General features: G+C 50.3%; 3 protein-coding genes and 1 pseudogene across 4 annotated transcripts in view; all 4 read right to left on the bottom strand.

Moving 5' to 3' along the window:
* Positions 1-9,837: 9,837 nt before the first annotated feature.
* Positions 9,838-33,767, bottom strand: SFXN1 (sideroflexin 1). Of its 2 annotated transcripts, none has more exons than XM_056113057.1 (11): positions 29,596-29,628; positions 22,446-22,617; positions 21,880-22,050; positions 21,312-21,410; positions 18,804-18,879; positions 17,966-18,051; positions 17,409-17,536; positions 15,302-15,351; positions 13,469-13,518; positions 12,775-12,822; positions 9,838-10,779 (listed from the first exon to the last, which is right to left on the bottom strand). In XM_056113057.1, the coding sequence occupies exons 2-11, from the start codon at positions 22,607-22,609 to the stop codon at positions 10,683-10,685; spliced, it is 969 nt and encodes a 322-aa protein (XP_055969032.1). In that variant the 5' UTR covers positions 22,610-22,617; positions 29,596-29,628; the 3' UTR covers positions 9,838-10,682. The 2 variants fall into 2 exon arrangements, with proteins under 2 accessions (XP_055969032.1, XP_055969033.1); XM_056113058.1 differs by lacking the exon at positions 29,596-29,628 and adding an exon at positions 33,666-33,767 and having other exon boundaries at positions 9,840-10,779.
* Positions 19,531-19,654, bottom strand: LOC130022554 (uncharacterized; annotated as a pseudogene).
* Positions 33,768-41,442: 7,675 nt separating the features above from the next.
* On the bottom strand, positions 41,443-57,952 carry LOC130022301 (uncharacterized protein C2orf78-like; the record flags this gene model as incomplete). Its single annotated transcript, XM_056113047.1, has 5 exons — positions 41,443-41,482; positions 49,344-49,369; positions 50,400-52,261; positions 54,079-54,855; positions 57,886-57,952. Coding segments are annotated over 5 exons (2,772 nt in total), but the record flags the coding sequence as incomplete, so codon positions are not given.
* Positions 57,953-63,130: 5,178 nt separating this feature from the next.
* Positions 63,131-70,559, bottom strand: part of LOC130022303 (uncharacterized protein C2orf78-like) — a gene marked incomplete at its 5' end in the record, with an annotated part of 8,488 nt that continues 1,059 nt past the window's right edge. The window contains 4 exons of the mRNA XM_056113048.1: positions 63,131-63,184; positions 63,302-63,322; positions 64,343-66,204; positions 67,748-68,524. Coding sequence (XP_055969023.1) covers positions 63,131-63,184; positions 63,302-63,322; positions 64,343-66,204; positions 67,748-68,524 — 2,714 coding nt within the window. The remainder of the gene's footprint in view (positions 63,185-63,301; positions 63,323-64,342; positions 66,205-67,747; positions 68,525-70,559) is intronic.

Consider the following 70,559-nt stretch of genomic DNA (forward strand, 5'->3'; position numbering starts at 1 on the left):
GATGCCGGGGATTGAACCTGGGTCAGCTGCGTGCAAGGCAAATGTCCTCTCCACTATACTCTCACTCCAGAGTCTTTGGGGGATGCAGGGTGGATGGGGGGAGTTGCAGAAACCCTGCTCCAGGTCCCAAGGCAAGTGCAGTGCCCTCTTTATTTAAAACTATTTTGAAAAATTGGGAGGGAGAGCTGCAATCATAGCACCGCAGGGGAGTTTGCTTTGCAACCAGCCAACCTGGGTTTCTTCTCTGACATCCCACCGGGTCCCCTAAACACTGCCAGGACTAATTCCTGAGTGCAGAGCCAGGAGAAATCCCTGAGTATCACTGGGTGTGACCCAAAGAGTAAAGGTAAAGGTAAAGGTAAAGGCCCTCCCGTTGATCGTCGATTTGCTCGAGCGGGCCCAGTAACGTCTCCATTGGAGACTTTGTTGTTACTGTGTCTGGCATATCGAATACTCTCGGTAGCTTGCCGAGCTCTCCGAGACCCAAAGAGTCAGAACAAAAAAAAATTGGGAGTGGGGGCACACCGGCAGTGCTCAGGGCTTACTCCTGACTCAGTGCTCAGAGATTGCTCCTGGTGGGACTCAGGGGAATCACATGGGGTGCTGAGGATCAAATCAGGGCTGGTTGTGTGCAAGCATCTCTACCCCATATGCCCCACCCTGTGTCTCCCCTCTGGACTCCCCTTAAAAAAAAACAAAACAAGAATAGCTGCCATCCATACTGATTGGACTGTGGCTTTACAATCCATTTACTTGCTCTTGATTTTTTTTTGGGGGGGTGGTCCTCAAGTACTCAGGAGACTCCCATTCATGCTCAATATTATTAGGCACCCCCAGCGCCGGACCCCACAGGGCTCAAGTGGGGCCCCGTGTGGTGCTGGGAATCAAATTTGGGGTCTCTTGTGTGCAAGGCTGCACCCCTGGCCCTGAACTCCCCCCCTCGGTCCCCAGTCCTCACTCTTATTTTTAGGGTCAGGCTCGACTTTTTTTTTTAGTGAATTCTTTTTTTTTTTGCCTTTTGGGGTCACACCCGGTGGTGCTCAGGGGTTCCTCCTGGCTCTGCACTCACGAATTACTCCTGGCGGTGCACAGGGGACTATATGGGATGCTGGGAATCGAACCCGGGTCGGCCGTGTGCAAGGCAAAGCACCCTGCCTGCCGTGCTATGCCTCCAACCCCAGGCTCGACTTGAGATCCCCTTGTCATACCCCTTCCCAGGCGTCAAGTCAGCTAGGCAGGATTGCTTATTTATTTGAATCGAATCACTGTGAGGTACAGTTACAAAGCATTCATGATTGAGCTTCAGTCATCCTGAATCGAGCACCCATGTTGATCGAGCACCCATCCCTCCACCAGCGCCATTTTCCACCACCAATGTCCCCAGTCTCCCTCCCGCCGCCCGCACCCCACCCCACCCCACCCCTGCCTCGGTGGCAGGCACCTTCCTTCTTTCTCTCTTCTTTTGGGCATCGTGGTTGGCAATACAGATACTGAGAGGCCACCATGCTTGGTCCTTGGTCTACTTTCATCTGCCTTCCCGAGTGGTCCCTCGGGGCTCCTCAGAGAAGAATGGGGTCCCAGCTGTTACTTTTGGGGGTCTTGTTCTTTTGGGCCATGCCCGGCAGTGCTCAGGGGTTACCCTTGACGCTGAGCTCAGGAATCCTACTCCTGGCGGTGCTAAGGGAGACCCTAGGGGATGCCGAGAATCGGACCCGGGTCGGCTTCATGCAAGTGTACCATCTCTCCAGCCCCTTCAGCTGCTTTTTGGAATGTCCGCCTCTTGTTCTCCATCGGAGAGTCCCAGTGGGCTTGGCCATCTGGGACTCATTGCCTGGAGAGGGGACTCTGTCCCGGCCTGGCTCTGTGCTCCTGCCTGCCAGGGAACCACCCAGAGCACAGCGCCCCCTGCCGGCCACCTGGGACACTGCTCAGCTCCCACATCCACCCCCACCCCCACCCCTGCTCCTCCATTCTGGACCGAAATAATGATTTCGTGTGTCACCAGCTGGGATCCTTTTGTATTCCCACCGAATCCATGCTCTCAACTCTATTTTTAGCCTCTAAAGTTTTCTTTTTTTTTTTTCACTTTCTCCTGCTGTCATCTTTCCTGGAGATTGCCCATGATTAAAATATGTTTATCCGCGGGCCAGAGAGGGAAGAACTCGCTCTTGATTGCAATTATCCGGGCGATGGTTTCCGGGCCCCTGGAAGCAGACTGTGAGGACTCCCCTTGGGTACTAATCACACCGGCTGGGCTGCCTGCGTCCCTCCCCTCCCCCGCGATGGCCGAAAACCCTCCACGGAGGAACACAGCGAGGTGGCAGCAAAGATTCCAAGGGAGCTTAATTCAGGGAGCTGGGGGGGGACACTGACCCCCCACAATTGAGTTGGGGGTCTTGAGAGGAACCTGGGCCGGGGTCCTTTTGCAGATGGAGACGGGTACAGGGGTGATGCGTGTGGTGTTGGAGTTAGGGCCACGAGAAACCTAAATTATCACATAACACTGGGAGTGGAGCTCCCCAATTGTCTCTTTTGTTTCTCAATGGAGGTTTCCTTATTTTTTAACTTTTTAACTGAGTCACTGTGAGATAGACACTTATAAAGCTGTTCATGATCAAGTTTCAGTCATACAGTGTCCCAACACCCATCCCTCCTCCAGTCTACATTTCCCATCATCAGTGTCCCCAGGTTCCCTCCCATCACCCCTCACCCTCACCCCTGCCTGCCTCTATGGCAGGTGCTCCTCCTCCTCCTTCTCCTCCTCCTCCTCCTTCTCCTTCTCCTTCCTCCTCTTCCTCCTCCTCCTCCTCCTCCTCCTCCTCCTCCTCCTCCTCTCCTCTCTCTCTTTTGGGGTATTGTGATTTGCACCCAATTTTCTCCTGCGAGCACCCAAGGGCACACCAGTTGCATTCATTGGCTCCTTTTTACAGATGAAAAAAATTGGGGGGCGGGGACCCAGGCGGGCACGGGTGTGTATCAGAGCAAGAGACAAAGCTTCTCCAGCAGGAATCCCTCTAGCAAAGGCCTGTCATTGAGTCACTGAAGGGCCAGCACCCTCTGATGCACCTGGCGGGTTTGGTTCCCGCTACCCGCCTGCTCCTTCCTTTGCAGCTCCATCCCCCTAAACCTGGAGCCCTGTACAATAACCGCCCCCAGTGACCGGATTTGTGGACGCCACACCGGGGGGCAAGCGTTCCACCCACCGCCCGGTTTGATTTTCAGAAATCGAGTTCCACGTCGGAAAATGACAGGCGCTTGGCGCCCCCTGGCGGCCGTCCTCGGCAGTGCCCCGTTGCAGACGGTCCCTTTGGCAGGCCAGTGCTGCCCCCTGGTGGCGGCTCTAGAACTTCCCACCCGGAGCTGGAAAAGGGAACTCAGATTTTACTTCAGAGGCCGGGAGATCCTGGTGCTGGGATGGGGGAGAGGGAATGTGGTTCGTGCAGTCCTCCCCCCCACCCCCTCCCCAGAGCCTTGGAGCCAAAGAGCACCCGCTTCTAAGCCTGGCATTCAGCCTATTATGTGTGATGGGAAAGACGATGTTTTTGTTGTTGTTTGTTTGTGTTTGTTTTTTGCTTTTGGGTCATACCCAGCGATGCACAGGGGTTACTCCTGGCTCTGCACTCAGGAATTACCCCTGGTGGTGCTCGGGGGACCATATGAGATGCCGGAAATCAAACCTGGGTCGGCTGCATTCAAGGCAAACGCCCTCCCCGCTGTACTATTGCTCCGGTCCCGACGATGGGTTTTTGTGGTTTTTTTTTCCCTTTTTTTCAGTTTTTGGTTTTTATTAGTGAAAAACTAATGATCCCCAGTGATGCTCAGGGATGACTCCTGGCGGTACTCAGGGAACCCTATGGGATGCCAGAGATCGAACCCTGAGTGCAAGGCAAACATCCTCCCCACTATCCTATTGCTCTCGCCCTGCATTTTTGAGTTTTATGTATTTGTTTTGAGGCCCGGAGGTATGCAGGCTTTTGAAGTTTTTCTGATGAGGAAATGAACACAGGTGCATTCCTGAAAATCTCATTGTAAACTGAAAGAAAATAACCTCGGAGACACTATTGCTATTTCCGAGTAGATCCTTCAGTCTTTTTTTTTTTTTTTTACATTTCCACTGTAACTCGTACTACTACAAAGTTATTACAGAGTATTTTATTTTCTTGGACTTTTTTTGGGGGGGGGTGGACTCACGCTGCTGGTTTCGAGGCCGTTTCTTTTCTTTCTTTCTTTTTTTTTTTTTTTTTTTTTGCTTTTTTGGGTCACACCCGACGATGCACAGGGGTTACTCCTGGCTCATGCATTTAGGAATTACTCCTGGAGGTGCTCGGGTGACCATTTGGGATGCTGGGAATCGAACCCGGGGTTGGCTGCGTGCAAGGCAAACGCCCTACCCGCTGTACAATCACTCCAGCCCCGCGAGGCCATTTCTTGCACGCCATGAATACGAATCTCTTATTCTGTCTTCCTGTGCTATTTTGAATCTCGCCTTACTTGCCTCCTGTTTGCAATGACAATCAGAATTACAGAACAAAACAAACCTTACTAGGCAGTTCCACTTGTCTCCAGATGGGGGCAGCACTACTTTTTGAGGGGGTCAGATGTCCTCAGCGCAGTTTTTCGGTTTTTGTTTTGTTTTGTTTGTGTTTTGGCCACACTCAGCAGTGCTTACGGTTTACTCCTGACTCTGTGTTCAGGGAATCTCTCCTGCCAAGGCACAGAGGGGACTGAACCAGGTTGGCAAGTCCCCTCCCCACTCTACTGTTGCTCTAACCCTCAGGTTTTTGGGTTTGATTTGGTTTTGGTTTGGGGCCACACCTGGTGAGGCTCAGGGGTTACTCCTGGCTCATGCACTCAGGAATTACTCCTGGCGGTGCTTGAGAGACCTTTGGGATGCTGGGGATGGAACCCAGGTTGTCGGCACGCAAGGCAAACGCCCCCCCCACTGTGCTGTGGCTCCATCCCTTCCCCATGTAAATGATTCTCTTCAAGTTTACCTACTAGTCGGCTGGGGAGCAAAGCCTTACCCATAAGGTAGCCGATTACCTTTTGTTTGGGAAGGGGGGTCACGACATCTGATGTTCTCAGAGGTGATTACTGGCTGTGTGCCCAGGGGTCACCCTGGCAGTGCTTAGGGGACTCTGTGGTGCCCAGGAAAGAACTTGGCTTCATGTGTAAGACAAACACTTTATTTATTTGCTTTTTGGGTCACACCCAGCGTTGCATAGCGATTACTTCTGGCTCTGCACTCAGGAATTACTCCTGGCAGTGCTCAGGGGACCATATGGGGTGCTGGGAATCAAACCCGGGTTGGCCACATGCAAGGCAACCGCCCTACACGCTGTGCTATGGCTCCAGCCTCAAGACAAACACTTTAACCCTTTATTATCTCTCTGGCCCCTATTAGATTATTCTGTGTATTATAGAGTACTTTTTTTTTCTTTTTTGGGTCACACCAGCAATGCTCAGGGATTAATCCCGGCTCTACAACTCAGTTATTACTTCTGGTTGTGCTGGAGGACCATATGGGATGCTGGGGACTGAACCTGGGTTGGCCATGTGCAAGGCAAATGCCCTCCTTGCTGTGCTCCAGTCCCATAGATAGTATTCTTATCATTGAGGCTGGAAAGAAAATGTTATTCAGATTTTTTTTTGGCTTTTTGGGTCACACCCGGTGACGCTTAGGGGTTCCTCCTGGCTCTGCACTCAGGAATTACTCCTGGCGGTGCTCAGGAGACCATATGGGATGCTGAGGATCAAACCCAGGCCCGCAGCTTGCAAGGCAAACGCCCTACCCGCTGTACTACTACTCTGGCCCCTATTCGGATCATCTTAAGAAAAAAAAATCCAGGTACAGCATCAGACTGGACACATTGATTAGTGTATAACAATCTACATATAAAGCAGAACTTCATACAATTGAACCCGGTTTCAGAGAACAACTGTTCAGGTTTTCTTTGCTTTCTGGTTTTTGTCCATTTTCAGGGCTACTCCTGATTCAGTGCTCACGGCTCACTCCCGGCAGTGCTCAGGGCCAAGGTAGGTCCAGGGATCCAACCGAGATATGCTGCCTGCAAGCCTGTGCCCAACCCTTGGCGCTCTCTCCCTGACCTAAACCGTCTGAATCTTTGCGGACAAACAACAGAGAGACACGACTGTCATTCTGCCTTTATTGAACATTTCATTCAGGCAAACGGAAGTAACATCATGATTCTAACACTGCTCCACACGGGGCTAATACTGAAATAAAAACCGCCCTCAGGTTGCTCCGACAATCACCCTCCCTGCGAGCGGCTTTGCAGAAGCACTTTCCCTCGCCAAGACAAACTCCATCTCGGATTCTTTTAGGCTTTTTCTACCCCCAAAAGGGAATTCCAAGAGATGAGTAAGTTTTTTTTTTTTGAGGGGGTGCACATCCGGCAGTGCTCAGGGGTTACTCCTGGCTCTGCCCTCAGGAGTCCCTCCTGGCAGTGCTCGGAGGACACTAAGGAATGCCAGAGATTGAACCCGGGTTGGTCACGTGCAAGGCAAACACCCTCCTGGCTGTCCTATTACTCCAGACTCGGGATGAGCCAACCAGGTTCTTTTGTTCCCTTTTGGAAAAAAGGAACCAGGGTGAAGTGACTCAGCCCTGCTTCTCTCTAGAAGCCTCTGAAGAAGCAGAAGCTTCAACAAAATAAGTAAAAATGACAAATCTCTTTGATCACGTACAAAACCTCGTTCTTTACTCGTCTCATTAACCCTCCTGTAGGAAAGCTTGTTTAGGCTTCTTTTTCTTTTGGGGTCACACCTGGTGATGCACAGGGGTCACTCTTGGCTCTGCACTCAGGAATTACTTCTGGCAGTGCTTGGCGGGGCGGAGGGGGGGGGAACCATATGGGATGCTGGGAATCGAACCCAGGCCATCAGACTTGTTTTTCTTTCATTTCTTTCAACACCCTGGGGGTGCTCAGGGGTCCCTGTCCAGTGCTGGGCATTGTCGCCTACAGGGCAGGTGCCTTGCCGACTGCATTACCGCTCTGACCCCTGTCCGTCAGTTCGTCAACTTCTCACTGGTTGGTACCTGTTTGGTGACAGCTCTGATTTGATGTCAGAGAGGCGGGGAGGGTTCTGGGAATGTGGGCAGGTGGGGAAGGACGAAGCACCTTACTTTTTTTTTTTTTTTTGCTTTTTGGGTCACACCTGGCGAGGCACAGGGGTTCCTCCTGGCTCTGCACTCAGGAATCACTCCTGGCAGTGCTTGGGGGACCCTGTGGGATGCTGGGAATTGAACCCGGGTTGGCCGCGTGCAAGGCAAACTCCCTACCCACTATGCTATTGCTCGAGCCCCTCACCTTACTTTTTGTGCCCTGCACGTGCAGCACTTCCCGAGGGATTTGCCGTGGATCCCAGGCTTGTTTTTATCTTTTTGGGTCACACCCAGTGATGCTCGGGGCTGACTCCTGCCCCTGACTCAAGACTCAGGAATTCCTCCTGTCAGTGCTTGGGTAACCATATGGGATGCCGGGGATCGAACCAAGGTTGGCTGCGTGCAAGGCAAACGCCCTCCCCGCTGGACTATGGCTCTGGTCCCAGGTCTCAGGCCGTTTTTTTTTGGTAGTGCTGGGGATTGAGCTTCCTGCAGGCCCCGCTGCTCTCTGGTCCCATAACCACTTTTATTTACTTATTAGTTTGGTTTTTGGACCACTCTTGACGAGGCTTAGGGCTTAACTCCTAGCACCGCACTCAGGATTTACTTCTGGCGGGGCTGGGGGGACCATATGGTATGGTCCACCCCCCCTTTTTTTTTTTTAGAAAGAGAAGCACAAAAGACATCCAAGGCTGGATGTCAGGGGAAACTTTTGGGTGCTTCGAGAGGGAAAAATGTCAGCAAGCAAAATTTTGGCAACAGAGGAGAAAAATCCTCATGACTGAGCCCTTCAAGAATTCTACCAGAGAAAGGACAAAAGAGAAATAAAGAATTGTGGGGTTTTTTTGGGGGGAGGGGGCACCCCCAGTGATGCTTAGGGGTTACTCCTGACTCTTGTCTCATGAATCACTACTGGTGGTGCTTGGGGCCAGGAGGGGGAACGTCCAGGATGGAACTCAGGTCAGCTGCATAAGGCCAGCATGTTCCCTGCTGGACTGTATCACTCTATGCCTTGCCCCCTCCCACCCACCCCCTTTTTTTTTTGCTGTTTGGGTCACACCTGGTGATGCACAGGGGCTACTCCTGGCTCATGCACTCAGGAGTTACTCCTGGCGGTGCTCGGGGGACCCTATGGGATGCTGGGAATCGAACCGGGTTAGCTGCTTGCAGGGCAAATGCCCAACTGATGTGCTATCACTCCAGCCCTCCCGTCCCCCCCTTTTTTTTAATGAGGAAATTCCATTTGGCGACCTTCTAAGAATGCAAGCTTCCACAAGGGCCAGAGACACAGTTACAGAGGGCAGGGCGTTTGCCTTGCAAGCAGCTGACCCGGATTGGATCCCCAACATCTTCTATGGCTCCCCTGAGCCTGCAGGGGATCCCTGTGTGCAGAGCCAGGAGTTCAAGTGTGAGAACCTCTGGGTGCAACCTCTTCCCCCTTAAAAAAAAAAAAAGCCAACAGCCAAGAAGAGAGTGACATAGACCTTGCCCATGAGTGAATCTGCTCTATAATCATACTTTAAATTTCAGAATTGCTGGGGCGACCTCTCATGCTCCAGCCCTTGGAGGTACCAAGAGGTACCAACATTTGTTTGGGTTTAACACACATGCTTGGAATCTCTCAGACAAGGGCTTAAATGGCTCCAGGATGAAATACAACAATCTTCACACACTTTCCTCTGATGGTAGTGGGATTGGTGTTTGAATATTATTATTATAATAATAATTTTTGCTTTTTGGGTCACACCCGGCGATGCACAGGGGTTACTCCTGGCGGTGCTTGGGGAACCCTATGGGATGCTGGGGATCGAACCCGGGTCAGCCGCATGCAAGGCATCCTGGCTGTACTATCGCTCCGGCCCCTGGTGTTTGAATATTAATTGTAATGAATGGTTGTAAACAACTATATAAACGCAAAATTTTTTAAAAAAGCATTCTAGAAAATTAGTGTAGACATTTCTCCCCCTTTTACAAGCTTGTCAATAACAATGGGAGCCACAGTACAGACAGTCACCGGGCTTGGTTGGGGGGTTGAAACGGTCCCGGCTGCAAAGCAGCCTCCGAGCCTTCAACGCAAGGATGGGTGAGATTTACGAGACAGGAAGTCAGCAGCGGGTGAAATTTACCAGACCGGAAGCAGGCTGCCAGGTTCCGGGCCTCGGCCGAGTGTAACTTACTAGGGGTGGAAGGAGGGTGTGCGTTTCCCCTGCGCGCTCGCCTCCCTACACCCATCACCCCTGCCCCTCTCTCTCTCTGACCTTCCAAGGGGACCGTTGGAAAAGGTGCGTCGTGTCTCAAGGACAGAAAATCAAATTGAACTGGGCCTCAGAGCCCAACAAAGCCCGGCCCCAGTGGAATAAGCCCAGAGAAATTAAAGGTCCTTCAGGGCTGGGGAAGAGGGGCGACATCAGAGCAGCATCCAGCAGCCACCCTAAAACAGAGCAGCAGCCCACGAAACACCCCCCCCCCCACACACGTAGGCACCCACCCAAGAAACACCCCCCACACACACGCAAGCACCAAGAAACACACCCCCCACCCCACACACACGCAAGCACCCACGCCCACCAGTTTCTACAGCATCTGCAAAGACCCTAGAGATCTGGGGTTTCTTTTGTATGTTTTGGGGCCACACCTGGTGTTGCTCAGGGGTTACTCCTGGCTCTGCACTCAGAATTGGCAGTGCTTGGGAGGCCCCACTGGGTACTGGAATCGAACTCAGGTCAGCTGCAGTGCTAGGCTAATGCCCCCTGTATTATCGCCCCAGTCCTTTTGGGGGAGTTATTTTTAGGGGTTATTCCTGGCTCATGCACTCAGGAATTACTCCTGGCAGTACTCGGGGGACCCTATGGGATGCTGGGAATCAAACCCTGGTCTGCCGCGTGCAAGGCAAGCGCCCTACCTACTGTGCTATCACTCCAGTCCCTGGGGGAGGGGGAATTTTAACTCTTCCAAATTCAAAACCCCGTCATTTCTTTGCAGCTCCTTCCCCATGACCCAAAGGGGAAAGTGCGCTGCCCTTAAGGGCATATATGTTTGTATTTAGATCTCTTTAATAATTTTAATTTTATACTTTTTTTTTTAACAGTCTCGACTCAGGCTCAATTTGCCCAACTCACTTCAGTGATTGCCTCGATTTGAAACAAGATAGGGAGAGGGGGAAAAAAAAAGGAAAAGGGGAAAAAAGGGAAAATCAGTATCCTGACCCGATCTTCTTCACGGGCAAATCATCCATCCTGAGGGTGAGTGTTTATTTACTGGACTTTGCGGCAAGGCCCCCGGGATGTGCAATGTGCTTATGCCTTGGATTGTCTTGGGAGACCAATCTGCCCACCAGCTCCAGGGAGGGGATGTGCGTCGGTGATCAGGTGACCAGGTGACAGAGAAGAGAGAGGCAGACAGCGGCACAGCGCAGGGAGGAGCTTGAAGGGCAAAGGCTAATACCAGACGCGGCTCTCTGGAAGGTCCCAGGACCCGGTGGGTCTTGCTCACGAGGTCCATGATTGGCAGGACAGCTGGACTGGAAGTTCTCTCTCTCCCTCTCCTTCTCCCTCTGTTACAATCCCTTGTTGAAGTACACGCGCTGTACCTCCGGGCGGCTCTCCTGGATCTTGGCTTGCAGCTCGGGCTCCAGGCTTGAGACCAACATGGAGCTGGGGAGAGAAGGGGAGGGTTTGGACTCAGAGAGGCACCTGTGTGGGCTTGGAGACAGAGGGCGGCAGGGAAGATGCTTGCCTTGTCTGTGGCCAACCCAGGTTCCATCCCTGGCCTGCCGTAAGGGTGCCCCTGAGCACAGAGCCCAGAGTCAGCCCTGGACCCCTAAACCACAAGAAAGGATTTTTTTTTTGCCTTTTGGTTCACACCAAGAAATGATCAGGGGCTACTCCTGGCTCTGCACTCAGGAATTACTCCTGGCGGTGCTCGGGGGACCCTATGGGATGCAGTGTGCAAGGCAGGACACCTTGCCTGCTGTGCTATCGCTCTGGCCCCATGAAAGGAGTTTTGAAAGGAAACAGACATGCGTTTTCAGTTTTCTTCTTTCTTTCTTTCTTTCTTTCTTTCTTTCTTTCTTTCTTTCTTTCTTTCATTCTTTGCTTTATGAGTCACATTGGTGATGCACAGGGGTTACTCCTGGCTCATGCACTCAGGAATTATTCTCGGCAGTTCTCGGGGGACCATATGGGATGCTGGGAATTGAACCCAGGTAGGCCGCATGCAAGGCAAACAAACACTCTACCCGCTGTGCTATGGCTCCAGCCCCACGGTTTCAGTTTTCTGATTCCCAGGAGAACTTGGCTTGGGCCTTGCACTAGATTTCAGGTTCCCCACCAGTACGCTCTGTGTGTGTGTGTGTGTGTGTGTGTGTGTGTGTGTGTCTATTCCCAGCACTGCCATGAACTCACCCCCCCGTGCCTTCATCTGGTCACACTTATGACCATTCTGGGGCTGGAGAGGTAGCACAGGGTTAGAGCACTTGCCTTGCGTGCGGCCAATCTCGGTTTGATCCCCAGCACCAAATTCGGTTCCCTGAGCATCCCTGGGATGATCCCCAAGCACAGAGCCCGGGGAAGCTCCTGAGCACTGCTGGGTGTGCCCTGATGTCCAGATCACCCCCCCCAAAAAAAAGGGAACAAAAATAAACATGGGGGAGACCAAGGCGATAGTAGGGGTAGGGGCTTGCCTTGTACATGGCCGACCCAGGTTGGTTCTCTGACATCCCATATGGGCTGTGTGTGTGTGTGTGGTGTGCGCGCGTGTGTGTCTATCCCCAGCACTGGCAGGAGTAATTCCTGAGCACAGAGCCAGGAATAACCCCTGAGCATCCTGGCCAGGTTTGCATCCCAAACAAAACAAAAACAAATCAACGTAGAGTCAGAGAAATAGTACAAGCAGAGGCCAAAGCAGATTCCATTGCTGCCAACCCACAGGGTCCTCCAACTCCCATTAGGATTGATTCCGTGTGCAGAGCCAGGAGGAAGCCCTGAGCACCGCCAGGTATAACCCCTCTCCCAATCAGAAAAAAAAAAAATCCCAGGGTCATTCTGGGACCCGGATGTGACACCAATGGTGGGGCTCAAACTTGGCTGGCATGAGCCCCCTGGGGATAATCCCCACTGCCAAATAAAACTCACTATCCTGGGGCTGGAGCACAGCGGGTAGAGTGTTTGCCTTGCACACGGCCAACCCAAGTTCGATTCCCAGCATCCCATATGGTCCCCTGAGCGCCGCCAGGAGTAATTCCTGAGTGCAGAGCCAGGAGTGACCCCTGTGCAAACCTGGGTGTGACCCAAAAAGCAAAAAAAAAAAAAAGCAAAAACAACAACAACAACAACAACAACAACAAAACTTCACTATCCTTCTGAAGAGGGCTGGAGTGATAGCACAGCGGGTAGGGCATTTGCCTTGCACGCAGCCAACATGGCCGATCCGAGTTCGATTCCTCCGCCCCTCTCGGAGAGCCCGGCAAGCTACCGAGAGTATCTCGCCCGCACAGCAGAGCCTGGCAAGCTCCCCGTGATGTCTTCAATATGCCAAACACAGTAACAACAAAGTCTCACGATGGAGATGTTACTGGGCCCGCTCGAGCAAATCGATGAACAACAGGAGGACAGTGACAGTGATCCTTCTGAAGACCGACCCGTACATACCTTTTCTGAGGAAACAGCGCACAGCACAGTGGCGTGGCGAATACCAGGCTTTCAGGAGGTAAAAAGAGAGAGAGAAAGAGAAATCAGAGACATGGAAATGGGCCACGGTTCCAGGTCGCTCTTGGAACAATCTTCACGCTTTGGGGCCCAGTGGGGAAGGTATGTGGCTCGCAGGTAGCCAAACCCAGGCTCAATCCCTGGCATTCCGTAGGTGCTCCCAAGCTCCTGAGCACAGAGCCAGGAGGAAGCCCTGAGCACTGCCAGGGTGAACAAAAAACAAAATTCAAAGTGCTTATCGGAGTTCAGAAGCAAAATCATACAAGTCACCCCACACCCTCCATTTCTCAGAAGACAAGCCTCTTCCTCTTGATAATACCGGGGCCAAGACGGTGACGGGTTCGGAATCCTGAGTGGCCCATATCATGCGCCTTCTCCTTGCTAATTTAAGGCTCCCTGATTCTCCTCAGGAAGGAGACAGGAATGATTAGAAAAATGAAATGTCAGGGCCGGAGTGATAGTAGAGCGGGAGGGCGCTTGCCTTGCATGCGGCTGAACCGGGTTCGATCCCCGGCATCCCATAGGGTCCCCCGAGCACCACCAGGTGTGACTCCCGAGTGCTGAACGTGGAACACCCCTGAGTATCCCTGGGTGTAACCCAAAAAGCGAAAACATATAAGTCACAGATTTTACTCACCAGAAGCCCACTAATCCAACTTGAATGGGAGCACTCATCCACGGAAATCTCTGCAACGAGAAAGGTTTTTGAATTCTCTTCTTTTCTTTTGAGGGGGAATTGTTTTTGGACTCAGAGGTGCTGGGTCTGAGCCCACTCTTAGGGTGTTCGGGGACCATGCAGGGTGGTGAGGATCATACCTAGGTAGGTCACCTGGAAGGCAAGCACCCTGCTCATTTGACGATGCCTGGGACCCCAGGAGTCTGAACACTTTTGAGACAGGCACAGAGGGACTTGCCGGGAACCTCCAAGAGCCCTCTGCAATGCCATGAGAGGGATCTGTGGGCATCACTGCTGGGAGGAAGTCAGGCCTGGCTTCTGTAGCACCCCTAGGAGTGGGGAGTAAGGCATGCAACATCTCAATTTCTGATGGTCCCCCCAAAAGCCTGTGAGGGGTGTTGAGTGGAACGGGAGGTGGAGTGAGAAGTCACCAGCCCTCGTTATCCTGAATCTTGGGGCTGGGATGGCACAGGAGTAAAGGGAAGACAGAGAGTTTTCTCCACTGGTACTTGGGCTGAGACACTTACGAGGCCAAGCTCAGGGTCAGAACCCCCTAGCAGAACCCCATTTGTCCCTTTGCTTCCTAGATTTCAGTCCTTTTCAATATGGGTGTGACCACTATTGCTGGCATAAAAAAGACAGCATGTCCTTTCCCTTTTTTCTTTTAAATCCTTTTGTCAGGTTTTGGAGGCGCACCTGGAGGTTCTTAGGGATCATACCCGGCAGGGCTGAACACCCAAAGAATGGCAGGGGATGAAAATGGGTCAGCCACATCCAAGGCTAGCGCCTTACCCTCATTTCTGGCACCCTGGCCCTCCTCCCAACCCTGCCCCCAACCCCCTTTTAGTTTTCAAAACCTGGAAGCCAGAAGAAGTAGGCTGGGCCTGCCAACCACACTAATTGGTTTATGGCTAGTAGGCGGGGCTTGTCAATTACACAGGAGGGGGGGAATGGGCGGGGCTTGTCAATTACACCAATGGGTTAACAGCATTTTATTCTTATTACCTTAATTAATTAATTAATCTTTGGTCACTCCTGGAGGTGCTCTGGGAACTACATGGGGTGCCGGGGCCCGTGGGCAAAGGCAAAATGGTCTACCCACTGTACTATGGCTCTGGCCCCAGATAAGCCCCGATTTTATTTATTTATTTATTTTTGCTTTGTTTGTTTTGTCACACCCGGCGATGCACAGGGGTTACTCCTGGCTCGCGCACTCAGGAATTACTCCTGGCAGTGCTTGGGGGACCATATGGGATGCTGGGAATTGAACCTGGGTCGGTCGCGTGCAAGGCAAAATACCCTACCCACTGTGCTATCGCTCCAGCCCAAGTCCCGATTTTAATGTACAGAGGACATCACACAGAGACAGTTCTTATACCATAAGTCCGTCATGCAGTCGTTACCTTTCCACTGGCCAGCAGATAACCGATTGCTAACACAGATGTGGCCCAGGGGACCAGGAGGCTCCCGCAGGCAAAGGCACACACCCCAGACCTCTGACCCATCTCCCCCTGCCCCACCATTGACAGTCCTTGTCATTTTACTTTGGGAGTAAAATGGTTTCACTCGGCTAACTTCTTTAAGCAGCCTGATTTTTCTAACTGGAGACCTGTGCGCTGTGTTCGGCAACCCGTTTTTCAAAACGTTAGGATGCAGCGGGGTGAAGCGATAGTACAGTGAGGAGGATGCTCGCCCCGCCCACACCAGACCCAGCCCTGAGCATCGCGGGTTTGGCCAGGACTAAGCCCTGAGCACTACCAAACCACACCAAACCAACAAAATACCTGGACTTACCTTTAAAAAGGCCTTCTTTTCCAACGTGTTCATGATAAACGGGGGAATGGCTGCAAGTAATTAAACAGAGTCTCTTTAGCCTTTATTTCAAGCCCATTTTCAGCCCAATCTGCATGACACCCAATTTTTTTACTTTTTATTTTTTGAGAGGGGCTGGTGGGTTGATAGATTGGATAAGGTTCACACCTTGCAGGGGGCCAATCTGGGTTCAGTCACTGCCCTCATCCCCGCAGCCCTGCCAGGAGTGATCCCTGAGCACAGAGCCAGGAGGAAGCCCTGTGCACCACGGGGTGTGGTCCTCTCCCAAAAAGAAAAGATAAAAGAAGCCCCCCCTAAAAAAAAAAAGTCAAGGCAGAAACTTCCTGAAACCCCTGATCCAGCCAGCAAGGGAGGAGGACCCTGGGAGAGGCCGCAAACTTCTCTGAGCTTCATCTGTCCGGTGGGGGAAACGGTATCCACACAGCAGTGACAATTCCATGCCACAGTGCTCAGAAATTCTCAGAGGGCTGGGGAGCCAACGGGCTGAGCGCAGGCTCTGCATGCAGGAACCCCGGGTTCCCTCCCCAGCACGGCATGGTCCCCCAGCATTGCTAGACGTGGGTTCAAACACGCCAAGGTCAATACTTCACTGTCCTGCAACTTCCGTCAGACTCAACGGTCACATTACCCCGACTTGTCTGTCTGGTCACTGACCCCTGTAGGTTACCAGGCAGGATCAATCATGGTGCTTTAGCGATGGGGGTCACGTTTCAAAGAACCAAGCTACTGGGAACAGAGCTGACAGGCGGCCTAAGCTCCAAAAAGCACAATCAAAAATGAAACTGGGGGTGGGGCTGGAGAGAGAGCACAGCGGGTTTGCCTGCACGTGACCGACCCGGGTTCTATTCCCAACATCCCATATGGTCCCTGAGCACCACCAGGAGTAATTCCTGAGTGCAGAGCCAGGAGTAACTTCTGTGCACCTGTGCATGCTGGGTGTGTGACCTGAAAAAAAATGAAAAGACCGGGGGGAGGGGGCCCCAAAGCAATATTCCAGCAGGTAGGGCGTTTGCCATGCACATGGCCGACTTGAGTTCTGTCCCCGGCATCCCATTTGGTCCCCCAGGCACCGCCAGGAGTAAATACTGTGTGCAGAGCCAGGAGTAACCCCTGAGCAACACTGGGTATGACCCCACCCCCAGAAAAAAAAAGTGAACCTGGGGTGGTGGCTGAGTTATATAGTACAGTAGGGAGAGTGCTTGCCTTGCACGTGTCCGACACAGGTTCAATCCCCAGCACCCCACAGGGTCCCCCGAGCACCACAGGGAGTAATCCCTGAGTACAGAGCCAGGAGTAAACCCTGAGCATCGCCAGGTGTGGCCCCAAAACAAAACAAAACAAAACAAAAAAGTGAACCTGGGGTGGGAGCTGCAGTTATGACCTTAATTGACCCTGCACACAGCTGACCCGGGTTCAATCCCTGATACCCCACCGGGTCCCCCAAGCCCCATCAGAAGTGATCCGTGAGGGCAGGACCAGGAGTCAGCCCTGAGCACCACAGGGTGTGGTTCCCAAACAAAAGTACAGCAGGCAGGGTGCTTGCTTGGCTGCCGTGCGTGTATCCAATTGGGGGATTCGAGCTCAGCCAGCTCAGGACAGACACACACAGACACACACACACACACACACACACACACACACCCTGCCTTTCCCCTTTGTCCCTTTGTCTCCTTTTTTTTTTTTTTGCTTTTTGGGTCACACCTGGAGATGCACAGGGGTTACACCTGGCTCTGCACTCAGGAATTACTCCTGGCGGTGCTCAGGGGACCATATGGGATGCTGGGAATCGAACCTGGGTCGGCCGCGTGCAAGGCAAACGCCCTACCCACTGTGCTATCTCTCCAGCCCCCCTTTGTCTCCTTCTACCCTCCTGTCTGCTTAGAGTGAACGTGCGCACACACACGCACACCACACACACCCTGCCTTTCCGCCCTCCCGCCTGCTCAGTATTTTGCTGACTCTGTCTGCTCTCTGCCTGCCCCCGCCCAATGCTCCCAAGGGCGGGGGTCACTCACGGCTTCTCTCCTGGCCTTCCATCTCTCTGCCACAGGAAAGCAGGGTGACTCACCCATGCCCGGGGCTGCCATGAGGATCCGAGAAACCACAACCTGGCCGATGGCGGATCGGGCGGCGTTGGCCGACTCGCCCAGGCGCTCCCCATTCTCATCGGTGACTGGGATGCCAACTTTGATTTCCCTGGAGGGCAAGGCACAGAAAAAGGGAGGTGATCCCCGAACCTAGAGCCGGGTGGAAGCTCCCCTGAGCACCCCCACCAAGTCAAAATAAAATAAAAATCAATTTGGATTTCTTGGTAAGAAAGAGAAAGAAAAGAAATGAAACAATGGGGTCAGAGCAGTAGCACAGTGGGGAGGGTGCTTCCCTTGCATGCCCTGGACCCGGGTTCGAGCCCCGGCATCCCGTAGGTTCTCCTGAGCACCGCCAGGAGTGATTCCAGAGTGCAGAGCCTGGAGTAACCCCTGAGAACCACTGGGTGTGACCCCCGAAACAAACAAACAAAAAAAAAAAGAGAGAGAGAAAAAGTTCTGGATGAGCAGAGCGCGTTCTGGCCAGCCCCTGTGCTCCAGCCCAAAGACCCCGGGAGCCGCCCAGGAAATGCCCCCTTACCTCTGCCTCATTAGCGGGATGTTAATGCAGTTCGCAGCGGCCACAGCGGCAAAGGGAACGAAGCGTCCTATGAGGGGCGAGACTCGCTGCGGGAAAGAGAATTCCGAGAGCGTGACCGGCCGCTCCCTGGCACGACCGACTGGAAATCCAGTGCTAGGGAGCGCAGAGTCGGGGGCTGCGGAGATAGTCGGGGAATTACGGGACGGGACGCGCCCTGCATCCCACACATCCCACGTTTCCCATCCCCCCCCCACCCCCGCATCCGGAGGCCCACTGGGCGTGCCTGGTTGTCCCCAATACCAAGTATCACTGAATTTTCAGGGCCCCACGTGGATCCGCCCTGCCATGACATCCCGGCAAGAGCGTCAATTGGGAGGCCCCCCCACCCCATAAAAAAGGTCAGAATCCTACTGGGACAGAAACTCAGGTCTGGAGAGAGAATCTCAGCTCCCTGGGGTGCTTGCCCGTTTCTAATGTGGGCTCTTGGGGACCAATTCCGTTTCTGAGTATGGAAACGGTGTCCCCATGGCTTGAGTTTAGATAATGGTGTTTTGTTATTATTATTATTATTGTTTTTTTTTGAGGGAGGGATACCTGTCAATGCTTAAGGGTTCCTCCTGACTTGGAGCTCAGGAATCACCCCTGGCAGTGCTCTGTGGCCCTTACAGGAGTCTGGGAATCGAACCTCGGTCGGCCGCGTGCAAGGGACGCGCCTTCCCTGCTGTGCTATCTCCCTCTGGCTAGGCTTGAGCCATTTGGAGAAAGAACAAGAGCATCTCAGGGGACCAGGCAGGTGAGACCCGCAGCCGCCCTCAGACGGAGCCAGCAAGGCCAGTACCTTGGCCAGTGCGTTGAGTCCTAACGCCGTTGTCACTGCACCCGTGGTAGCAGAAACATAAGCCGTGCCCAGTTCGCTGGAAAAGAGAACAAATGAGCGCGGGTCAGGATGGACCGTTTCTATAAGCGCCGAGGGCAGAGGGGCCGGGAAAGACTTTTGCTTTTGAGTTTTGGGATCTGGCAGTGCTCAGGGTTTGCCCCTGGCTCTGTGCTCAGGGATCAGTTCTGGCAGGGCTGGGGGGAGGGGTCCTGTGGGAAGCAGATTGAATTGGTATGACTGTGCAAGGCAAGAGCCCTGCCCTCCCCCACTGGACTATTGCTCGCCCCCCCCCCCCTTTTTTTGCTTTTTGGGTCACACCCAGCAATGCTCAGGGGTTACTCCTGGCTCTGCACTCAGGAATCACTCCTGGCGGTGCTTGGGGGACCCCATGGGATGCTGGGAATTGAACCCAGGTTGGCCACATGCTAGACAAGAGCCCTACCCACTGCACTATCACTCTGGCACCTCGGGCCCTTGTTTTATTTAATTTAATTAATTTTTCTTTTTGGGTCACACCCAGCAATGCTCAGGGGTTACTCCTGGCTCTGCACTCAGGAATTAGTCCTGGCAGTGCTCAGGGGACCATATGGAATGCCAGGGATCAATCCCGGGTTGGCCGCATACAAGGAAAACGCCCTACCCGCTGTGCTATCGCACCGGCCCATTATTAAAAAAAATTTTTTTTTGACCCGGAACTAGGATGGAATAGACAACCTCAGCACAATCTGAAGTTAATCCGTTTCTGTTACTTTTGCAAACCTGGCTCCCTTCAGTTCCGCAGCATCATGTAGAGTTAGTGGTCAAATTTGTGGCTGTCCCTTCTTTGAAAGTTTATTTCAGGATGGGATGAAATGAAGTGCGAGAAACTGGTAGTTGCTGATTTCCATGTCCTTTGTTCCGTATGATGAGGACTGTCAACAACCACTTGAAAGAGGCGCTGAAGCTATAGGACAGTGGGGAGGGCGCTTGCCTTGCACACAGCTGACCCAGGTTCAATCCCTGGCATCCCGTAGGGTCCCCTGAGTACTGCCAGGAGTGCAGAGCTAGGAGTAAGCACTGAACTCTACCAGGTGTGACCCAAAAGCCCCTCCCCCTCCTCCCTAAAAAAGTTATTTCAGGGGCTGGAGCAATAGCACAGCGGGTAGGGTGTTTGCCTTGCACGCAGCCTACCCGGGTTCGATTCCCAGCATCCCATATGGTCCCCCGAGCACCGCCAGGAGCAATTCCTGAGTGAAGAGCCAGGAGTAACCCCTGTGCCTCGCCAGGTGTGACCCAAAAAGCAAAAAAAAAAAAAAAAAAAGTTATTTTAAAGAAATAAAAATACTGGTAATGGGGCTGAAGAGATAGCACAGTGGGTAGGGCATTTGCCTTGCATGCGGCCGACCTGGGTTCGATTCCCAGCATCCCATATGGTCCCCCGAGCACCGCCAGGAGTAACTCCTGAGTGCAGAGCCAGGAGTAACCCCTGTGCATCGCCGGGTGTGACCCAAAAAGAAAAAAAAACACTGGTAAATTTCTAAGCTTTGTGAAGATGTCTGCTAGCATATCTTTCATCCATCTTAAGATGTAAAGTTTTAAGCCCTTTCTTTTAGGTTCCACAGACATCCTCCTTGAAAAAAATCAAATCACCAAAATAATAAAAGGTGGGGAGGGAGTGGCCAGAGTGACAGTACAGTGGCTTTGCACGCACTGACCTGGGTTTGGTCCCCTCCACCTCATATGGTCCTGAGCCCCACTGGGAGTGATCCCTGAGCACCGTTTTATGTGGCCCCAATGCAAAATAATAACAATAAGTAATAATAAAAATTCCAAGAGAAAAAGAAAAAAATCAGGGGGCCGGAGCGATAGTACAGCGGGTAGGGCATCTGCCTTGCACATGGCTGACCCAGGTTCAATCCCCGGTATCCTATATGGTCCCCCAAGCACCGCCAGGAGTAATTCCTGAGTGCATGAGCCAGGAGTAAACCCCTGAGTATTGCTGGGTGTGACCCCTCCCAAAAAAAAGAAAAAAATCATACACTTCAGTCTCACAGGGACACCATGGAGAAAAACCACATCCACATTGCAACCATCTCAAACAGGAATTACACCAGGCATACAATCTGTGCCAGCCGTGGTATAAAAACAAACAACGTGGGTCATGGAGATGGTAAACCTTGGTAGAAGTGTACCTGGCAGATGTGAGTCCCTGGGTTCAATCCCCGACACCATCGTTTTTATCCCCTGAGCCTGCCAGGAGTGGTCCCTGAGCACAGAACCAGGAGTCCTGAGCACTGCCAGGTATGAACACCCCCACCCCCAAAAAAACCATGAACAACAACTAAAAAGCAACACTTCATGAGCATCAAAAAACAATACAGGGCATGAATGCAAAGTGGCTTTCAGAAACAGGGAGAGTGCTTCCGGGAACGCTGGGATTCCCTAAGGTACCCCAGGACCTCATTTCCTCTGCAGTCTAAAAAAACTTACTTCACACTCAGGGGGGCATCTCCGCTTCTGTTGGTGTAATTGACCACGGCGTTGAAGGACTGGTTCACCCACTGCCAGAAGAGCACCGCGGGGGTGGTCCTGCAATAGAGCAAGTGTCACAAGCCCACTGCAGTCCAGGGCGGCTGGCCTCTAGCATCTGCCGGTGGGACCCAAACTGGGCTGGAAAATGACTGTCATTAAGGGAACCAGCAGAAAGTCACCCCAAGCTGCCCCCCTCAGTTCCGCCTACTCATTTCCTTCCATCACCTGCCCCACCCCAACACACACACTCTCTCTCTCTCTCTCTTTCTCTCTCCCCCATAAGGTGCAATTCTAACCTTCACCACCAGGGGCGCAATCTTTAAGTGAACCAACAGAAAGTCACCCCAAGCTCCTATCACGCCTTCCCTCACCTATTACCTACTCATTTCCTTCTATCACCCCCCAACACACACACACACACACACACACACACACACACACACACACACACACACACACACACACACCCTCTACCACAAGGTGCGATTCTAGCCTTCCCCACTAGGGGGCGGCATCTCCAGCTCACCTGTAAAACGTCATCATGCAGCCGGTGATGGTCATGTTCATGGGCACCTGCGCCGACATCCTGCCGATCAGAATCATCTTTTCGCCGGTGTCGGGATGGAAAGCGGAATCGTAGACGTATTTGGCGCGCCAGAGTTCATTTTCCGTCAGGCCGGGAGGCACGACTCCTTGTCTAGGGGGAGGCCGTAAACCCTGAATTTCCCTGGGTTCCGTGACCCCTGCTCTTCCTCTCGAACCAAGACGGGGCTCAGGGGCGCTGGCCTGGCACCCTGCTTGTCCGCCGCGCCCCCTTAGGGCCCTCTGAGCCCCGCCATGTGTACCCCCCAAAAAAACCCTAAAGAGGGGCTGGAGAGATAGCACAGCGGGTAGGGCGTTTGCCTTGCACGCAGCCAACCCGGGTTCAATTCCCAGCATCCCATATGGTCCCCTGAGCACCGCCAGGAGTAATTCCTGAGTGCAGAGGCAGGAATAACCCCTGTGCATCACTGGGTGACCCAAAAGGCAAAAAAAAAAAAACCCAAAGAGATAAGGAATGGTGCCCCGAATTCTGGGAGCCCCGAATCCAACCTGTAATTATGCACAATCTGCCGGGCGTGCTCCAGCTGCTCATTGGTCAGCAGGATGTTCCTGGGGTCGGTCACGGTGAAGAAGTGGTTGGCTCTCCCGATGAAAGTGCTCTGGTCCCATTGCGGCTCCTGGATGTTGATGCTAAGTGGCAGGTCCCCCGACATTGTCCTGACTGGGGAGGGACAGGGAGGCAAGTCCATGAGGGCTGACAGCCAGACACCGCGTGCCCCTCATCCTGGGGCTGGAAGTGGGGAGGGGGCTTGCCTGGCAGGCGGCTGACCCGCATTTGATCCCTGGCACCCTATAGGGTCCCCCGAGCACTGCCGGGAGTAAACCCCTGAGCACTGATGGGTGTGTCCCCTAAACCCCCTCGTCCCCCCAAAGAAAAGGGAAAGAAACCCGTTATCCTGGGGTAGATGGGATTATGTGTGAACCCAGGGCACCATAGAAAGATTTAGGTAGTCTTTTTTTTGTTTTTGTTTAGGGGCTATACCTGGCATTGCTCGGGGAGTCCTACAGAGTAGTGCCCAGGGTCGAACCCAGGTTATCTGCGTGCAAGACAAGTGCCCTCCCTGCTGTACTATTGTTCCACATCACCCCACCCCCATGCTCATCTTTTTTTTTAAATTTTTTATAATTTTATTTATTGAATCACCGTGGGGCTGGAGCGATAGCACAGCGGTAGGGTGTTTGCCTTGCACGCAGCCAACATGGCTGACCTGAGTTCGATTCCTCCACCCCTCTCGGAGAGCCCGGCAAGTTACCAAGAGTATCTCGCCCGCACGGCAGAGCTACCCGTGACGTATTCGATATGCCAAACACAGTAACAACAAGTCTCACAATGGAGACATTACTGGGCCTGCTCGAGCAAATCGATGAACAACGGGAGGACCGTGACCGTGACCGTGAGTGAATCACCGTGAGAGCAGTTACAAAGTTTTCGGGTTTAAGTCTTGGTCATACAATGAAACACCCATACCTTCACCAGTGCCCATTCTCCACCCCCAAAACCCCCGGTATACCCCCATCCCACACCCTCCTGCTACCTGTGGGGCAGATGATTTCCACATTACTCTCTCTCTACTTTGATCACATTCAATATTTTGACACCAGACCCACCATTATTATTTGGGATTTTACCTCAACACTCAGATCTGCTGAAAAGGCAACAGTAGACAATCTGTTTTCTATTGCTGATTAAGAATAACATATGATGTTGCGTGGCTGCAGTAGTGGCCGCACGATTTTGAAATTTCAAAATTTTAACAGTTAAATCTGGAGGGATTTCTGCCAAAACCTGCTGGGTTCCGAGATTTGTTCCTGAGTCTATGGGATCATGGCCATTAAGCAGCTTGATCAGGAGCCAGAAAGGCCATTCATGGGCGATGACTTGGGGTCTCTCTCTCTCTTTTTTCTTTTTGGGTCACACCCTGCGATGCTCAGGGGTTACTCCTGGCTCTGCACTCGGAAATTACTCCTGGCGGTGCTTGGGAGACCATATGGGATGCCGGGAATTGAACCCGGGTCGGCCACATGCAAGGCAAACACCCCAGCTGCTGTACTCTCACCCCCCCACCCAAGTTCAGTCTTATTTGCAAAAAGATCTTGCTTGGGGCTGGAGCGCTAGGTCAGGGGTTAAGGTTCTCGCAGTCAACAACCCCCTCTGCTTTCGGCCACCACAGAGGGGCCCCCAAGCACCACCAGGGCTCGTCACTCCTAAGTACAGAGCCAGAAATAGCCCCCGAGCACTGTCGGATGTGGCCAAACAAAACCAAAACAGGGCGGCAGATATAGAAGGGGTTAAAAATAACCCAGAAGGACCAGGGAGATTGGACAGTGGGCCGCTGGGTGCCTGCCTAGCATGCAGCAACTCGGGTTCAATTCCTGGTTCCCCATATGATCCCGAGTCTTGCCAGGAGTGATCCATGAGCACAGAGTCAGGAGTCAACCCTGAGCACCACTGCCTGCGGGCCCCCAAAGCAAAGTAATAATAATAATAATAATAATAAGGATGCCAGGAGAAAAGGAAGACTCATGACCTGAAACTTACAGGGAACATCACAGTGAAAAGCACATTGCAGCCGCTTGACAGGGTAACACCCCAACACCTAATTTGCCTCCTCAAATCTCTCCTTCCTGTGCCTGAGCGATAGCACGGTGGGTAGGGCATTTGCCTTGTACGTGGCTGACCTGGGTTCGATCTCCAGCACCTCATAAGGTCCCCCGAGCACCACCAGGAGTGATTCCTGAGTGCATAAGCCAGGAGTAACCCCTGTGCATCGCTGGGTGTGACCCAAAAAGCAAAAAACAAAACAAAACAAAAAACTCTTTCCTGGCTCAGAACCATTCCTTCCCTAGACGCTGCCTCCGCGCCTCGGGGAGGGGCTTCTGACTTTCTTTCTCTTTCTGTGACTAAACTGGGGTTCTTTTTCAAAGCTGCTTTATGTGACAACACACAGTCAACCCCCAGGAGAACAGGGGCTCCTCATGGGAGGGAAAAGCATCAGATATGAAATCGCGGGCCCCTAGCTGCAGCCATAGGACTGCGGGAGGGCATTTGCCTTGCATGCGGCAGACGGGGATCAATCCCCGGCATCTCCTAGGGTCCCTGGAACACAGCCAGGAGTCGTTCCTGAGTGCAGAGCCAGGAGTAAGCCCTGAGCATCACTGAGTATGGAGAGAGAGAGAGAGATTGCCTCTCACTGAGGCCTGTGAAAATCACTATTATTAACATTATTAACATTTTGTACATTTCTTTGCAGCCCTTTCCTATACATACATTATCACACGACTGAAAAAAAAAACCGGGGGCTGGAGCAATAGCACTGCGGGGAGGGCATTTGCCTTGCACGTGGCCAACCCGGGTTCGATTCCCAGCATCCCATATGGTCCCCCAAGCATCGCCAGGAGTAATTCCTGCGTGCAGACCCAGGAGTAACCCCTGAGCATCGGCTGGGTATGACCCTAAAAGCAAAAAAAAAAAAAAAAAAAGAATAAAACCAAGGGGCTGGAGCATTAGTCCAGTGGGGAGGGCATTTGTCTTGCACATACCAACCCAGGTTCAATCCCCAGCATCCCATAGAGATCCCTGAGCACTACCAGGAGTGATTCCTGAGTACAGAGCCAGGAATCAGCCCCTGAGCACTGCCAGGTGTGGCCCCAAAAGAAAACAAAAAAGGGTATAAAGTTGTGGGGGTCAGCTGCATGCAGGGCAAATGCTTCACCTGTGTCCTGTCTCTCCAGCGCATTCTTTTTATTTTAATATCAGGAAATTATTTTTTGGTTATTTTTTGCATCCACACCCATGACAGTGCTCAGGGGACCCTCTGAGATGCTGGGGATGGAACCCGAGTTGGCTGCGTGCAAGGCAAGCACCCTCCCCACTGCACTATTTTCTGTCTGGCCCCTAATATCAGGAAACTGAGGGCTTTCTTTCCTGAACAATTCCGTGAAGCTCCACGTTCATCTGGAGGTACACGCCACCCCTTAAGTGGGCTTTTATCACTTGCAGTCTTTCTCTTTGCTTTGAATTCTAGTTTGTGGCCACGCCTGGCGGTGTTCAGGGTTTACTCCTGGCTCTGAGCTCAGGGGTCACTCCTGGAGGCACTTGGAGGGATCCTAACCGGTTTCCGGGGCTCACACCCGGGTCAGCCATGTGCAAGGCAAATGCCCTGCCTGAGTCTTTGCCCACAGTATTGCACTGCAGCAATGAACCACACAGCATTTACCCCCAGGGCCGGGGGGGTCAGGGGTCCCTTAGGTTAGATATTCGGAAGGATCAAACCACCATACAGGTCACAGACCAAGGGCAGCTGGTCCCAGGCCGTCTTTCCTGCACTTTGCATTTGATTATGTTCTACACCCTGCTCAGTGCTCCCTGCACAGTGCTCGGGGACCATGAAGTGTTAGGAATTGAACCTGGGCCCCCTGGGGTGCAAAGCCTGTGCTCCAGCCCATAGGGCTCCCTTCCCCCCACCCCTTCTTCTCTCCCTCTCCTCTCTCCTCTCTCCTTTTTTTTGGGGGGAGGGTCACACCCAGCGATGCACAGGGGTTACTCCTGGCTCTTCACTCAGGAATTACTCCTGGTGGTGCTCAGGGGACCCTATGGGATGCTGGGAATCGAACCTGGGTTGGCTGCATGCAAGGCAAACGCCCTACCCGCTGTGCTATCGCTCCAGCCACTCTCCTCCTTTTTGAGTTTTGGTATTGGTGCTGTGCTCAGGGCTCACTCCTGACTCTGTGCTCAGGGCTCATTCCTAGGCAGTCTCAGGGGACCCATGCAGTGCCAAGGATCAAACCCGGACCTGCCTCGTGCCAGCCAAGTGCCTTCACCCCTGTCCTTATCCCTCGGGCCCTGAACGCTGAGCAGTTTTTAACAGAGGCCCCTTCTTTTTCTTTCTTCCTTTTTAGAATTTGAGGAAGTACGAGAGGATGGCAGAGCCCCGGGGGGTGGAACTGGGGTGGGCAGCGTTCCAGCCACCAGAGCCATCTCTGAGGGGTTCAACTCCATCTGTGGCCAAGTCGCCTCACGTTTGGGAATTGGGGTGTTCTTTTCCTTTCTTTCTTTCTTTCTTTCTTTCTTTCTTTCTTTCTTTCTTTCTTTCTTTCTTTCTTTTGCTTTTAGGGTCACACCCGGCAACGCTTAGTGGTTACTCCTGGCTCTGCATTCAGGAATTATCCCTGGCGGTGCTCAGGGGACCATATGGGATGCTGGGAATCGAACCCGGTCGGCTGCGTGCAAAGCAAACACCCTACCCGTTGTGCTATCGCTCCAGCCCCTCTTTCTTTTTTATTTTGACGGGGGAGGGTCACACCCACAGCGGTGCTCAGGTATCACTCCTGGCCGGTGCTCGGGGAATCCTAGGGGATGCTGGAGATTGAACCCAGATGGGCCGCGTGTGAGGCAAGAGCCTTATCCACTGTGTCATCGCTCTGGGTCCTGGGACCTCCTAAGGACAATTACACAACCCTCTGTCAGCGGTGGGCGTGGCCTCGGGGTGGTGGGCGTGGCCGCGAGGCGGTGGGCAGGCCCTGCTGCCCCTCTGGGTCCCCTAAGGGCCAGGAGCACCTCGATGGCCAGCCCCATCACCAAGCCCTTCCTCTTGGGCAATCCTTCCTCATGTGATCAGCTCTGGATCCAAGAAAGCTCACTGAGCCGGCTTGATTTCCCTGTTCCAAAAGGAACCGCCCCGATAGAACCCCCGCGGGAGGAGTTAAGTGACAGGTAAAGGAGATTAGTTGTCAGGTTTTTTTTTTTTTAATAATTTTTGGCAGTGCAGGAGGGAGAGTACGGCAAGTAGTGTTTTTTTTTAATGTAGGAGTACTGCTATTTATCCAGCTGATTGAATTGTGCATGAACTCCACCTTACTTTTTTTTTCATTTTTTATAATTTTATTTATTGGATCACCGTGAGAGCAGTTACAAAGCTTTCGGGTTTAAGTCTTGGTCATACAATGAAACACCCGTACCTTCACCTTTTCTTTTTTGCCTTCCACACGGCCAACCCGGGTTCGATCCCCGGCATCCCATCGCTTTCCCAAGCACTGCCAGGTGTTATCCCCTGAGCGTTGCTGAGTTTGACCCAAAAAACCGAAGTAATAATAATGATAATTTTTTTTGGGGGGGTGGGAGCTGTGCTCAGAGCTCACTCCTGGTTCTTTGCTCAGGGATCACTCCTAATGGGGCTTGGGGGACCCTATGGGATAGTCTCCCCTCCCCCAACCCCGACACCCACCCCTACCAAGACAAAGAATACTCTAACCATTCATACCAATTTTTGTTTTTGGGGGGTGTCTGCCTCTGCCCCTACAGAGACTGCAGTGTTCCGATTTTTTTCCACCATAAAAGACCGATTCTAGGCTTGGGGGTGGGGGTGGTTTTTCCCTTTGGTGGGGCAAAGAGTTAGTTTTGGGGGGGCCACACTTGGTGGTGCTCGGAACTTAACTCCTGGCTCTGTGCTCTGGGATCACTCCTGGCAGGGATAGTGCCGGAGATGGAAGAATCCAGATTGGCTGTATACAAGGCAAGTGCCCTACCCACTATACTCTCTCCCCGGCCCCCAGGAATTCCTTTTTTCAAAAGAGGAGGCACCAATGATCCTGAGTTCAAATCAAAGACGTCTATCTTGTTTAGGTTTCAGCGTCGTTCACGACTTTGTCCCTTTGCCCACAGAATTGGGAACTGCATCAAAGCCTCTGAGACTTCTCCAGAGCAGCCCTGCCATGAGCATGCAGCCTCCGGCAGGAAAACCAGCTTATTAACTGAGTCAGGCCCCAACTAGGCCCTCTGGCTCCTGAACCCCATAACACCCCCTTCTTCCCTCCCCAAAGTCCTGATTTAGCAGAGTCGAGGTAGAGCTTAGAAATCAGTGTTGGTTGGGCTTGGGTGCCACAGTGCTACTCCCAGCTCAGTGCTCAGGGGACCCGGTGGTGCCAGGGATGGAACTTGAGGTTCCCACAGGAAAACCTGTGCTCCAGCCTTCAGAGCTACCTCTCGGGTTTTACGGATCAGATTTCTTTTGCGTGGGGTGGGGTGGGGACAGGGTTTGGGTCACACTCAGGAATGCTCAAGGCTGACTCCTGGCTCTGTGCTCAGGGATCACTCCTGGCAGGGCTCGGGGTTAACTGCGTGCAAGGCAAGCGCCCTCCCCACTGTCCTATTGCTCCAACCCCAGGAATCAGATTTTTTAATTTTTATTTATTTATTTAGCTTTTTGGGTCACACCCGGCAATGCACAGGGGTTACTCCTGGCTCATGCACTCAGGAATTACTCCTGGCGGTGCTGGGGGACCATATGGGATGCTGGGAATCGAACCAGGGTCAGCCGCGTGCAAAGCAAATGCCCTACCCGCTGTGCTATTGCTCCAGCCCCCCAGATTTTTTGAAATTTTTTTTGGGGGGGTCAAACCCAGCGGTTCTCAGGCGTTACTCCTGGCTCTGCACTCAGGAATTACTCCTGGCGGTGCTCAGGGGACCCTATGGGATGCCAGGTCAGCCGGGTGCAAGGCAAATGCCTACCCGCTGTGCCATCGCTCTGGCCCCCAGGAATTCATATTCCTAAAACAGGGAGGAGGAGCAGCCTCTGAAGAAGTCAATGGGAGAATCAGGAAATCAGGCTGTGACAGCAAATGAATGACCCCAGCGACCTACCGGTGGAAGGAGCAACTTGCTGGCTTTCCCGACGGTCCCAGTCACAGAAGGCTCCCTGACCCTCCTCGCCTGGGTCCCTCCCTCCCCACAGAACCAAAGCGGACTTTAGCCAGGCCCAGATCAGAGTCCCAAGTCTGCCCTTTCCCCCTGGGCGCGGCAATGGGGCTGAATCAGCGCTTGGGGTACCTTCATTGTTTTTTTCACTTTTCCCCCTCCATTGTTATATTTTTCGGGGGGGGGGGGGAGGTGGCCCACCCCCCAGTGATGCTCGGGACTTCCTCCTGCCTCTGTGCTCAGGGATCACTCCTGAGTGGGAATCAGGGGGTGCCAGGAATCGAACCCAGGTCAGCCAGGAGCAAGGCAAACCTTTCATCTGAGCCAAGGCTCATGCCAGGGGCGGGTAGGTAATGGGTTTTGGCAACTCTGTGGAATTATGGATCTGGGGCTGTGGTCAAGGAATTCAGGCTAACATCTTAGGGTTTAACATCCCCCACCCCAAAACACACACACTGCAGGGACCCTACCCCCTTAGCACTAAGCTGAGCAGCCCGGGTGCTGAGACACCTCCCCCCCCCACACACCCAAACTTTCCTCCAAGACCCGCTTTTCTTTTTTGTTTTTGGCTTTTGGGTCACACCCAGCGATGCTCTGAGCTCAGGGATCACACCTGGTGATGCTGGGAGAACCCTATGGGATGCCAGGGAATCGAACCCGGGCCAGCCGCGTGCGAGGCAAACGCCCTACCCACTGTGCTATCACTCCGGGCCCCCAAGACCAGCTTTATCTCCACCTTTCAGCTTCTGTGCAGAAAAGCCTGGTTCCCAGCGACAGAAGGCAGTTCCCAGAGTCCCGCAGAAATCTGCGGGGTGAAGGCATGTGGCCTCGGGGACTGGGACCTTTCACCCTGGCTAAAGATTAACAGCAATGCTGACACACAAACCTGGAAAGTCGCGGATGGCAAGGGAAGGGCATGCCAGGGGAAGTGCGAACGAAGGAGGATGTTTGCCCTCGGTGACGGGGCTCGGGCCAAGCCTGGCTGCCAAAGGGACAGTGACCAGGTGCCAGCGTGAGCCTCACACTGGACTGGCCGTATCTCCTGTCCTTTTTTTCCTGTTTCTTTTTCGCTTCTGGGATCACTCACCAGGAGTGGTGCCTGAATGGCGGGCCAGGAGGAACCCCCTGAGCATCGCCAGGTGTGGCCCCCAAACAAACCAAGAAAAAAAAAGGAAGGAAGGAAGGAGGGAAAAGTGAAGGAAGGTGTCTTGTGGCAGAACATCCTTCTCTTCTTCCCCCCCTTTTTTTAATCTTTGTTTGGCTTTTTGGGTCACATCCAGCAGTGTTCAGGAATTACTCCTGGCAGTGCTCAGGGGACCCTATGGGATGCCGGGGATTCAACCCGGGTCGGCCGGGTTGGCCGCGTGCAAGGCAAACGCCCTACCCACTGTACTGTCACTCCCCTGACCCCTTCCTACATCTGGGAATCAGGACACTGAGAACAGGCCGCGGGTTTCTGTTTCTCTCTCTGCGCCCTGGAAGGAGCGCACGACCTTTCGCTGGCAACGAGAGGTCAGAAATCAGCCGCAGCCATCGGGAAAAGTGAAATATTAAGTTCGGGGATGGAGTGAGCCCGTGCTGAGTTATACAAGGTTCAAAGTCATTCAAGTTTTAGTTACCTATTAATGGGGCAGATCCATCCATAGGTAGCGCAGAATCTGGGGCGGGGGCTTTATTCATTTTTAATTTTGGCTAGGCACAGGACTGGCTCCTGGCTCTGCACTTGGGGGACCCTGTGGGTTGCCGGGGATAGAACCCCGGCCAGCATGGGCCAGGCAGACAGCACCTCCCCCGGCCCTGACCCCAGGCCAACCCCAGGCCATTTGAATCTCCAGAGCCCTACCAGGAGCGATTTCTGGGCAGAGAAAGCCCCAAACCCCTCTGGGTGTGTGGCTCAAAATCAAAAGTGAAAACTCTGGATGGGGCCAGAAAGACAGAACAGAGATTCAGGTACTCGCTTGCATGGGACTGACCCTGGTTTGGTCCCCAGCACCACCCAGGTTTCCTGAGGGATGCTGGGGGGATCGATCCTGGGTTGACCTGCCCTGCTGGACTAGGACCCTGACCTCCCTTCCGAATTTCCCCCTTCCCCTCCCACCCTTACTTCCCCTCTTCTCTTTCCCCCCTTCTCTCTTTTCCTTCCACCCTCCTTCCCTCCCTTCTTCCCTTGCTTTCTCTTTCCTTTTGGTTTTGGGGCCACACATACCATTCCCCACCATACCCCCAGGGGTTCAGGGCCGACTCCCAGCTCTGTGCTCAAGGATCACTCCTAGCAGTGTTCGACGGGGGTGGGGGGCCGTAAGCGATGCCAGGGATCAAACTGGGCTCATTACCTACATGGCCAGCCTTGAGCACCATTATTCTAGTATCTGGCCATCAGGACGTCTTGTTAAGAGACCAGAGCCAGAGTCCAGTAGGGGAGGCCGTTTGCCAGGGCGTTTGCCTTGCATGCAGCTGGCTGACCCGGGTTCAATCCCCAGCAACCCAGTAGGTTCCCCTCGAGCACTGCCAGGGTTGAGCCCTGAGCAGCACCAAAGCGAAACTGAGCAGAAGCAACCTGGCAAACTGGGTTTGGGTGAAGGAAGAGAAAAATCTGGAAGTGCCCAGGCTAAGCCTCCACGAAGAGGGCAGAGAGAGAGAGACAGAGAGAGACAGAGACAGAGAGAGAACTTTGAGAAAAGTTCTAACCCCAGGCTGCAGCTAAGCTGCAGTAAGCTAAACACTCGACTCAGCCATGCCCAGAGCTAGTCTTTGTCCCCTGGGCACAGGGACGGGCAATTTGGTGCAGGAACTGCTAAGTCCAGGGGCAAAAGGGGTGAGTGCAAGGACCGACTCAAACAAACTGGCAGTGGCCTGAGCCACAGCACAATGGGGAGGGCACCTGCCTGGCATGCAGCCTGCCTGGGTTCGATCCCCGGCCCCCTAGACTGCCCCCTGAGCACTGCCAGGAGAGATCCCTGAGTACAGAGCCCAGAGTAAGCCCCGAGCACCCCACGATGTGGCCCCTGAACAAAACAAAAACAAGTACACACAGACACACATGGTCCCCTCACCTGCAGAGGGGGGTGATTTTAGACCCCCACACTCCCGGGAGAGCAGTCTGGAGAGAGGTCCACCCTTCCTGGCTCATGGCTCATGCGCTCTACAGCTCTCATGCTGTGCGACCTCCCGTCATTTCCTCAGCCTCTCTGAGCCCCAGCTCTGTCATGGGCACTTAGGAAGGCGCTGGCAGAACGAACCATGGGTAAAAACGCTCCGAGCCGGGCCGGCTCCCCCCCACCCCCCACCTAGCGAGCAGCAGAGATCTGGGGGGCCGGAGGGGGGTGTGATCGTCCTTGCTGGGGGGCTGTTTCTTGAGCTGGGACGCGCGGGGGGACCCCGGGGGGCAGCGGCGCGGGGCGGCGGCCACGTGGGGGCCCTTCCTGGCCACGAATATGGGGACTCGGGAGCCGCCCCGGGGCCGCGGCGGGCGGGCGCGCGCGGGGGGCGCAGGGGGGCACGGGTCCCCACGGCCCGCCACGGGTGCGCCCGCCCGGCGCGCGGTGACCGGTCCCCGCGGCGCCATCTTGGCGTCGTGTCCGCCGCGGGTGTGGACACGCGGCCCCCGGGGGGACGGCGGGGCGCGCGGGCCGGGGGGCGGCGGCAGCGGGCGCGGGGCGCGCGCTCCGCGGGGGGCGGCCGGGGGGCGGGCAGGGAGGTCCCCACCTCGCTCGGACTCTGGCGGGCCACGCCCGGCCGCCGAAGCTTCCTCACGCGGGGCACGATCGATCGGGGTCCCCCGAGGTTCGGGGTTCCCCCCCTGCCCCGGGTCCGGGGCGCCCCCGGAGCGACCCGGGCGCAGCGGGTCCCCCCTGCGTTCCGAGGTGCTCCCCGCGGCCGGCCTGCACGCGCGCGCGCGCGCGTCCCGGCGCCCCATCCCCCGCCTCCCGGGTCGGTCCCTCCCCGCCGTCCGCCCGGCGCCCAGCGCGATGCCCACCCCCGCCAGGCCCCCCCCCCCCCCACCACCACACACTCACCGTTCCCCGCGGCCGCCGCCTGCACAACCCGCTCAGTGCCGGAAGAGCCGCGACCGCCCCGTCGCTGGGCGGAGCCACCGGGCCCGGCGCGCGCGGGAGGCCCCGGACCCGCCCTCAGCACGCCGAGCCCAGCGCCCCGGCCCGCTCCCGGGACTGGGGCTTGGGGTCAGCCCCTCGCTGCCTCTTGGGACGGGAGCCCGGGGTCTCTGCTCTCGGGCTCAGCTGTTCGGTTCTCAGGGCCTCCTCCCTCCCTGAATGAACCGGGGGCTGGTATAGTCTGCATCCAGCTGTCTGTCTGTCTTCCATACACTCACCTGCGCGACCCTCCACCATCTGTCATCAATCTGCCCGTCTATCCATCCCATTCATCCTTCTAACCCCTGTGTCAATCCATCCACCTATCCACCCAGACTGGAGAGTTCCAGATGAGTCTGTTCGTCAGTTAATGAAACACAGAAGGATGGGCTGGTGGATCACACCAGCGTAGAAGGAAGAGTTCCATCCGTCCATCTGCCCATCAGCCCGCCCCTCCATCCATTCATTCACCACCCCCTCACCCATCCATCCAATCCATCTGTCCCTTCAGTCATGCACCAACCCACCCACATATATATTCCATCCGTCCATCATCCACCCACCCGCCCATCCATCCATCTACCCATTTCATCCATCCATCACTGATCCATCCACCAACCCATCCACCTATATATCAATCCACCCATCCATTCATTCATCTATCCGTTCCATTCCATCCATCCACTTGTCCATTCTCATTCGTCCACCCATCTATTCATCCATCCATCCACCCACCCATCCACCCATCCATCCATCCACCCATCCATCCATCCACCCACCCATCCATCCACCCATCCATCCACCCTGTCCGTTGATCTGCTATATAGGGGAGAGTGAGTGTGTGCCTTGACCCGGTACGATGTCATGGTCATGGTCACGGTCCTCCCGTTGTTCATCGATTTGCTCGAGCAGGCCCAGTAACATCTCCATCATGAGACTTGTTGTTACTGTGTTTGGCATTTTGAATGTGTCTCGGGTAGCTTGCCAGGCTTTGCCGTGCGGACAAGGTACTCTCGGTAGCTTGCTGGGATCTCTGAGAGGGGTGGAGGAATCGAACCTGTCTTGACCTGGCTGGCTGCACGCAAGGCAAACGCCCTACCACTGTGCTATGGAAAATTCAAGAGTCAGAACAGGGGTTGGAACCACAGGACAGTCGGAAGGGCATTTGCCTTGCACAACAACCTGGATTCGATCCTTGGCATCCCATAGGGTCTGAGGATCTCCAGGAGTGACCGCTGAACACAGCACCAGAAGTCAGCCCTGAATATCACTGAATGTGCGCCCCCTCATCGGGGGACCCTATGAAGTGCCGAGGACCCTAAGGGGATCTGGGGATTGAACCCGGGATGGCAGCATGAAAAACAAGTGCCTTACTGGCTGGCTGGGTGGGTGATTGGATGGATGGATCGCTCTGGACCCTGATTTTTTTGGGGGGGTCTGCTGGTAGGGGGGTTTGGATCACACCCAGTGATGCTCAGGGGTTTCTCCTGGCTCTGCACTCAGGAATTACTCCTGGCGGTGCTTAGGGGACCCTATGGGTTGCTGGGGATCGAACCCAGGTTGGCCATGTGCAAGACCAACACCCTCCTTGCTGTATTATCGCTTGCTGCCCCTCCCCAATTCTTTTTGCTGTCCCTGACTCAACCCAATTCTTTGCCCAGCATTCGACATGATCCAGTTTAATTTAAAAAAAAGAATCTTTAAGAAGCTTATTAGCAAGAAGAGAGCAAAGCAAACAAGTAATTACAATAAGTGCAAAAATGTGTTTTTCTGGGGCTGGAGCAATACACAACGGGTAGGGGGTTTACCTTGCACGCGGCCCACCCGGGTTTGATTCCCAGCGTCCCATATGGTCTCCCTGAGCACTGCCAGGAGTAACTCCTGAGTGCATGAGCCAGGAGTAACTCCTGTGTATGGCTGGGTGTGACCCAAAAAGCAGAAAAAAAAATGTGTTTTCTGGTGCAAAATGGGAGTGTTAGAGATACTTTATTTTTGGCTCAGCGCTTCCTGGCTCAGCACTGGGAAATTGCTCCTCGCTGCTCAGGGGATTCTATGGGGATGGAAACCGGGTCTGCCACCGGGCAAGCTAGCTAGGGGGGTGGTCAGAGATACTTTGTATCTGCAGTAGCTACTGTATCACTTTCTCCCTGGCCACCCTAAACTTCAGAGCAGACGCAAAACCGCAGGAATTTGCAACACTTGAACACTTTTTTGGTGTTCCCCCAACTGTCCACGGGTTGGCTGGCCACTCTGTGGCCAGCTGTGTGTGGGCTGTCACACAGAAGAGGCAGAGAGCATTCTGCCCGGGCTGTGTCGCAGGTTCCCTGAGGGGAGGGGGCCTGACCCGGCTCCCGCCTCTGGGGGTTGGGGCGGGGCGGTCAGGAGAGCTGCGGGCCAACCGGCGCCTGGGGCTTCACACGCCTTCGTTTCTGCGCCTCCCATTGGCCAAACCGAGTCCCAAGAGGAGGCAGGTTGAGAGAGACGCTCTGAACCGGCAATGCTGCCAAGTGACACTTTATAAGGCACCGATACAGAGACTGGGAATGTCATGTGGGGTGTGTATATGTGTGTGTGTGTGTGTGTGTGTGTGTGTGTGTGTGTGTAAATCTGTCCTGGGCTTCTTTTTTTGGGGGGGCGAGTCACACACACCAGGCGTGCTCAGGGCTCTGTGCTCAAGAATGACTCCGGGGTGGGGGGCGCGCTCTGGGAATCATGTAGGATTTGAGGGGTCCGACTGGGGTCACTGCAAGGCAAGCGCACTCCCCACTGTACTGTCACTCCAGTTCTGATATTTTCCCTCCCTCCCTCCCTCCCTCTCTTCCTTCCCTCCTTTTTTTCCTTTTTCTTTTCTCCCTGTTTATTTCCTCTTTCTCCTTCCTTCCTTTCATCCTTTCTTCTTTTTCTTCTTCTTTTCTCTCCTCCCTTCGTTTCTTTCCTCTCTCCTTCCTTTCTTCCTCTTTCACTTTCCTTTTTCTTTCTTCCCTTCTTTCTCTTCCTTTCTTTCTTTCTTTCTTTCTTTCTTTCTTTCTTTCTTCCTCCTTCTCTCCCTTCTCTCCCCTCCTTCCCTTTCTTCTTTCCCTACTTCTTAGCATCATAAGTTCTTCTTTTTTTTCTTTCTTTTTGCTTTCAGGTCTCACCCGGCAGTCTCAGGGTTGACTCCTGGCTCTGGGATCACTGCTGACAGTGCTCGGGGACCCAGTGGGATGACGGAGATTGAACCCAGTTAGGTTGCATGCAAGGCAAGCTCCCTCACTGTGTACCATCACGATGCCCCCTATTTTTCTTGGGTTTCTTTTTTCTTTTTCTTTTTTGCACGTCAAGCTCTTCTGTGGAAGTGCCTCCACCCCCCCCCCCCCCCCTTCACTTCATCCTGCTCCAGTGCTCAGTCCAATGCTCAGTTTCATGGTCTCATGCCTGCATGAATTCTGAGTAGCCCAAGCCGGGTCAGATCCTGGGGGCGAGACCTCACCCTGCCCGCTCCAGCCCCGCTGAGGGTCTCCAAACCTGGCCCAGGAGCCAGAAGGGGTGAAAACGAGCTGAAAGATACGAGATCTGGTGACTGACCTGCTCTGCAAATCACTAAGCTTGACCTGCCTCCGGTTCCTTCCCCTTCTGGGAACCACTAAATCCATCCACAAACCCTTGATTATTTATTTTTTTTTCTAGTCATACATGCATTGGAGTCAGATTTCCATCCTGGATTGGCAGGGGCACCACAGCTGAGTGTGCCAAAGCAGTGGAGATGACACAGGAAGAAGACTTAAAAACTCAAGAGTTCATAGGGCGGGGGCTGGAGCAATAGCACAGCGGGCAGGGCGTTTGCCTTGCACGCGGCCGACCCCGGTTCGATTTTCAGCATCCGGTCCCCTGAGCACCACCAGGGTAATTCCTGAGTGCAGAGCCAGGAGTAATCCCTATGCATCGCCGGGTGTGACCCAAAAAAGCAAAAAATAAAATAAAATAAAATAAAGAGTTCTTGGGGCTGGAGCGATAGTCCAGCAGGGAGGGCATTTGCCTTGCACGTAGCAGACCCGGATTTGATCCCCGGCATCCCACAGGGTCGCCCAGCACCGCCAGGAGTGATCCCTGAATGCAGAGGAGTACCCCTGAACATCACTGGGTGCATCTCCCCCACCAAAAAAAAAAAAACCCAAAAAAACAACCCAACCACCCCGGGGTCCCTTGTATCCCACTGAGATTGAACACAAATGCCTTTCAGAAAACATCTCCACGGGATGTGAAAACTGTATTTGCCAGCCAGGTTGTTAAGGAAACTGCTTGGGAATGTTCTTGTTGGGCTAGCCTGGACAAAGGTTGCAAAATCCCTTGCATTTGAATGTGGACTTTGAACCAAGGGGGGTGGGGGTGGGGAGTTAAGTAGTTCTGAAGTCAAGGAAGATGAGAGGGTGGGGGCGGGGCAGGGAGGCACAGTCCTCAGCGGAAAAGTTCCTCGCTGAATAGATCCCAAGTCCCAAGTTTTCTTGTGGTAGAGTAGGGCATTCTTGGGGGCCAGAGTGATAGTTCAGCGGGGGAGGGCGCTTGCCTTGCACGCGGCCAATCAGGGTTTGATTCCCAGCATCCCATAGGGCGCCCGGAACACCGCCTGGAGTAATGTCGAAGCACAGATGCAAGTAAGCTCTTGGCCATTGCTAGGTGTGTTCATCTCCCCCTCTCCCCCTTCCTCTTTTTTGTTTTTTTGTGTTTTGCTTTTTGGGTCACACCCGGCCTTGCACAGGGGTTACTCCTGGCTCTGCACTCAGGAATTACTCCTGGCAGTGCTTGGGGGACCATATGGGATACTGGGAATCGAACCCGGGTTGGCCATGTGCAAGGCAAACGCCCTACCTGCTGTGCTATGGCTCCAGACCCTATCCTGTGATTTTTTTCTGTTACCTTTTATATTAAATTTTTATTAAAATTTTTAAAATTTTTAAATTTTAATTTTTTAAATTATTATTCCGCACGGCAGAGCCTGGCAAGCTCCCCGTGATGTATTCGATATGTCAAACACAGTAACAACAAAGTCTCCAATGGAGACGTTACTGGGCCCGCTCGAGCAAATCGATGATCAACGGGAGGGCCTTAAATTTTTATTAGTGAGACACCATGAGATACAGTTGTAGACTTACAAATTTTGTGCTTGGGTTCCAATTATACAATGATCAAATACCCATCCCTCCACCAGTGCCCATTTTCCATCACCGCAGGTCCCAGTATCCCTCCCACCCCCCAACCCCCCATCCCACCCTGCCTCTGTGGCAGGGCATTCCCTTTTGTGCTCTCTATCCTTTTGGGTGTTGTGGTTTGCAAAGGAGGCATTGAATGGCAATCATGTTTGGTCTAGAGTCTACTTTCAGCACGCCTCTCCCACCCTGGGAGGATCCTCCCAACACTCTTTATTTGGTGCTCCCTTCTCTATCTGAGCTCCCTTTTCCCTTAGCACGTGTGGCTGACCTCCAAGCCACGGAGCAAACCTCCTGGTACTAATCTCGGCCATTCTTGGGTGTTAGTTACCCCGTGATTCTTGTAGCCCAGTTGGCCCCAGTGCTGCTCAGGGCTTGTAATAACGGGAATATGCAGGTCACTCTTGCTAGTTGGGGCCACCCCAGTCTGCATCAGGCAATACTTGGGGGACCAGGTGGTGCCAGGGATTGAACCCCGGCTGGGCACATGCTCTAAGTGTTGTACTGTCTCCTGGACCCGACTTTACTCTTTTCTTTCTGCCTCAGCCTCACTGTCATGTCACAATGAAACTTGTGGATTGGTAGCAACCTTAGCTGCAGGGAATGAAAGATTTTAGTGAAAATCAGCGAAGCGGCTGGAGAATCAGTTTGCTCATATAAACATAGACTCTGGGGGTCAGAGTGATAGGACAGTAGGGAGGGCGTTTGCCTTGCATGTGGCTGACCCAGGCTCAGTCCCCAGCACCGCAAAGGGTTACCCGAGCACGGCCAGGAGTGATTCCTGAGCACTACTGGGTGTGGCCCCAAACCAAATAAATAGACTAAGATCTGATTTATTATCATTTGTAAATGTATCAGTGTATCTACATATTTTTCAGAGCATTGGTAGATATTTAACCGAACACCTGTGGTTTAAGTCTTAGTTTATTTGACACTTCCCCACGGTCAACCTGGAATATAGTTTGATTACCTTAAGTCAATATTTCTGGTTTCAATTTTCTTTTCCTTTCTTTCCTCTTTCTTTCTTTCTTTCTTTCTTTCTTTCTTTTTTCTTTCTTTCTCTCTTTCCCATCCCTCTCTCCCTCTCTTTTATTTTTGCTTTTTTGGTCACACCCGGCAATGCTCAGGGGTAACTCCTGGCTCTGCATTCAGAAATTGCTCCTGGTGATGCTAAGGGGACCCTATGGGATGCCGAAGATTGAACCCAGGTTGGCTGCGTGCAAGGCGAACACCCTCTCCGCTGTACTATTACTCCAGCTCTCCCCCCTCCCCCCCCAACAACCTCTTCTTTGTCAGTGTTTGGTTCTGTGTGTCCCCTTGAGCCTTGTTCTGGCCAATGAGATATACAAGGAAATCAGTTAGTGACTGCTGAGAGGTTTCCTCCTTCCCTTTTGCAGAGTTCTTGTTCTTATCCTGTGTTTGGGATGCTTGCGCGATGCTTGGAGTTGTGGCAGCCTCCTTGTCACTAGGAGGGATATCAGCTAGAGCTCAAGCCGCATTCTAAAAGATGATGGACTGAACCTTGGTCCTCAGTGGCAGTCATTGAAACAACTAAGTTCAATAACCCTCGGACAGCTCTTCCCGGGAACTTTGCTTTAGGTTCAGAGTCAGAACACATTCTCATTGTTTTCCACTGCCTGCTGCCAAAATGAGGGCCTGACTGTGTGAACAGGGTGCGTGTTAGTTATTAAGTAACTCTCTCTCTACGCCCCTGCCCCCATTTTTTCTGCACTCTGGGTTTCAATTCAAGGACGTAGCAAACCTGCTCCTGCCAGCTGGCTCTGATGACATTTTGGCCAATTGGGTCCTAAGAGGACAGGAACCCTTTGCCTTCTCCTCATCTGGCCTGGCCCCTGGCCTTAATAGCCCCTTCCCGGGACCAGAGTGATGATAGTCCAGTGGGAAGGGCGTTTACCTTGCACATGGCCCACCGGGGTTCAATCCCCGGCATCCCATAGGGTCCCCCGAGCACTGCCAGGAGTAATTCCTGAGTGCAGAGCAAGAAGGAACCCCTGAGCACTGCCGGGTGTGACCCACAAAGCCAAAAAAAGGGGGTCCCTTCCCTTTAGGAACTACTTTAGGGATCACTCCTGGAGAGGCTTGGCAGACCACAAAGGGTGCCAGAGATCAAACCAGGGTCAGCTACGTGCAAGGCAAGTGCCTTATGTGCTGTCTCATCTCTTGGGCACTGCTGTGGAAATGTGAGGCATTTTCACCTCCTGGGGTGTCTCCCCAGGAAAGCAAAATTGTCTTTTGGATGGAGGCGTCATCGGGGGAGGGGGAAGAGCTCTTCCTGCAAAGTCCAGGTTAGGGGAGTGGGGGCTGAACTCAGCCCCTCCCCTCCCCCCCCCCCCCCCACGCCGCGGTCTCCACACCTTCTTGGACACAGCAAACATCCCAGGGAGGCAGAACGCGTATGATTGGGGAAAAAGTAAAAAAACTGTCGTACACCAGCCCGATCCCCGGTACCAGGCAGGCGCGAGTTGTTCGAGATTTGATCTTCTCCAGTGAAAATTCGATTAGCGCTGGCCCCGGGGGTCTCCGTACAACTCCGCATTTCTAGCCGTGGGAAAAAGGCCGCGTGCGCACCCGAGCGCAGACCCCGCCCTCTGCCACTGTGATGAACGAGTGTCATTAACTGTCTCCTCCGCCAGCTAAACAAAAGTCACCCAGCCGTGGCTGTATAATCGCCTCTGCTCCGCCTGGAGGCGCGTCCTCCCGTCCTCCCGTCTCTGCTGATCTTGCCGCAGATACGCCCCTTAAGTGGTGGCGGCAGGGGAAATTCTCCCTGTAAGACGCATTGGGGGGAGGGGGGGAGGGAGAGTTCCCCCCTTGGGAAGGGAGTATGCTTTGCTGATCCTTGGAATCCCGTAGGGTTCCCTGAGCACCGCCAGGAGTAATTCCTGAGTGCAGAGCCAGGAGTAACCCCTGAGCATCGCTGGGTGTGAACACCCCCCCCAAAAAAGATGCATTTAGGGTGCCGGAGAGATAGTACACCAGGAGGGTGATTTCCTTGCAGGCAGGTGATCCGGGCTTGATTCCTGGAATCTCATAGAGTCTCCCAAACACCCTTGGAGTGATCCCTGAGCACAGAGCCAGGAGTCAGCCCTGAGCACCCCCAGGTATGTCTCTCCAACCAAGCAAAACAAAAAGATGCATTTGGTGTTCTTCCTAAGCCACACCTCCCTGCCGTGTGGGGTGGGGCTTCGGGGTGGGGCGGAGTTGAATGGGTTGGAGGTGGGATAGAGCATCTGGAGAGCTTTATCCGAGGGCCAGGGGAGGACGGAAGAGGGCGGGAGGGGTAGAAGGAAGGAGGGGACCCCCAAGTGGGGCATTTCTGCTGGCTGTGTCTGTCCCCAGGATTGAATCATGAGATCTCTCTCTTTTTATTTATTTATTTTGCTTTTTGAGTCACACCTGGCGAAGCACAGGGGTTACTCCTGGCTCTGCACTCAGGAATTACCCCTGGCGGTGCTCAGGGGACCATATAGGATGCTGGGAATCAAACCCGGGTCTGCCACGTGAAAGGTAAATGCCCTACCTGCTGTGCTATTGCTCCAGCCCCCCTCTCTCCCGGCAGTGCTCTGGGCTGACTCCTGGCTCTGCACTCAGGGATCACTCCTGGTGGTGCTCGGACAAGACCCTCTAGGGTACTGGGGATTGGACCTGGGTTGGCCGCATCCAAGGCAAATGCCCTCCTCGCTGTGCTATTGCCTTGGCCCCTATCAATAGCTTTTTTTTTTTTTTTTTTTTTTTGCTTTTCTGAGTCACACCTGGTGATGCTCAGGGCTTACTCCTGGTTCTGTACTCAAGAATTAATCCTGGCGGTGCTCGCGGGATGCTATGAGATGCCGGGGACAAAACCCGGGTCGGCCACATGCAAGGCAAAACACCCTCTTCGCAGTTCTATCACTGGGCCCCTATAAATAGCTTTTTTTCTAACGGAAAGTGTCCTCACACCTTATGGATTAACAGCACCCCTAAGTGGAGGGCACACCTCCACCTTTCCTGCTCTCGAGCTGAGGACCCTCCCTGTCGGTTTGGGAAGGACACTTTGGCTCGCGAAGGAGGAGCCCGGGCGATTTGCTTTGGAAGAACTTGCCGGCCAGCCCAGGCCGGAGGAATCCTGGCTCGCCTCAGGCTTCTCTGCGGACACGGAGTCTGCGGGATGCAGGGAGTGGGCAGCAGGTGGCGCCAGAGACGGCGGAGACCAGACTGAGGACCTGGCGGGATGCGGCCGCTTCCTGGGCAAGATGTGTTGTGTGTGCAATTGCATGAGATCCTTGAAGCCTGCAAGGAAGGTCAGCAGAGAGTTCAGGCTTCACGTTCAACGCAGCTGCGAAAAAAATGTCCTACTTTTGAGGGCCGGAAAGATAGTACAGCAGGTAGGACGGTTACCATGCACGCAGCTGACCTGGGTTCAATTCCCAGCATCCCATAGGATCCCCCGAGCACTGCCAAGAGTGATTCCTGAGTGCAGTCAGGAGGAACCCCTGAGCATCGCTGGGTGTGACCCAAAAAGCCCAAAAGAAAAAAAATTAAGGGAAGAAAAATTCCCAATTTCAGTCGTTGATTTTTTCTTTTTCTTTTCTTCTTCTTCTTCTTCTTCTTCTTTTTTTTTTTTTTTTTTTTTTTTTGCTTTTTTGGGTCACACCCGGTGATGCTGGCAATGGAGAGATCTGGTGAATTATCAGGTGAGTCAATGGAATAACACTTGTTCTGACACAATGGAGGAAGAAGATGATGAAGATAGAGGAGAAGGTCATGTGACCCTCGAGGCCAAGACGTTAGTGTATTAACTACCAGACAAGCCTTGTGGAAGTTATCAGAAGTTAACAAAAAATACAGGCTAAAGATCTTCTAAAGAAGGCATGCATCCCAGCTGACATCTTTTCCCCAGTGATCTGTATATGAAATTTCTGGCTTCCAGGAGTGCGGACTTTTTTCTTCTGATGGTTAAGCTAACAAGTGATTTGTTCCAGCAATCACAGAGAACTTAAACAAAACAGCACATCGATAACATATAAAACAATATATTGTTTTATATTGCCTATAAAACAATATATTGCTCCAGTAACAAATATTTGAAACCAGTACATATAAAACGTAAAAATCTTTTTCTGTTTCACTCTTAAAGAAACACAGAACTTGTTAATGGAAAGTGTGTAGCTATTGGGCAAGTAGCAACATCTTGAACCGGGACATTTTAATTTAATGACCAGTGTGGTTCCCTGCTCCACATTAATTTGCAAACTATTTTGAGTTTTTATTGTAGTGACTCCTCCAGGAATGATTCCTGAGTGCAGAGCCAGGAACAATCCCTGAGCACAACCAGGTGTGGCCCCCAAACGGAAATAAAGAAATAGATCAGATTTTGGAAGTTTTCTATCGGATTTTTAGCTGTATTGTCCATAACTCAATTACCTTTATTCTCACAGCCACTGTCCACATGCTCAGATAAGCCTCACCCATGAATGAATCTCTTCCTGGACCTCTTCTACTTTACACCACTGACAGAGCAAGGGTAACACACCACATTTGATGGGGTTTAAAATAGAAGGCAAGGGGCTGGAGCGATAGCACAGTGGGTAGGGCGTTTGCCTTGCACGCGGCCGACCCGGGTTCGATTCCCGGCATCCCATATGGTCCCCTGAGCACCGCCAGGGGTAATTCCTGAGTGCGGAGCCAGGAGTGACCCCTGTGCATTGCTGGGTGTGACCCAAAAAGCAAGATAAATAAATAAATAAATAAATACATAAATAAAATAGAAGGCAAGTGGTTGGTGGGCGTGCACTCCAGGGCAGTGTGCCAGAAATCCAGCTCAGGGAACTGCAAAACTTCTTACCGTTGGCCATGCCCTCCCCCACCAAGCACTCAGGACAGAGGCGTTCCTCGTTAAGTTTTAGGACTGCATCAGAAGTGGGACTTTATTCCTGATCAGGCACCATTGGGGCCTACTCCCCCGAAAGTAGAGCAGCGGCGGTGGGCATGGCCTCCAAGGCAGCAGTGCCTCATGCGGCTGCTGTAATTTTCCTCTTTTTCAACACTTTGGACTCACATCTCAATCTCCATGACCTAATTTTGAGGAGGGCAGCCTGGCTGTCACAAATACATTATGCCAATCGTCCACTAGCCTATTCCGATCTCACCAAAATAAATGTGAACACAAGAAACTGAACAAGTCTAACATTAAAGAACACATATCTGAAACTGCACTAGAGGACTCACAGAAGTCACAAAGGAGCAGCACCAAAGAGGAAGCTAGTATTCTAGACGGGGGAAAAGGTGACCACCATCGAAGAGCTCATCAAGAACCCTTTCTCACAGCAAGAGGGGAACATGGATAGTGAACTGGAGGGTCCCACCTCGTAAGTTCCTAAGGAGCATGAAGAAAAGGCGCAAATCCCCGCCACGAGGAGTGGGTGGAGAAAAGAGCTCAGAAGCCTCAAGAGGGAATACCAACAAATACAATCTCTCCAATAAGGAATTTAGAGATGAAATGTTGAGGATGTTTATTGAACTCAAAGAAACGATGGAACAGGCAGCCAGTAAATTAAAAGGAGGACATGAAAGAAACAGTGGAATGGACAGCCAATAAAGTCAGGAAGAAATGAAAGCAGAAATAAGAAAGCAACAAACATGTGTCACTAATAAAAGATTCAGTAGATGAAATTAAAAACAGAGTGCGTGTGCTCAACAGTAAAATGACACCAGCCGAAGACCGAATCAGTGAGCTTCAAGATGAGCTGCATAAACCATACAGGCAACAACATATATAAGAAAGGGCCCCAAAATAGCTCGTGTGAATCAGAGACCTAGGGATGAACTTTCGAGGAATAACGTAAGAATCATCGAAGATTCAGGAGAATGGGAGGCAACCCCAATGAAGTAGCAAGAGTTAAGGACATCCTTGCTGAGAATTTCCCAAAGCTGGAGAATGCAGACATCCAGAGCCAAGGAGCTAAAAGAGACCCTAATAAAGAGACTCCAAGACATATCGTATTCAGAATGAGAGATACCACAGATAGAAACATAATACTGCAAGCAGAAAGGTCAAAGAAGGAAATCACATACAAAGGAGCGTCCCTTAGTTTTGCAGCAGATTATCAAAGGAAACCGTCCTAGCCCAAAGACAATGGTGGGATATAGTGAAAAAACTCAAGGACACGAATGCCTCACCAAGAATACTCTATCCGTATTCCGTATGCAATGGAATACACTGCAGCTGGTAGAAAGGATGGAGTCATGAAATTTACATACAAGTAGGTCAACAGAGAAAGTATCATGCTACGTGAAATGAGCCAGAAAGAGAGGGACAGACATAGAAAGACTGCACTCATCTGGGGAATATAAAAGAACAGAATGGGAGACTAACACCCAAGAATAGTTGAGATAAGTACCAGGAGGTCTGCCCCACGGCTTGGAAACTGGCAAAACTGGACAGTTACATGCAAAAAAATGGGCTCAGACCTCTACCTAAGACCACGCACAAAAGTCAGATCAAAATGGATTAAAGACCTCAGCATCAGTTCTGAATCCATAAGGTACATTGAAGAGAAGGTCAGCAGAATCCTCCACGGCACATAAACTAAAGGTATCTTCAAAGGTGACATGCCACTGAGCAAGCAAGTGGACACAGAGATACAACTCATGGGACTGTCTTAAACTAAGAATCTTCTGTGCCTCAAAAGAATCAGTGACCAGACTACAAAGACAGTTTACAGAATGGGAACGGATATTCACCCAATACCTGTCTGATAAGGGGTTAATATCAAGGCTATACAAGGCACTGGTTGAACTCTACAGTAAGAAAACATCCATCCCATCAGAAAATGAGGCTATCAAATAAACAGAAACTTTCTCAAGGGAGAAATCTGAATGGCCAAAAGGCACTTGAAAAAATGCTCTTCATCAAAAATCATCAGGAAGATGCAGATGAAAATAAAAATATACCATCTCACACCACCAAACTGGCACATATCCAAAAGAACAAAAGCAACTAGTGTTGGCATGAATGTGGGTCGAAGGGCACTCTCTTTCTCTGCTGGTGGAATGCTGACTGGTTCAGCCTTTTTGGAAAACAATTCAATCAAGTTTTTACTAAACAGAGGGATATTTGCAGGGTTGACGGTTTCTTTGAATGGCATTCTCCATTCAACACCATGATGTTGTTAGCATCTAAAAATACATGAACAAGACTTATCTTATGTGTGTGTTAATGCTTTTATTTTTCTGTGTTGTAGCCACACCTGATGGTGCTCAGAGCTTCCTCTTGGCTCTGTGCTCAGGAGTCACTATGGCAGGGCTCAGGGGACATATGGAGTGCCAGGGAGCCAAGCAGGCCTACTGTGTTGAAGGCAAGCACTCTTCCCTCTGTACTATGTGTACAAGCACTATCTATACTTCTTTTAGCCAATTTATGAGACCTCCAGGGCTCTGTGCATTTATACAGTGTGGAAACCTCTCCAATATGATAGATCCATACAACGGACTATTAGTCAAAGGAAGTAATGACATACTGTAGCACAGATGAACTTTGAAAGCATCAGGGTTTAAAAAAGGCTTCCCAAAAGGTCACATATCTTACGATCCATGTATGTGAAGGATTTAGAGAAAGAAAAATTCATAAAGACAAAAGATGAGTGTTGCCAGGAACCAGAGGAGAGAGAGAATGAAGAGGTCAGTAGGTAGTGAAGAGGCTGTTTTTGGGAATGATGAAACTGTTATGGATAAAATAATGGTCACTGTCGCTGTCACTGTCCTCCCATTGTTCATCGATTTGCTCGAGCAGGTCCAGTAGCATCTCCATTGTGACAATTGTTACTGTGTTTGGCATATCGAATACGTCGAGGGTAGCTTGCCAGGCTTTGCCGTGCGGAGGAGATACTCTCGGTAGCTTGCCGGGCTCTCCGCAAAGAGCGGAGGAATCGAACTCGGGTCGGCCATGTTGGCTGCTTGCAAGTCAAACGCCCTACCCGCTGTGCTATCGCTCCAGCCCATGGATAAAATAATGGTAATAGCTGCAAAATGAGCAAGTATAGCAAATGCTACTGAAATTTGTCTTAAATGATGGATCCCATAAGAAATCATTTATGCAGATGTGTTTTTCTTTTCTTTTTTGGGTCACACCTGGCGATGCACAGGGGTTACTCCTGGCTCTGCACTCAGGAATCACCGCTGGCGGTGCTCAGGGGACCATATGGGATGCTAGGAATCGAACCTGGGTCAGCTGTATGCAAGGCAAACGCCCTACCCGCTGTGCTATTGCTCCAGCCCCAAGAGATGTGTATTTTAAAAGGGTACAAGTTTTCTCTCCTTTCCTCATTGCCTAGAAGCACCTTGGAAAATAGGGAATAACTGTTGGGCTGTGACAAATCTTTTCTTTTTTTTTTCAAACTCTAAATTATGTAAATGTAGTTCACCTTGCCTTTTCACTGCAGCAAGAGAGGGCCAGCAGACACTCCCCTCTGGGCCCCTAATCCCTGTGCTGGCCAAGGTGTCCTTACTATTTTCCCCTTAAGAAATATTTAAAACACTTCACTTCAAAGTCTCTCCCACCACCCCCCAAAAGAAAAAGGAGTCACCACTCTCAATGTTCTGCAGCTTGATTTTTGTTTCTTTTGTCTTTGCATGTTTAACACTTGGTGGTTGTTTTGTGGTCACATCCCATGATGCTGGGAGAACCAGGCTGTCTGCCCAAGATCCAACAGAAGCTCCAGAATGAACTTCAGCTCTTTGAGCTCTCTCTGACCTTGTATGTGACCTGTTATTATTTTTTTTGGGGGAGGTCACACGCCGCAATGCACAGGGGTGACTCCTGGCTCATGCACTCAGGAACTACTCCTGGCGGTGCTTGGGGGACCATATGGGACGCTGGGAATCGAACCCGGGTTGGCCGCGTACAAGGCAAACGCCCTACCCGCTGTGCTATCGCTTCAGTCCCTGACCTGTTATTTTTAACTTATTTTATTTTCCTACTTTTGTTGTTCCTTTGATGAATGGAATACAGTTTTTCACTAAAAAGCATTTTCATGTAACCCACCAACTTTCCCATCATGCCCATCTGCTGTCCTGGTCCCAGTCCTTCCCCATTTCCTTCCCTTTCATTCATCCCCCCATATCTCTCCTAGGACCATCCCTTCCCACCACCGCCCTCCCAGCCTCAAGAAGAGCCGGTTCCAACCGCTCTGGGAGTGGTGACCTAGTGCGCATGTCCCAGTCCGGATTCTCCCACGGCCCAGCCTCCAACGCCAGTTAATAGCGTTGGTTTTCGTGTGAGCTACCGTTAACATCGATGTTTGGAGCAGGCTGCAGGCACCAGGCACCGCGGAAACCCCCGAGAGCCCCCTGAAGCTAATATATATTGAACTCCCAAGTCAGTAATGTCAGGATGCTGTGGTCTGAAAGACACATTGGCCACCTTGCAGAGTTTGCAAATCCGAAGAACTTAGTCATAGAGACCTCATTGCTGAACCGCGGTGGCTAAGTGCCCCGGTAATACTGGCTCTGAGTATTGTTGGGAAGAAGAAGTGAAATGGTGCATCTAGGGTGGCTGAACCACGGGCCTGAGTACATGGCGATTGATCTTTCCATGTTCCAAGAGCTGGTATTCGGGCTTCTTGCTACAACTGTTCTCTTAGCTTGGCCCCTATTTACAGTCACCCCTGACTCACTCTGAGGGCCGTTGACTGTTCATCTGTAGGTTCTTTCCCCAGGATATGTGTTAGCATCCCACAGCCTGATCATTTCTGGATAGACCACCCACACCTTTTGGAGATATGTCTCAAATCTCTTTATTTAACAACGGTGGTCGTGAAACCTAAAGACAGCCTCTCTGAAACTATTTTTACTTTTCATCTGGTTATCTTATTATATTAATCCTCCTCCTTCAGCCTATTCCATATATATATATATATATATGTATATATATATTTTTTAAACCAAACCCCCTTGCTGTGCCATTTCTCCCCTTCTTTTTTGGAGGAGTCTGGCGATGGAGGAATACTTGCCTGTGTTCAGGGCTTACTCCTGGCTCTGTGCTCAAGGATAACATCTTGTGAGACACGTGGGACCACATAGGATTCCAGGGATGAATCTTGGGTCAGCCTCCTGCAAGTGCCCTATCAGATATACTATTTCTCTGTCCCCCCCTCCAATTCTTCATCGGGTCCATAAAATTTCTCCTCTTAAGGGCTTTAAAACCCTGAGCCAACTTTCTCTTTCTTAGATTCTTGTCTGTTTCCCCTTTTGTACCCACTCTAACCCCTTTCCTTTCTCATGTATCCTTCAACCCTCACCCCCTCCAAATAACCACCACAGTGGAAATCCTCTCAATATTCAGAACCTTTATTACTAATCTATTCACTTATATGCATCTATTTATGAAACATTTATCAGAATCAAATAAATGTGTATGGCATTTCAAGTGTTTGTCTAAGGCAACCATCTGGTACCTAAAGTGGCATCAGCCATTGACTTGAGAGATGTCCATATCTTTTTCTCTCTGGACAAAAATCTGCACTTGCCCCAAAGAGGTGCATTTGGCAGCTTTTTCACGCTCCTGCTGAGCCTTCCTCTTCAGAGCCTCACGCTCTGGTCTCTGCTCTTTTGTGATGGGCTTTGACATGACTGGTTCGGGAACACTGGGCTTTCTCCATGGAATTGGTTGGGAACGGAAGTCTTGGAGTAGAAACTGACTCTGACGTTTGGGTGGAGCCTGGCGCTGGGTCCCAGAGACAGGAGGAGGGCCCTGCTGGAGAGAAGTGCTAGCCTTTGTCTTGGAGGGAGCAGGTCTAGAAGTTGCAGGGTGAGAAATAGGCCGGCTAGTAGAGCTCAGCAAAGCTGGTCGAGATGGGTTGGTCGAAATGGGCTGAGCTGGCCTGGCAGGATGTGACGAAGATGCAGTCGCTGGCCGGGATGAATTGGTGGCAGTTGGCGGAGCTGAGTTGGTCAAGCCAGGCCTGGCAGGGTCAGTTGCAGCAGGACGATGTGAAGCCATAGACTGTGGTCTCCGCCGAACACGTCGAGGTTCCGGCCTCTCCATGGTAAGAAAAGGCAAAGGGATCAATTTGACCTTCCCAGGAGGTGGCAGCTCAGACCAGGATGGAGCCGAGCATTCTTCAGCACTGCTGCCTAGTTTCTGAGCTTTGACCTGAGTTTTCTCCAGACCTTTTCCATGCCGTGTAGCACTTGGCCATGGTTTGACAGCTGAGGGGATCTGGACGTCTTTGGGCTTCGTTGAACTACCCAGGACCCGGGAGGAAGAGGATCCAGGCTTTGGCTCACTCTTCTTCCCCAGTGCATCAAACTCTTGCACAGACTCCAGCATGTGCATGCCTAGGCAGCTGCGGGGCTTTTTAAGGGCCTCTTGGCAAAGCTCCGGTTGACTTAACTTGCGTTTCATCCTGGCAACGGTGGGCTTCTCTTCTGCCTTCACCTTCTTCCTGGTCTTACTGTCATCAGCTTTCTTAGAGTTTTCTCTGGCCTTTTTTGTCTTCTCCTGCCCATGGCTCTTGGTCTTGCTGATCTTGCTGGACTCAGCTTTCTGAGGTTTGCTGTTCGGTTTGGCCATGGTCACAGGGCACCTGTCACTGACTGCAGCATTACAAACAATCCCTGCTTCCCCTAGCAGGCGTTCTGGGTCTTTGGAAGGGATTTTGGCTTTGGGTTCTCCCTCAAGAGGCTCAGAGGCCTTGTTTTTGTTCTTCCGTGTTGGGTGGGAGGTCCCCTTAGTGCCACCTGAGTTTTCTTGCCCCTGATTCAGAGTGATGGTATCTGTGGTGTTCATTCCCTGCAGATCTACACATTGATCTAGGTCTTGTAGGCAATCAAAGAGCTGGGGAAGTTGTTTATCTTCCACCCAGGTCATGATGTCTTCAAAAATACCCCCAGATTCAATTCCAATTTCAAGTGTTCCTGTGTCCTCCAAACACTGACCATTCTTTTCCTGGCAAGTAATTTCAGTACCAGGCTGTTGCTCTTGGCTGAGAGGATCAAAGCAGGCCAGGAGCTCGTGGATTTCAGGGATTTCTAGAGGGCACAGTGGAGGATCTTGGTTTACTATTGGGAACTGGTAGGTATCTGGAGACTTTGAAAGCCCAATGTTCATCTCATCCCAATTCTTGTGTGTTTGCTCCTGAGTTGGATCTGGGGCTAGTGCCAGGTCACTTTGTGCTGAATCTATTATGCGAGCATTTGGAAGCTCTGGTGGTGGGTTACTCTCAAGTATCTGAATCCAGCTACTGCAAGCCATGGGTAATTCTGACGTTGGTGTCAGACAAAATGTCTGATCGGAAGGTTGCAATGCCAGGGAAGTCTCCATTCCCAGGGAATTCATCACTACAAAGGAACCACGGAAGAAATCAGTGCCCCGTAAACAAGATATTCCCTCCACACAACTCGCGGTGCCACAATTGGGCACCTTCCGGCAATGGGCAAGGCATTGTTACTGGCTCTTCTAAGGACCATGGACAGGGCCCTGAGCTAGAAGACTGGAGGTAACTGTTGTAGTTCTTCCTGTTGGTCATGTGGTGCCGTTGTTTTCTTTGTATTTGAAAGAGTTTCTGTGTAAACTGTACTTAAAAATAAGAGACTTGGAACGGAGGAATAGCGCAGTCGGTAAAGCACTTGCCCTGTGCACAGCTGACCTTAGTTTGATCCTCAGCATCACATTCGTGCCCCTAAGCACCTTCGTAAGTGAAGCCTGAGCACACAGCGAGGTGCAAGCCCTGAGCACTGCGGTCTGTGACCCACATTCTGCCTCCCCCAAACTAAAGTTTTTTTTTTCTACGAAGAGATTTGTAAACTATTAAATGTTATGCAGAACTTAGTATGATATAGTCAATTTCTTCACTTTCCTGAAAAAAAAATACCCCGGAAGTTCATATCATGGAATCAAAGAAGGAATGAAGCACCACTTCCTCGTGGATTCTGTGCTCAAGTAGAGCTTCTAGGTTTGATAACTTTGTTTTTTTTTCCTTTTTTTTGGTTTTTGGGTCACACTCAGCAATGCACAGGGGTTCCTCCTGGCTCATGCACTCAGGAATTACCCATAGCGGTTCCCAGGGAACCATATGGGATGCTGGGAATCAAACCCGGGTCGGCCGCGTGTAAGGAAGTGCCCTACCCGCTGTGCTATCACGCCAGCCCCTATGTTTGATAACTTTGGACAGAAATTCTGAGTATATTGTGTATTCAGGATCTTGTACATTAATAAAGTAAGGGGAAGTTAATGTGGTATCATCACAATAAGAGTTCTGAAATGTCTTCAGAAATCACAAAAACAAAAATTTAAAAATTATTTAGTTAATAATTGGGCTGGAGCGATAGCACAGCGGTAGGGCATTTGCCTTGCACGCAGCCAACATGGCTGACCCGAGTTCGATTCCTCCGCCCTTCTCGGAGAGCCCAGCAAGCTACCGAGAATATCTCGCCCGCACGGCAGAGCCTGGCAAACTCCCCGTGGCATATTCGATGTGCCGAACACAGGAACAACAAAGTCTCCAATGGAGACGTTACTGGTCCCGCTCGAGCAAATTGATGATCAACGGGAGGGCCTTTACTTTACTTACTTAGTTAATAATTAATTATTTACTAAATAATAATTAATGGAGCTCATTGTGACTGTGATCATACTGGCGGACTGATCAACTATGAAAATGTGGCATTCCTTGTTATGCTACTGAAGTTTTCTTCTAGGAAACCTAGGTGGTCTTTACACTATCATACCTTCCAATCTGCTTTAGAAGCTCTGATGTCGAGTGTGAAAATATGGTGCTATAAAATGAGTGAGTGGAGTTTTTTTTTTGTTGTTGTTGCTTTTTGGATCACACCCAGCAATGCTCAGGGGTTCCTTCTGGCTCTACACTCAGGAATTACTCCTGGCGGTGCTTGGGGGACCATATGGGATGCTGGGAATCGAACCCGGGTCGGACGCGTGCAAAGCAAATGCCCTACCCGCTGTGCTATTGCTCCAGCCCTGAGTGAGGGGGATTTAAACTTAAACTGAGTTTATTTAACTTCAGGTTTCATAAATTTAACAATCTCAGTGTATTTAACAGAAATGCCACCTGTCTATTGACAGTTTCCCAAGTGGGGAAGTAAGATTTGACCCCAAGTTTTGAATGCCAGATTTCCCTTCTCTCCAGTTTACTCACCTTGGTAACTCGCTTCCGTGCTGGGTGGAGCGGACACAGAGTAGCAGACTCCAGAGGTGGAGGCTGGTGGTCGGTTCTTTGGGGGCTGGACCTCCTTTAGAGCCATAACCATTTCTGGAGATGCATTGCTGTAAGCTTGGAGGGCAGAGCCCCTACCTCCTTTGTATGTCACAGAGCCATTGGGTTGCAGGTAGGGACCAGCTTCTCCAGAAAGGAGAGGTCCCTGAGTGCCCTGATGATAGTAAACCACCTGGCTTCCTTCCTGGTAGGGAAGCGACGGGCTATAACTCTGATTTGGAACCTGAGATGGTGTCCTTTCAACAAGACTGGCAGAAAGTGATGGGTACAGAGACACCATGTGGTTGGTATCTAAGGTTTTCTCATAGAGAGCTGCCATAGACATGGAAGAGACATTGGTGTCTTGGTCAAGGATAGTCACAGTAAAGTCTCCCATGGAAGACTTCTTTTCAGTACTTCCTGCAATATCCCACTCCAAAACACTTGGGTAGGAAGCAGGCAATGTGGATAGCTGGCTCTGGCCAGATACTCCAGACAGCATTGTGGTGCTAGAATGTTGGTCAAGATCGGCACTGCCCATGAGTGGTTGGAAAGAGATGCCAGGATCTGAGGGCAGGAGCCAAGCAGATCCACCAGCTGGAGCAGATATGCTGGAGTCGTTGCAGACACTTCCTGTTAGGGAAGCTGCATTGTTGACGACGGGAAGGGGAAGCTGCAGAGAATGTGCAGTTCCCAATACAGATGGAGTTTGAATATTTTCTGTAAGAAACAAGAGGGTGATGAAAAAAATCTGTGAGACTGATAATCTCTGACAACTTTTTTTTTTCTTTTTGGGTCACACCCATGTGGATTTGTTGCTTACAGCTAGTTTCTCCCTGTCCTAGGTCTACCCGTAGCTTGCTCTCCTGTTGAACTTTATGCTATTTCCTAGAACGGAAGCATTTTAAAACTAGGAAGCCCTAAGAGAATGACTAACATGTTATTGGAGAAGAAAGAAACCCGAGGCCCAGATATGGCCTAGAGACTTGTTCAAGCTTTCCCATTATTTTTATTGGGATTGGGGTGGGTGGAATTTGGACCAATACCTGGCAGTGATCTTGGGCTATTCCTGGCTCTGTACTCTGGAGTGACCCCTTGTAGTGCTCAGGAGACTGGGTGCAGTGACAGAGATCCAACTGGATTGGCTGCCTACAAGGCAAATGCCTTGTCCCTTCCTGTACTATCTTGCTGTCCCTTATGTATTACCAGGTTACGGAACCTAAGCATGTGGACTTTCTTGCTAGGACTCTGCCTTGATCACTACAATGTCAGAAACTAGGAAGAAGGTGCTTTCCATTAATATAGGCATGTGGGGTCGTTACAACTATTACCATTGTGATCTTCAGGTTTTGTATTTTGCTTGTGCAGTTCCTATCTATTACCTACGGCTCACATATAACTCAAACTACTTGATGAATTGAAGGTTCGCAACTGTACACTGGTTTCCGATCCCCCCTCAAAAATGAGTACTTTAGTTTTTCTCAAGATGTGTTTTCGGAAGGAAGACTTGTTTAAATTCTGAGTCTCAAGTAGCTTTCCTGCAAAGGATTTACGTACAACTCTAATTAAGAATAATGTGCACACAGAAATAAAATTTGTCTATTTCACGTGATTTACATGGGAGGAAGTATAGAGATAAAGAAAAAGTCATGAAAAATATGTATCACGGAACTGAAAAAGAAGTATTTAGATATTAATGAAATCTGGGCTATGTGGCAAGCAGCAGAGTACAGTAACTGATTGACAGCAGACCCAAGAGTAAGCCCTGGCCAACAGTGAATATCGTCCCCAAACCAAACAAAGTAAACAGTACAATAAGTTTATTAAGAAATTGTGTCATGTATACGATATGAAGATAGTATTCTATTTTAGCAAAAACTACTAGCCAAAAAAGGGAATAGAAGGTGTTTATGGCTTACCAGTCCATAAAACAGAAGATTTTCCAGTAACTTACATAACAAGCAGAAAATATAATACATGTTATTGCATTTGGTAGCCAGTATATGTTTTAAAGGAGTATAAAGCAGAAATCCATATAATAATTATAAGGAAATGGCATTATTATTCTCTTCCATACCTCTGAGTATTAGCCATCAAACAACAGGTATTAAATAGAGCATACCATTTCAGTAAATCACACAAGAAGCAGAAAAGACCATCTGAAAAATGGTCACAAAAATTTCAGATTTATTTTTAAAACCTAGATGACAAGTATCTTTATCAGACAGGAAAATTTCATTCCCAAAGTTTCAGAAGCAATCACCAAAATCCAATTGAAATATTTTTAATGTAGGAAAACTCAGACTCCACAAAACTGAAATCAGTGTGTACTTAGACAACTGAGACTTGACTTTTCTATTTCTTCGTTAGGATCTGAAAGCAGATGTTGACTGCTATCAAAATGCTGTCATGTTAGGAAGAAAGTGCTTTTTTTTTTGCCTTTTTGGTCACACCCGGCATTGCACAGGAGTTTCTCCTGACTCATGCACTCAGGAATTACTCCTGAACACCCTGAGTGGTGTTCATGCTGGCAATCAAACCCGGGTTGGCCATGCGCAAGGCAAACGCCCAACCTATTGCTCCAGCCCAGAAAAAAACTCTTTGTGAAGCTGACAAGTTGCCTTAACCTGGACCCTACTTACCACACAAAAGAATCAATTCTCCTGGTTCAAGTTAGAAGATTATCACTTCTTTATTTTAACAGGCAGAGCATACATGTACCTGACAAACTAGAAAGTTATAAAAACATTGAAGATGATGTATCTTCCATCCCCCTAGGTAACTAGTATTAGTTATTGATGGGAAGTATCATTTCTAAAACGTGTTTACTTTCAAAACCGCCAAGTGCAAACTGTGTTCTAGAGACAATAAGAAAAGAAACCACAACCATGGATTTCTGATAGGCTGTTTTTTCTACTGGTACTCTACTCGAGACAGAGTATGTTTTCTAGTCCTAGAATTGATTAAAGTCAACTGCTTTGACTTGCTCTCAGTATAGTTAACTTTATTCGTTCTGTTTGGATTTGAACGATTTTGTTCTCTCTAACATTCTATCTCAACTGTATCTCCTTCCTTGATAATTTCCATCCATAATCTTTCTTTCCTATTTTATTCTCCCTCATCTCATCTTCTACTTCTTGGCTTCTGTTTGTCTAGGCTTGTTGAAAATAACTCTAAACTCCTTACCTTTGAGGACTTGCCCCCCTACTACTCAGCACTCCACACCTTCCCCACAATCCAGTTTTTTTATCATCGAGTTTAGATAGAAAACTCAAAAGACACATGATAATGACTTTTGAATAGCACTACATTTAAAATACTAAATTATAAATACAAGTGGAGAGACCGCTACAGATAAAACATCCTGGTATATGTTAGATTTTGTACCAAAACTACATTTTCTGTTTCTATCAAAATATTGTCTCTGATTTACTTTTTTTCATGGATATCATGTTGAAATCACTATTAAAAGGAAAAGGAAACACAGAGAGTGAACACTCATATATAAACATGCATTTGAGCTTGTAAGTATATATCAACTATAATGTAATCAATGAGGAAAAACACTCTATGTGAGAGAAAGGAAGTCAATGTCTAAAATCACCCAACAAATGTGAATGTCAAGCTAAAATAAGGCTTACCGTATTCTAGTTGAAAACTTTCCTCTATTATTACATGCTGCTTTTCCTTGACTGCTAAGTTTAGGGATAAGAAATCTCATGAAAAGCTTTGAAAAATATTATTCCTTACCTGACATGATCAGAAAAGAGGAAATATCAAGGAAAGGTAAATGAGAAGAGGAGACAATAGGAGAGTACGTCTGAACACTGAAGCGGAAGTCCACAAGTGTCCAGTACCAATGACTGATCACTGGTGATTGGTCATTGGTCAGTGACGGTCACTTGCTATGATCCAAGCTTGTTTATGAACAACTGCTTGGAAACCCCAAGATTCTACCAGGTGCTGGTAGGTTTGGTGGAGAATGATGTCATAAAGCAGGCAGTTGAAAGGTAGAGGCTAGCAAATAGGGAGGTCAGACACCCAAGAAGAAGACTGGATTGGATAGCCTGAGAGGCAGACTTAAGCAGGCTAGAGAGATGGAATCTTACAAGACAGTTATAACAGTTTCACCTTCCTCAGACTCTTAGGTTAGGGAAATGCTCCTATTATACTGATGAGCTTACATATTTCATTAATAAATCAAGAGTTACTACAAAATACTTTATATTGCCTAATTAACCAATAACATTAAGTTACTTGGTAGTGTATTTTGTATAATGTTTAATAATAATGTTAATGCTTTGTAATATACATTATTACTCACTTTAGGGTTAGGAAATGATGGATTATTATGAGCAGTCTTCCCGTAACAAAAAACCCTAAGTTTAGGATGTTCTGCTAGCAAACATGCACCCAAAAGAAAAGAGTAGGCAAGGATAGAATAGATGACAAAGGATCTGCCAGCTGAAAACTTGTGCCAGGAAAACTTTATAAATAAATCTTTCATTTATTTATTTTGATTTTGGGTCCTCACCTAGCCATGCTCAGGGCTTGCTTATGGCTCCACACTCAGGAATCACTCCTGGAGGAGCTCGGTAGACTGGGTACAAGAGAGGTGCCCTGCCCACTGCATTATCTCTCCTCTCAAACAACTTTGTTTTACGGATGCCTACTGATTTCTGTGAACTACACTAGCCTCTGCTCTCCATGTCCCTGTGGCATGTGTATATACTTTCTAACTGTCCTTGATGTCTCTGTCAACTCCAACAATGGCTCACCTGTTGGGATCTGCTGGGGTTAGGAGAGCAATATTGCATTATATTGACCTGCCATGAGATCACTGAATGCTGCACAGGTGACCCTAACGCTTGGCCAATCCGCGTGTTTGTCAACTTTTGTGTTTGTCTCATTCTCAGTGACTGACCACTGTTGAGTGGAGGTACAAAGTGACAACTGGATTTGGCAGATGAGAAGCAATTTAGACAGATTATAACCAATTTTTGTGATCAACACATTATAACATCTATTAGAAAATCCAAGTAGTGTGGGATAATTGGGGACCTCTAAAAAGAATCAGAAAGAACACTAGAAGTACTTGAAGGCAGTTTTCATTTAAAATAGTGTCGTCATCTGGATCAAAGGGATAATCCAGTGGGAAACGCACTTGCCTTGCACTTGGTGGACCTGGATTCAATCCCTGCCATCCCAATATGTATGTTACCTTGAACCCTTGAGGATTGTCTTCATACATAGCAAGCACCATCCTCACTGTACTATCAATTCGCATAGCCCAGGAAGTGTGTGTGTGTGTGTGTTATGTGTGTGTGTGTGTCTGTGTGTGTGTAGAGAGAGGTTTTGGGCCAGCCCCAGTGATACTCAGGTAATCTCGTCTCTGTGCTCAGGAGTGACTCCTGGTGGTGCTCATGGGACCATATGTGGTGCTGGAGATAGAACCAGGGTCAGTCACATGGAATATTAATATATTAACCCCTACATTATTGCTCAGTGCTGGAGCAGAAATATATTTTAGAAGTGAAAAAAAGATGATCCTGTTGGAGTCAGTGCAAAGACAGAATCAGGAACTTTGCTGGGGAAGGATCACCCAAGTGTCCGGGGACTGATTTCATAGTACAACTGCAGAGATGAGCAGATACAGAGATAGATCCTCAAGCAGTAACCAATTTGCTATGTGTCGTTTTATAAATAAAAAATATATGCTGATCCCTAATTAGCAGATGGAAGAAAGAAAGGAAGACTGAGAGGAAGAGAGAAACAGAGAAAGAAAGAAAGAAAGAAAGAAAGAAAGGAAGAAAGAAAGAGAATAAAGGGAAGGAAGGAAGGAAGGAAGCAGGGAAGGAAGGAAGGAGGGAAGGAAGGAAGGAAGGAAAGAAGGAAGGAAAGAAGGAAGGAAGAAGTTTTCGGCTGCTGGGGCTGGCTCCATTGGACCTCACCCCCCGTCTCCGATGCCCTGAATAAAACAGGCTGGCACGGGGTCTAGAGGCATGTCTATGGTGTATTGTTCTGTGCTCTCTTCAGAGAGATTTATTGTGTAGTCTCTGGTTCACAGCCATTGATGAGCTTATATGGCGCCAGAGGTGGTTTGTGGGTGTGACTGCCAAGCTGCTGGAAACAGGGGAAGTTGGGGAGAGGTCACTCATTCTCTCCTTTCATTGAGCCTGGAGTTTTCAGTCAGAAGTCACACATACCTGAGTTTTTCTGCAGATCACTCATAGATGAGGCTTGTCTACACGTGCAGATAGCGGCCATGATCATGGATTTCAAGTACTGGAGGATTTTGGCTGCTGGGGCTAGCTCCATTGGGGCGGAGAAGGGATGGGACTCTAAGTAGATTTTGAATCACTTTATCTTTATTTTCTTATCTTTTCTTATTTTTTTGAGAGTTCTCTTGATTGAATCTTTATATTTTTAAAATTTTATTTTATTGAATAATCAGAGTCTCCTACCCCGTGCCTGACTGTCCTCACCAGGGCCCGACAGCTGAAGACCTCCAGGACCCAGCCAAAGCCATGCTGACACCACTCTCCACTCTCTTGGATGAGCCTCATGCATAAAGGAACCAGCAGAGGAACCCAGGTGTGCGGGACCCAGGGCTGAGATCGCCAAGCCTGCACGGTTTGGGACTGGACCTGCCAGTAGCTAGACAGTTACACCCACCAACTGCCGTGTAACCCCAACAACGGCCAGGATCCAGAGATTATCACACTCAGCTCCCGGGAGAGAACAAGGCAGAGTCTCCTACCCTGTGCCTGACTGTCCGCACCAGGGCCCAACAGCTGAAGACCTCCAGGCCCCAGCCAAGGGCACACTGGGACCACTCTCCACACACTTGGATGAGCCTCACACATAATGGAACTGGCAGAGGAACCCAGGTACTGGCAGAGGAACAAAGGCATGCGGGACCCGGGGCTGAGATCTCCAAGCCTGCCTGGATCGAGGATAAGCATCCTGCACCCAGATCCTCCATCTTCCAGTAGGCAGGGGTCACACCTACCAGCTGACCCCCAGAGCCGTGTAATCCCATCAACGGCCAAGATGCAGAGACTATAAAACACAGCTCCCAGACGTCTTATTATCTCATTCTTACTTTGGACAACCTGGCAGGCTACCGAATGTAACCTGCCCACATGGCAGAGTCTGGCAAATTCCCCGTGGCGTACCCAATATGCCAAATGCCAGTAACAATGATGGGTCTCTTTCTCCTATTGCTGAAGTAAAGTAAAGTAACTGGAGCGATAGCACAGCGGTAGGGCGTTTGCCTTGCACGCAGCCAACATGGCCGACCCGAGTTCGATTCCTCTGCCCCTCTCGGAGAGCCCAGCAAGCTACTGAGAGTATCTCGCCCGCACGGCAGAGCCTGGCAAACTCCCCGTGGCATCTTCGATGTGCCGAACACAGGAACAACAAAGTCTCCAATGGAGACGTTTTTGGTCCCGCTCGAGCAAATCGATGAACAACGGGAGGGCCTAACCCTGAAGGAGACGTTACTGGTACCTGCTCAAGACAATTGACGAACAACAGAATGATAGTGATCTTGACCCAGCGATGCACAGGGGTTACTCCTGGCTCTGCACTCAGGAGTTACTCCTGGCGGTGCTCAGGGGACCATATGGGATGCTGGGAATCGAACCCGGGTCGCCGCGTGCAAGGCAAACGCCCTACCCACTGTGCTATTGCTCCAACCCCTCCTTAGTTTTTTTTTTTAATTTGGGCTACACCCTGCATTGCTTGGGGCTTACTCCTGGCTCTTACACTCAGGAATTAGCCCTGTAAGAGCTCGGAGGACCTTATGGGATGACAGGAATCGAACTCGGGTCGCCATGTGCCAGGGAAACACCCTCCCCGCTGGACTTTGCTCCAGGTTATCCAGATGTGACCAGGAACTCTTGGTGGAGGCACAGAAAAAGCATCTTATGGGCGGGTGGGTCTTGTTTGGATGTGGTGGCATGGGAGGGTCTTCCAGGGGCAGGAGGCCCGTGTGGGTCTCAGAGCCTCGGGCATCAGGGCCAGAAGGCTGCAGGACTGTAGCTGGGGCGGGGTGCTGGGATGATGATGGGGTGGAAGGGCCATGACCTCTCTACAAAACTTGCACCCTGTATTTGAAAATCTCTCACTGACTCAGGGGCGGGATGTTGGGTTCTGGCTTCCGGCTGGATCCCCTACTTTTTTCTTTTTCTTTTTTTCTTTTTGCTTTTTGGGACACACCTAGGGGTGCTCAGGGGTTGCTCCTGGCTCTGGACTCAGGAATCACATCTGGTGGTGCTCAGGGGACCCTGTGGAATGCCGAGGATTGAACCTGGTTCTGCTGCGTGCAGTCAAATGCCCTACCCACTCTTAAAGAGGGTATTGACCCAAGCCCCACCCCCATTTTTGAGCAGAGCAGCAAGCTGGGGTGTCCCCCCCAACCTCTCCCATGCTCCCCCTGTAAAGTTGGTTCGGAATCACCTTGCCCCCTCCTCAAGATACACGACTGTATCTCACCCTCTCTTTTTTTTTTTTTTCTGCTTTTTGGTTCACACTTGGCGATGCTCAGGGGTTACTCCTGGCTTTGCACTCAGGAATTACCCCTGGCGATTCTCAGGGGACCATATGGGATGCTGAAATTGAACCTGGGTTCCTTGCATGCAAGGCAAATGCCCTACCCGCTGTGCTATCTCTTCAGCCCCTGACCTGTTATTTTTAACTTATTTTATTTTCCTACTTTTGTTGTTCCTTTGATGAATGGAATACAGTTTTTCATTAAAAAGCATTTTCATGTAACCCACCAACTTTCCCATCATGCCCATCTGCTGTCCCGGTGCCAGTCCTTCCCCGTTTCCTTCCCTTTCATTCATCCCCCTAAATCTCTCCTAGGACCATCCCTTCCCACCACCGCCCTCCCAGCCTCAAGAAGAGCCGGTTCCAACCGCTCTGGGAGCGGTGACCTAGTGCGCATGTCCCAGTCCGGATTCTCCCACGGCCCAGCCTCCAACGCCAGTTAATAGCGTTGGTTTTCGTGTGAGCTACCGTTAACATCGATGTTTGGAGCAGGCTGCAGGCACCAGGCACCGCGGAAACCCCCGAGAGCCCCCTGAAGCTAATATATATTGAACTCCCAAGTCAGTAATGTCAGGACGCTGTGGTCTGAAAGACACATTGGCCACCTTGCAAAGTTTGCAAATCCAAAGAACTTAGTCATAGAGACCTCATTGCTGAACCGCGGTGGCTAAGTGCCCCGGTAATACTGGCTCTGAGTATTGTTGGGAAGAAGAAGTGAAATGGTGCATCTAGGGTGGCTGAACCACGGGCCTGAGTACATGGCGATTGATCTTTCCATGTTCCAAGAGCTGGTATTCGGGCTTCTTGCTACAACTGTTCTCTTAGCTTGGCCCCTATTTACAGTCACCCCTGACTCACTCTGAGGGCCGTTGACTGTTCATCTGTAGGTTCTTTCCCCAGGATATGTGTTAGCATCCCACAGCCTGATCATTTCTGGATAGACCACCCACACCTTTTGGAGATATGTCTCAAATCTCTTTATTTAACAACGGTGGTCGTGAAACCTAAAGACAGCCTCTCTGAAACTATTTTTACTTTTCATCTGGTTATCTTATTATATTAATCCTCCTCCTTCAGCCTATTCCATATATATGTATATATATATATATTTTAAACCAAACCCCCTTACTGTGCCATTTCTCCCCTTCTTTTTTGGAGGAGTCTGGCGATGGAGGAATACTTGCCTGTGTTCAGGGCTTACTCCTGGCTCTGTGCTCAAGGATAACATCTTGTGAGACACGTGGGACCACATAGGATTCCAGGGATGAATCTTGGGTCAGCCTCCTGCAAGTGCCCTATCAGATATACTATTTCTCTGTCCCCCCCTCCAATTCTTCATCGGGTCCATAAAATTTCTCCTCTTAAGGGCTTTAAAACCCTGAGCCAACTTTCTCTTTCTTAGATTCTTGTCTGTTTCCCCTTTTGTACCCACTCTAACCCCTATTCCTTTCTCATGTATCCTTCAACCCTCACCCCTCCAAATAACCACCACAGTGGAAATCCTCTCAATATTCAGAACCTTTATTACTAATCTATTCACTTATATGCATCTATTTATGAAAAATTTATTAGAATCAATGAAATGTGTATGGCATTTCAAGTGTTTGTCTAAGGCAACCATCTGGTACCTAAAGTGGCATCAGCCATTGACTTGAGAGATGTCCATATCTTTTTCTCTCTGGACAAAAATCTGCACTTGCCCCAAAGAGGTGCATTTGGCAGCTTTTTCACGCTCCTGCTGAGCCTTCCTCTTCAGAGCCTCTCGCTCTGGTCTCTGCTCTTTTGTGATGGGCTTAGACATGACTGGCTCGGGAACACTGGGCTTTCTCCATGGAATTGGTTGGGAACGGAAGTCTTGGAGTAGAAACTGACTCTGACGTTTGGGTGGAGCCTGGCGCTGGGTCCCAGAGACAGGAGGAGGGCCCTGCTGGAGAGAAGTGCTAGCCTTTGTCTTGGAGGGAGCAGGTCTAGAAGTGGCAGGGTGAGAAATAGGCCGGCTAGTAGAGCTCAGCAAAGCTGGTCGAGATGGGCTGGTCGAGATGGGCTGAGCTGGCCTGGCAGGACGTGACGAAGATGCAGTCGCTGGCCGGGATGAATTGGTGGCCGTTGGCTGAGCTGAGTTGGTCAAGCCAGGCCTGGCAGGGTCAGTTGCAGCAGGACGATGTGAAGCCATAGACTGTGGTCTCCGCCGAACACGTCGAGGTTCCGGCCTCTCCATGGTAAGAAAAGGCAAAGGGATCAATTTGACCTTCCCAGGAGGTGGCAGCTCAGACCAGGATGGAGCCGAGCATTCTTCAGCACTGCTGCCTAGTTTCTGAGCTTTGACCTGAGTTTTCTCCAGACCTTTTCCATGCCGTGTAGCACTTGGCCATGGTTTGACAGCTGAGGGGATCTGGACGTCTTTGGGCTTCGTTGAACTACCCAGGAACCGGGAGGAAGAGGATCCAGGCTTTGGCTCACTCTTCTTCCCCAGTGCAGCAAACATTTGCACAGACTCCAGCATGTGCATGCCTAGGCAGCTGCGGGGCTTCTTAAGGGCCTCTTGGCAAAGCTCAGGTTGACTTAACTTGCGTTTCATCCTGGCACCGGTGGGCTTCTCTTCTGCCTTCACCTTCTTCATAGTCTTGTTGTCATCAGCTTTCTTAGAGTTTTCTCTGGCCTTTTTTGTCTTCTCCTGCCCATGGCTCTTGGTCTTGCTGATCTTGCTGGACTCAGCTTTCTGAGGTTTGCTGTTCGGTTTGGCCATGGTCACAGGGTACCTGTCACTGACTGCAGCATTACAAACAATCCCTGCTTCCCCTAGCAGGCGTTCTGGGTCTTTGGAAGGGATTTTGGCTTTGGGTTCTCCCTCAAGAGGCTCAGAGGCCTTGTTTTTGTTCTTCCGTGTTGGGTGGGAGGTCCCCTTAGTGCCACCTGAGTTTTCTTGCCCCTGATTCAGAGTGATGGTATCTGTGGTGTTCATTCCCTGCGGATCTACACATTGATCTAGGTCTTGTAGGCAATCAAAGAGCTGGGGAAGTTGTTTATCTTCCACCCAGGTCATGATGTCTTCAAAAATACCCCCAGATTCAATTCCAATTTCAAGTGTTCCTGTGTCCTCCAAACACTGACCATTCTTTTCCTGGCAAGTAATTTCAGTACCAGGCTGTTGCTCTTGGCTGAGAGGATCAAAGCAGGCCAGGAGCTCGTGGATTTCAGGGATTTCTAAAGGGCACAGTGGAGGATCTTGGTTTACTATTGGGAACTGGTAGGTATCTGGAGACTTTGAAAGCCCAATGTTCATCCCATCCCAATTCTTGTCTGTGTGCTCCTGAGTTGGATCTGGGGCTAGTGCCAGGTTACTTTGTGCTGAATCTATTATGCGAGCATTTGGAAGCTCTGGTGGTGGGTTACTCTCAAGTATCTGAATCCAGCTACTGCAAGCCATGGGTAATTCTGACGTTGGTGTCAGACAAAATGTCTCATCGGAAGGTTGCAATGCCAGGGAAGTCTCCATTCCCAGGGAATTCATCACTACAAAGGAACCACGGAAGAAATCAGTGCCCCGTAAACAAGATATTCCCTCCACACAACTCGCGGTGCCACAATTGGGCACCTTCCGGCAATGGGCAAGGCATTGTTACTGGCTCTTCTAAGGACCATGGACAGGGCCCTGAGCTAGAAGACTGGAGGTAACTGTTGTAGTTCTTACTGTTGGTCATGTGGTGCCGTTGTTTTCTTTGTATTTGAAAGAGTTTCTGTGTAAACTGTACTTAAAAATAAGAGACTTGGAACAGAGGAATAGCGCGGTCGGTAAAGCACTTGCCCTGTGCACAGCTGACCTTAGTTTGATCCTCAGCATCACATTCGTGCCCCTAAGCACCTTCGTAAGTGAAGCCTGAGCACACAGCGAGGTGCAAGCCCTGAGCACTGCGGTCTGTGACCCACATTCTGCCTCCCCCAAACTAAAGTTTTTTTTTTCTACGAAGAGATTTGTAAACTATTAAATGTTATGCAGAACTTAGCATGATATAGTCAATTTCTTCACTTTCCTGAAAAAAAAATACCCCGGAAGTTCATATCATGGAATCAAAGAAGGAATGAAGCACCACTTCCTCGTGGATTCTGTGCTCAAGTAGAGCTTCTAGGTTTGATAACTTTGTTTTTTTTCCCTTTTTTTTGCTTTTTGGGTCACACTCAGCAATGCACAGGGTTCCTCCTGGCTCATGCACTCAGGAATTATCCCTAGCTGTGCCCGGGGAACCATATGGGATGCTGGGAATCGAACCCTGGTCGGCCGCGTGCAAGGTAAATGCCCTACCCGCTGTGCTATCACACCAGCCCCTAGGTTTGATGACTTTGGACAGGGTGTCTTGAGTATATTGTGTATTCAGAATCTTGTACATTAATAAAGTAAGGGGAAGTTAATGTGGTATCATCACAATAAGAGTTCTGAAATGTCTTCAGAAATCACAAAACAATAAGAAATCATTTAGTTAATAATTAAGTATTAACTGAATAATAATTAATGGAGCTCATTGTGACTGTGATCATACTGGCGGACTGATCAACTATGAAAATGTGGCATTCCTTGTTATGCTACTGAAGTTTTCTTCTAGGAAACCTAGGTGGTCTTTACACTATCATACCTTCCAATCTGCTTTAGGAGCTCTGATGTCGAGTGTGAAAATATGGTGCTATAAAATGAGTGAGTGGAGTTTTTTTGTTGTTGTTGTTGCTTTTTGGATCACACCCAGCAATGCTCAGGGGTTCCTCCTGGCTCTACACTCAGGAATTACTCCTGGCGGTGCTTGGGGGACCATATGGGATGCTGGGAATCGAACCCGGGTCGGACGCGTGCAAAGCAAATGCCCTACCCGCTGTGCTATTGCTCCAGCCCCGAGTGAGGGGGATTTAAACTTAAACTGAGTTTATTTAACTTCAGGTTTCATAAATTTAACAATCTCAGTGTATTTAACAGAAATGCCACCTGTCTATTGACAGTTTCCCAAGTGGGGAAGTAAGATTTGACCCCAAGTTTTGAATGCCAGATTTCCCTTCTCTCCAGTTTACTCACCTTGGTAACTCGCTTCCGTGATGGTTGGAGCAGACGCAGAGTAGCAGACTCCAGAGGTGGAGGCTGGTGGTCGGTTCTTTGGGGGCTGGACCTCCTTTAGAACCGTAACCATTTCTGGAGATGCATTGCTGTAAGCTTGGAGGGCAGAGCCCCTACCTCCTTTGTATGTCACAGAGCCATTGGGTTGCAGGCAGGGACCAGCTTCTCCAGAAAGGAGAGGTCCCTGAGTGCCCTGATGATAGTAAACCACCTGGCTTCCTTCCTGGTAGGGAAGCGACGGGCTATAACTCTGATTTGGAACCTGAGATGGTGTCCTTTCAACAAGACTGGCAGAAAGTGATGGGTACAGAGACACCATGTGGTTGGTATCTAAGGTTTTCTCATAGAGAGCTGCCATAGACATGGAAGAGACATTGGTGTCTTGGTCAAGGATAGTCACAGTAAAGTCTCCCATGGAAGACTTCTTTTCAGTACTTCCTGCAATATCCCACTCCAAAACACTTGGGTAGGAAGCAGGCAATGTGGATAGCTGGCTCTGGCCAGATACTCCAGACAGCATTGTGGTGCTAGAATGTTGGTCAAGATCGGCACTGCCCATGAGTGGTTGGAAAGAGATGCCAGGATCTGAGGGCAGGAGCCAAGCAGATCCACCAGCTGGAGCAGATATGCTGGAGTCGTTGCAGACACTTCCTGTTAGGGAAGCTGCATTGTTCACGACAGGAAGGGGAAGCTGCAGAGAATGTGCAGTTCCCAATACAGATGGTGTTTGAATATTTTCTGTAAGAAACAAGAGGGTGATGAAAAAAATCAGTGAGACTGATAATCTCTGACAACTTTTTTTTTCTTTTTGGGTTCCACCCATGTGGATTTGTTGCTTACAGCTAGTTCCTCTTTGTCCTAGCTCTACCCGTAGCTTGCTCTCCTGTTGAACTTTATGCTATTTCCTAGAACGGAAGCATTTTAAAACTAGGAAGCCCTAAGAGAATGACTAACATGTTATTGGAGAAGAAAGAAACCCGAGGCCCAGAGATGGCCTAGAGACTTGTTCAAGCTTTCCCATTATTTTTATTGGGATTGGGGTGGGGTGGAATTTGGACCAATACCTGGCAGTGATCTTGGGCTATTCCTGGCTCTGTACTCTGGAGTGACCCCTTGTAGTGCTCAGGAGACTGGGTGCAGTGACAGAGATCCAACTGGATTGGCTGCCTACAAGGCAAATGCCTTATCCCTTCCTGTACTATCTTGCTGTCCCTTATGTATTACCAGGTTACGGAACCTAAGCATGTGGACTTTCTTGCTAGGACTCTGCCTTGATCACTACAATGTCAGAAACTAGGAGGAAGATGCTTTCCATTAATATAAACATGTGGGGTCGTTACAACTATTACCATTGTGATCTTCAGGTTTTGTATTTTGTTTGTGCAGTTCCTATCTATTACCTACGGCTCACATATAACTCAAACTACTTGATGAATTGAAGGTTCGCAACCGTACCCTGGTTTCCGATCCCCCCTCAAAAATGAGTACTTTAGTTTTTCTCAAGATGTGTTTTTGGAAGGAAGACTTGTTTAAATTCTGAGTCTCAAGTAGCTTTCCTGCAAAGGAGTTACTTACAACTCTAATTAAGAATAATGTGCACACAGAAATAAAATTTGTCTATTTCACGTGATTTACATGGGAGGAAGTATAGAGATAAAGAAAAAGTCATGAAAAATATGTATCACGGAACTGAAAAAGAAGTATTTAGATATTAATGAAATCTGGGCTATGTGGCAAGCAGCAGAGTACAGTAACTGATTGACAGCAGACCCAAGAGTAAGCCCTGGCCAACAGTGAAAGTCGTCCACAAACCAAATAAAATAAACAGTACAATAAATTTATTAAGGAATTGTGTCATGTATACGATATGAAGATAGTATTCTATTTTAGCAAAACTACTAGCCAAAAAAGGGAATAGAAGGTGTTTATGGCTTACCAGTCCATAAAACAGAAGATTTTCCAGTAACTTACATAACAAGCAGAAAATATAATACATGTTATTGCATTTGGTAGCCAGTATATGTTTTAAAGGAGTATAAAGCAGAAATCCATATAATAATTACAAGGAAATGGCATTATTATTCTCTTCCATACCTCTGAGTATTAGCCATCAAACAACATGTATTAAATAGAGCATACCATTTCAGTAAATCACAAAAGAAGCAGAAAAGACCATCTGAAAAATGGTCACAAAAATTTCAGATTTATTTTTAAAACCTAGATGACAAGTATCTTTATCAGACAGGAAAATTTCATTCCCAAAGTTTCAGAAACAATCACCAAAATCCAATTGAAATATTTTTAATGTAGGAAAACTCAGACTCCACAAAACTGAAATCAGTGTGTACTTAGACAACTGAGACTTGACTTTTCTATTTCTTTGTTAGGATCTGAAAGCAGATGTCGACTGCTATCAAAATGCTGTCATGTTAGGAAGAAAGTACTTTTTTTTGCCTTTTTGGTCACACCCGGCATTGCACAGGAGTTTCTCCTGGCTCATGCACTCAGGAATTACTCCTGAACACCCTGAGTGCTGTTCATGCTGGGAATCAAACCTGGGTCGGCCATGCGCAAGGCAAACGCCCAGCCTATTGCTCCAGCCCAGAAAAAAACTCTTTGTGAAGGTGACAAGTTGCCTTAACCTGGACCCTACTTACCACACAAAAGAATCAATTCTCCTGGTTCAAGTTAGAAGATTATCACTTCTTTATTTTAACAGGCAGAGTATACATGTACCTGACAAACTAGAAAGTAATAAAAACATTGAAGATGA

Source organism: Sorex fumeus, unplaced genomic scaffold (assembly GCF_029834395.1).
Source record: "Sorex fumeus unplaced genomic scaffold, SorFum_2.1 ptg000019l, whole genome shotgun sequence".
Lineage (NCBI taxonomy): Eukaryota > Metazoa > Chordata > Mammalia > Eulipotyphla > Soricidae > Sorex > Sorex fumeus.

Bases quoted from the DNA above. Each gene is read 5' to 3' on its own strand.
- SFXN1 (XM_056113057.1), bottom strand. From the start codon at position 22,609: ATGTCGGGGGACCTGCCACTTAGCATCAACATCCAGGAGCCGCAATGG. The intron at 18,052-18,803 runs GTACTGGCCTTG...TCTTTCCCGCAG, and splicing joins GACTCAACGCACTGGCCAAG to CGAGTCTCGCCCCTCATAGG. The intron at 10,780-12,774 runs GTATGTACGGGT...TTCTCTCCCCAG, and splicing joins GCGCTGTTTCCTCAGAAAAG to CTCCATGTTGGTCTCAAGCC.